Here is a 68149-nt window from a genome sequence, read left to right as displayed (position 1 = left end):
TGCTGGGTTCGGACCTGCCCCGGGGGTCGCTGGGCCCCGGCCCCGACACGCGCGGTCCCCGTCGGGGCGCACGGCCACCGTGCACGTCTGGGCGGTCCCCGGGCTCCGCGCCCGCCGCCCCTCCCCCTTCCCCAAACTTTCTCCCAACTTCCCGACCTGCTCCACTCGGCGCCCCGCTCTGCTTCCCTCATGAATTATTCAGCAGCGTGCGCTCCAATCAGCGCGCCCCGGCCCCCACGCTGAGCCCGGGCTGGGGGAGGGGGGACCTCCCCCGCCTCCCCCCCCGCGCGCCCCTCCCTCCCCGGCCAGGCGCCGCCCGGCCCAGTCCCAGCCCGGCCCAGCCCCGGCCCGCCCGGCCCCGCGCCGCAGTCTCCCTCCCTCCCGCTCCGTTCCCGCTCCGCTCCCACCCTCCCGGCCGGCGCGGAGCGCACTCGGCCCCGCGGCGCGAGCAGCACCGCTCCAGGGAGGGGGGGAGACCGCGAGCGGCCGGCCCACCCCCAGCCAGCCGGGGCGGGACCCCGAGGCCCCGGAGGGACCCCCGACTCCAGCCACGTCTCGCTCTGCGCCCGCCCGGCGCAGCCAGTGTGAAGACGCTCCCCGCCCGCCCGCGCGCGCGGCGGGGACGCGGGGCCACACCTGGGCGCCGCCGCCGGGTGCCGGTGCCGGGCGCGCCCGCATGGGCCCACGCTGAGGGCCCCGACCGAGAGTCCCGCGCGGGGAGTCGGCGTCTGCCCTCTCAGGGCGGGTTCAGACCTGGGGGGGCTGGTGCCCCCCAAACTCGGATCGGATCCAACCCAAGAGAGACGGCGCCATGGAACTCCGGGCTCTGCTTTGCTGGGCTTCGCTCGCCGCCGCCTTAGAAGGTGAGTTTCCCAGGGGGCACCCTGGCACTCGAGGGGCCCCTAAAGTTGGGCCTGGGAGTGAAGGGGCCGGCCTCTGTGCCCCTAGCCCGGCACCCCAACCCCGAACACTTCGGACCAATAGTGCTAGACCGGGCGGGGGGCGGGGAGGAGGCGGCCCAGCGGGGAGTGGAGTTTTCTTTTGTTTGGGAAAGAGAAGGAGTGGAGCTCCGTCCCGGGATGTGCTCCTGCCGCAGCTTCTCAGACTCGGAGCCCTGATTCTGTACGCCCTTTTGGCAGCCTTTCCTTTTCTCCCTACTCCAATCTCTCCGAAGTTTCTGTCCCTCTTCCCACCTCTGGCAAACATGAGGAAACGTTTCTGGAGGAGGAACTGCAGACAGGGCAGAACTTCGTGCTGGCCCAGAAAACTGCCCCCACCCCCCATTCCTCAACGTTCACACCTTGATCCTGCAGTTTCCCGGGGCCTCTGGTAGGACGGCTGCCTTCTGCGCTCACTCTCCAAACGCCCAGATCTCTCCCAAAGCCACTGCCTCTGCTGCAGTGAGGTCCCCTCCCTGGTTGCCCCAGGCTGCCCCCCTCCCGGCCTCTTAAATGCTGTCTAGACCCCCAGCCCTGCCCGAGTTCCTTTCTCCAACCCTACAGGCCAGCAGAAACTGACCTTCAGAGCCCCCCCGAGAAACACCTGAACTTAGCCTAACTACCCATCTCTCTAAATTTCTGATTTTTCTGTGTCCCCTCCACCAAATGTTTCTTCATCCATGAGGCTCTTCCCTCCCCTCACCCCCTAGAGGGGGAGCCAAGAGCCCTATAAACCCTCCTCCTACAGCCCTAATCTCCTCTCAATGAGCTGTCTCCTTCCCCCCCTTCACTGCCTGGAATCAAAGGGGTCTCTGGGGGGTGGGTCAAGGGGGGGGGCTGCTGAGGAGGAGGAATCAAAGGCAGTTAGAAACCCCTCTCCCCCAGGCTGGGCAGTGCTGCTCTGGGCCGAGGATCAAAGGCTGGGGATGGGGAGAGGAGACCCTTGCCCGGCTCGGAGGCAGAAGGGGAAATAACTGGGAGGAAGGCAGGCAAAGTGGGGAGAGTCCCCCCACCCTCAGGGCGAAGTGTGGTGAGAGGGAGGGAAAGAGGCGAAGGAGAAAGGGCCTGCCACCTAAGTGCTTTCCAAGCCCGAGGTCTGCGCTAAGCGCTTTACATTTTCACCTTCACAACAGCCCTGCAGTGGGAGGGATTGTTACCCCCATTTTACGGATGGGGAAACTGAGACTTAAAGAGGAGTTAAGTAACCTGCCCGCGGCCTCGCACCCCGTGAAGGCAAAAGGCAGGAGGTGGAAAATGGAGGAGAGACGGCGACAGTCTGGAAGGGAGGTGGACAGGGCTGGGGAGAGATGGGAGAGGCAGAAGAACTGACAGATCAAGGCAGGCTCTCTGAGCCCGAGATAGGAGGAGAGAAAGTGAGTCGCTCCGAGCGTGCGGAGGACAGCCCTGAACAGACAGTGTGTAAATTGGAGACAGGAAAACACTATCCAAGCTGGAACAATGGAGGGTGGGGACGGCAGACTCTATCCACCCCCTTCCCAGAACCCGGGCATCCTGTCCCCAGCGTGCCGGGCTGGCTCCTGCCACCCCTGGGGGGCCCAGGCCTCACCTCGGCCTGGCTGGGGTCCCACCTGACCCCTTGCCCTTGAGTGGACATCACTTGGTCCCGCGGAGGAGGCTGCCCCACCCACCCACCTTCCCTTCCCTTCTCTCCTGTGGCCCCCACGGAGCAGGGGCGGGAGTGGGGAGGGAGGCTGGGGGAACCTGGTCCCAGGTGTGCTGCTGGCTCTCCTGGGGCCCCCCACATGGCACTGGCCTCCCAGGGGATTCCCGTACCCTCCCTCCACCCTCCACTGCCAGGGGCTCTGATGTTTCTCCTAATCCCCCCTTCCGCCAGAGCCCCACCCCTCCCTCGACGCCCCTCCCCTGAGACCAGAGCAGAGCCAGGTGTGTTCACCCCTCTGTACACACACCCCTAAAATCTCCTCCCCTTTTCCTTCCCGTAACCAAATCCAGATGTGAGGCCTCTGCAGGCAGGGGCTGGGGCGGGAACCCAAGCGTCCTGGCCTCCAGCATTTCCTCCTCTGACAGCAGGGAGAGCTCTTGGGGGGCGGCAGGGGGCGGGGGCGGCAGGGCTGGGCCTCAGGAGCGGAGTACCACCCTCAGGGATCTGAAGGACTGGAGGGTTTGGTCTGAGAAGGGGGTGTGGGCCTGGAAGAGGAGAGTGGAGTTGGGGAGAGGGAGGCGGCTGCTTCGGATTTGGGGCAGGGACTGTGGAGCGGCGGGGAGGCAGGCCCTGTAAGGAAGGGGTAGCCCCGCACCTGCTGTTCTTTGACCTCCTCAGGTTAGGCCAGGTCGGGGCTCTGCTTTAACCCTGTCTGAGCCATTTGGTCTTCCTCCCCTCTCCTCAGGGCACAGCGGTTCTGAGCGGCCTAGATCTGGGAGCCATGGACGGGGGGTGGGGGGGGATGGCGGGGTGGGGGGGCAGCCCGGTGCCTGCCAGCCATGGGGGGTGGGGTTGGCGCTCAGAAACAGAAGGACTAGAAAGGGGACAGCAGAGGGCAGGACTTGCCCCCCTCTTCATCTCTTGGCTCAGTCGGCCCCAGTTCCACCAGCTTGGAGCTAGGAGGACCCACCTGTCTCAGTCAGTTCCCAGGGACCTGGTCTTCCTGGTGTCTCCCCCAGTGCTGACCGTCTGTTTGTCTGTCTGTGTTAGAGACCCTATTGAACACAAAACTGGAAACTGCCGATCTGAAGTGGGTCACGTTCCCTCAGGTGGAAGGGCAGGTAAGAGCTGGGCCCAGGAGCCGGGGCTTGGAGGGACACCCAGGGAGGAGGGACAAGACATGCCACCAACCCCCCACATCCCAGCAGCTGGGGCATATGTCCTCCTAGCCCTCGCTCTCAGGGGTCCCCTCCCTCTAGCCGCTCCTTGCTATAGGACAGACATCCTCCCCACCTTCACCCCCAAGCTGACCCCCTTCTCCCCACAGTGGGAGGAGCTGAGCGGCCTGGATGAGGAGCAGCATAGCGTCCGGACCTATGAGGTGTGCGACGTGCAGCGGGCGCCGGGCCTGGCCCACTGGCTGCGCACCGGCTGGGTCCCGCGCCGAGGAGCCGTCCACGTGTACGCGACGCTCCGCTTCACCATGCTCGAGTGCCTCTCCCTGTCGCGGGCCGGGCGCTCTTGCAAGGAGACCTTCACCGTCTTCTACTTCGAGAGCGATGCTGACACGGCCACAGCCTTCACGCCAGCCTGGATGGAGAACCCCTACATCAAGGTACCCGGGCGTCCGGGGCCCCACCACCAGCCAGCGTGGCCTAGGAGCAGTGGATGAGCTTCCAAGGCCCTGGGCAGGGGCACTGGGCCCTAGAAGCAGGAGGCTCCAGTCCAGGGAGGGAAGAAGGTGGTCTGCTATGTGGAGCGGTCACGGCCAGGGCCGCTCTGGTCCCCGGGGGCGGTCGTCTGGGCCACCCTCTGCCACCTCCCACATTCTCTGATCTGAGTACGCCTTGCCCTTCAGAGACCTCTCCGTTGTGTCAGCTGATGCCTTACCCCGGAATGCCTTCTCTCTGGGTCTTCTACCCAATTCCTACTTGTCTTGGAAGCTTCGACTCCCCTGGGATGCCTCTGCTGTGGTGCCCACCCTGGGGTCTCACCTGTCCTAGGTCTCATCATGCTTTGAACATACATACCTATTTCCTTCATTTCAGTTCCCTTGGCTTCAAGTCCTGGGCCTGGCACAGAGTAGGTGTTGATAAATGTCTGTAGAATGAGTGAATGAACAGAAAGGGGGTACGGGACAGAGGCTGGGCGCATGGTAGGAGCTCAGCAAGCATGAATGGGTAATGTTAGGGCCTGCAGGAAAGCGCACGCTGGGAAAGGTAGAGAGAAGGCTCTGGAACAGGAGCTGAGGTGGTCAGGGAGAGGGTGAGCTGGGAAGAAGAAAACAGTCCGCCTACCTGGTCCTTGGGGAGTGGAAGACCGCGGCAACGAGTCTCTTCCCTCACCTGGCAGGTGGACACAGTGGCCGCCGAGCACCTGACCCGGAAGCGCCCTGGGGCCGAGGCAACTGGCAAGGTGAACGTCAAGACGCTGCGTCTGGGCCCACTCACCAAGGCTGGCTTCTACCTGGCCTTCCAGGACCAGGGAGCCTGCATGGCCCTGCTGTCCCTGCATCTCTTCTACAAGAAGTGCGCCCAGCTGACCGTGAATCTCACCCACTTCCCGGAGACTGTGCCTCGGGAGCTTGTGGTGCCCGTGGCAGGGAGCTGTGTGGCTGACGCTGTCCCCACCCCCGGCCCCAGCCCCAGCCTCTACTGCCGGGAGGATGGCCAGTGGGCCGAGCAGCCGGTCACAGGGTGCAGCTGTGCTCCCGGGTTTGAGGCCGCCGAGGGGAACACCCGGTGCCGAGGTGAGGGCTGGCGTCTTTTCTGGACAGCTTGGCCATCCAGGCAGGGAGAGTCCTATACCCAGCTCTTGCAGCCACTTAACATTTCCATTTGGAACATTCTTGGTTCTCAGGGGCACTCGGAAGGCCTGTTTCCAAAGCCTCCGGCAAAGGTCTGAGCTCTCGCACCCTCTTTGTCCTAACTGTGTCCAAGCCCTTTCTGGACGAGGGATGCAGGGCTGTCCTCAGGATGGGGGGGACTTGGGCTCTGAGGACAAAGGCATCATGGTCTCTATTTCATGCTCACTTCGGGTTTCCTCTGACTCCCTGATACTGAATTCTCACTCAGCTGTTTCTCTAGAGCAGGCGTTCAAAACCCGGGTTTTGTAGATAGAACGTAAGGGATCTGTGAACTTCTGTAGAGAAAGGAAATGACATTATTATCCCTCATCTCTGCCTGAAATTGGCCTTGCGTGTGGAATCACAGTGACAGGGCCCAGCGGTCATTTGCACATCCTTCAAACCCTGGCTATTTTCCCAGCCCATTACAGATGATGCAAGAATATCAAAATGCTCTTCTTGGCCCATGACGTCTTCTGTATTACAGTGGCCGTTAGACGTGCCCCTCTATCTTGTAAATGAAGAAATGCACGCGTTCCTGTGGCACAAACTTGCTTTCTTCATGTTTTGATCATTGTATTTTTTAAAAAAAGATTTTATTTATTTAGGGGCGCCTGGGTGGCTTAGTTGTTAAGTGTCTGCCTTCAGCTCAGGTTATGATCCCTGGGTCCTGGGATCGAGCCCCACATAGGGCTCCCTGCTCTGCGGGAAGCCTGCTTCTCCCTCTCTTGTGTTCCCTGCTTGTGTTCCCTCTCTCGCTGTCTCTCTCTCAAGCAGGGGGAGTGGGAGAGGGAGAAGCAGACATCCCACTGAGCAGGGAGCCCGATATGGGGCTCAATTCCAGGACCCTGGGATCATGACCTGAGCTGAAGGCAGACGCTTAATGACCGAGCCACCCAGGCACCCCTTGATCATTGTATTTTGATTCACTTGGTTTCCTTTGTGATCCTGTGTGTTTTGTGGTGTGCATTTATTTTTTTAATTATTTTTTAAAATGATTTATTTATATGAGAGAGAGCGAGAGCACAAGCATGGGGAGGCGCAGAGGGAGAGGGAGAAGCAGGCTCCCCCCTGAGCAGGGAGCCCGATGCGGGACTCGATCCCAGGACCCTGGGATCAGGACCCGAGCTGAAGGCAGACGCTTAACTACTGGGCCACCCAGGCTCCCCTGTGGTGTGCATTTAAAAACATACTTCTGAGCAGGGCTCTGTGGGTTCACCGGACCGCCACAGGGTGTTTGGTGATGGTGGGAGGGTGTGTTGAGGTTAACAAAGCTTGGAGTCCCTGATCTGAAGGGAGGGTCTCCTTCTCTTAGATGTTCGGTTTCTGAGCTCTTTCCTCCCTGCTCCCCACTTTGCACTCCATGCAACCTTGGGAGCAGCCGAATGTTTCTGATGCGTGTTCTTGAACGCGGTTTCTCTTTCAGCCTGCGCCCAAGGCACCTTCAAGCCCTTGTCTGGCGAGGGGTCCTGCCAGCCGTGTCCGGCCAACAGCCACTCCAGCACCATTGGCTCACCCATCTGCCAGTGCCGCAATGGGTACTTCCGGGCCCGCACGGACTTCCGGGGTGCGCCCTGTACCAGTAAGTGACTGGCGGCCCCTGGGGTGGTGGGCGGGCACCCACTGCAGCCCCCGGCCTCCCCGGCCTTCCTCCGCTTGGCCCTGGCCTGCTGGGGCCCAGCGGAGACAAGAAGCCAGAGAGGCTGCCTGGGTGCCCCGCTGTCCCCCCTCGATGATCGGGTCAGCCTCTGACTCCCTGGTGTCCCGCAGCCCCGCCCTCTGCTCCCAGAAGTGTGGTTCCCCGTCTGAACGGCTCCTCCCTGCGCCTGGAGTGGAGTGCCCCCCTCGAGTCCGGGGGCCGAGAGGACCTCACCTACGCGCTGCGCTGCCGGGAGTGCCGCCCCGGGGGGTCCTGCACGCCCTGCGGAGGAGACCTGACCTTCGACCCTGGCCCCCGGGGCCTTGTGGAGCCCTGGGTGGCAGTTCGCGGGCTGCGTCCAGATTTCACCTATACTTTCGAGGTCACGGCTTTGAACGGGGTGTCCTCCTTAGCCAGCGGGCCGGTCCCGTTTGAGGCTGTGAATGTCACCACCGACCGTGAGGGTGAGACGGGGAGCCGGTGGCCGGCCGGGAGGGAGGCGGGCAGCCTACGGGCCTGAAGGGGGAGAGGCAGTGGCGGGGCCCTGGGGTCGCCAGGAAGCATGGAAGGTCAGGACTTGCAGGGTGAGAGGCCGACAGAAGAGTGAAGGGAGGTGCAGACTTCAGCACGGGGCAGAGAGTGTCAGAGGGAACTCTTGAAACAGCGGGAGGGCTGAGACAAGTGTAGACTCAGAGGCAGAGCTGGGAAAGATCGGGGCAGGCCTGCCTCGTGCAAAGCCCCTAACGTGTCCTCCCCCTCGCAGTACCGCCCCCCGTGTCCGACATCCGGGTGACACGGTCATCGCCCAGCAGCTTGAGCCTGGCGTGGGCTGTTCCCCGGGCACCCAGCGGGGCTGTGCTGGACTACGAGGTCAAGTACCATGAGAAGGTGAGACCAGGACGCACCCCTAGGGGCTTGGGGTGGATAGTGGGATGTGTTCTGGGGGCCGGCTGAATTCCAGGCACCCGAGAGGCTGGAGGTCCAGCTGTGCTGAGTGCTAGCTGTGTGACCTTGGGCCAGCCCCTTGGCCTCTCTGAGTTCAATATCCCCAATGTAGAACAGTTACAATAACGGTGCCGGCCCCACAGAATTGCGGCGAGGATTAAATGCCGTAACGAAAGCCAAACGCACAGCACAGTGCATACGTAAATGAGCACAGAGGCCCCACCCGCCAACACCGTGGAACCAAGATGCAAGTCATGGGGGCACAGGGTGGGGGGAGAGGCGTGGGAAGAGCAGTGGAAACTGGGGGGCCCTGGCTTACGGCCAGCCTTCCCCGCACCCCCCCCCGACAGGGTACAGAGGGCCCCAGCAGCGTGCGGTTCCTGAAGACGTCGGAAAACCGGGCAGAGCTGCGGGGGCTGAAACGCGGAGCCAGCTACCTGGTCCAGGTGCGGGCACGCTCCGAGGCCGGCTACGGGCCCTTTGGCCAGGAACACCACAGCCAGACCCAGCTGGACGGTGAGCCTGGGGAGCAGGGCGTGGGCAGGGGTGCTGCCCCTCCGTCGTGCGGGAGGCCTTGCCTGTGCCCTTGAAGGACCCCTAAAGTCACATTCCCATGCTCCTCTCTCTATGAACCACAAGTCATTTTTGGCCTAGTGAGGAGAGCATAGGCTGCAGAAGCCAAAACCAACAGCTGGGAGAGAAGACCTGCCCAGTGGCTTTCCAGCTGTGTGACTCTCAGCAAAAGCCTGACCCTTAAGCCCCAACTCTCCTCCCCAAATTGGAAATATCACGAGGCCTCTCTCCCAGGGCTCCAAGGATTAACTGAGGTGACACCTGTTCATTTTTTGTTTTAAGATTTTTTTTTTTTTAATTCATTAGAGGGAGAGAGAGTGCAAGCATGAGCAGGGGGGAGGAGCAGAGGGAGAGGGAGAAGCAGGCTCCCTGCCGAGCAGGAAGCCCGATGTGGGGCTCGATCCCAGGACCCCGGGATCATGACCTGAGCCAAAGCCAGACGCTTAACCAACTGAGCCACCCAGACGCCTGACACCTGTTCATTGTAATACGCTTGTTGGCCCAGTGACTTTCTAAACCTTTTAACGGTTTGAGACAGGATTCACGTACCATACGATTCACCCTTTAAAGAGAGTACAGTTCAGTGGCTTTTAGTATGTCCAAAGTTGTGCAACCATCACCACGATTCATTGTAGACCATTTCAGCATCCAAAAAGAGACACCCCTTCAATCACCCCCAGCCCCCGGCAAACACTACCTTACTTTCTGTCTCTGTGGATTTGCCTATTCTGGACATTCATACGAATGGAGCCCTACGTTATGTGGCCTCTTGTGACCGGCTTCTTCCTTCAGTCGGCACGATGTTCGCAAGGTTCATCCGCGTTGGGGTGTGTCTCCGTGCTGTTTATAGCTGGAAGATATTCCATTGTATGGCAATAGCATGTTTTATTCATCCATTCATCTGCTGACGGACATCTGGGTTATTTCCACGTTTTGGCTACAGACCTTTTCATTTTTAGCCCTTGCGGCCTTCCGTGGGCCACCAGTATGTATAACTGAACAAAATCAAACCCGCTCTCACTGTAACGAGGTTGGGAAACTTCCTCCCTTGCCCTGAGGGACTTCGGAGGAGCCCGCGCTGGTGGAAAGCAATTTGGAAACCACTGTGCTTTCCCGCACCTGCCACACCGCCGGGGGCCTGTTCTCAGGGGAGCACAGCTCATGCCTTGAGGCTGGTGTAGGGTCCCCAGGGCCCGTCGGCTTCTTCTGATCGCAGCTTTTCTCCCCCAGAGACCGAGAGCTGGCGGGAGCAACTGGCCCTGATCGCAGGCACGGCAGTCGTGGGTGTGGTGCTGGTCCTGGTGGTCATTGTCATTGCTGTTCTCTGCCTCAGGTGAGCACTCTGGGGCACCTGGAGGCCCTTGGGAGGAGGGCCCGTGTAGATGGCCACCTGCCCTCATGCTCCAGGCAAGCCTCCCTCGATGCCCCAGGATACTTGTTTCCTCTTGGAAGCTTCTCTGATCCCCGCTCCTCCTCCCCCCGGTCCTGTCCCTCTGGAAACGCAGAGATGGGTGATTCCATTTACCTTTTCTTTCCCATTGGCCACAGGAAGCAGAGCAATGGGAGAGAAGCCGAGTACTCGGACAAACACGGACAGTATCTCATCGGGCACGGTGGGTAGGCCTATGCTGAGGGACACAGGGCTGGGGCAGGGGCGGTGAGCCCAGAATCCGGGCCTCGGAGTGCAGGGGAGGTTGCCTCTCGGTTAACAGGACCCCGCATGGTTCCTCAGGTACTAAGGTCTACATTGACCCCTTCACTTACGAGGACCCTAATGAGGCTGTGAGGGAATTTGCGAAAGAGATCGATGTCTCCTACGTCAAGATTGAGGAGGTGATCGGCGCAGGTGAGAGGGAAGATGGGTGCTCGGGGTAGGGGTGCGGGGTGGGGGGGAGTAGGGGGAAGGAGGGCCAGACAACGGGCAGAGGAGGGCTGACCCTCAGCATCCTTCCCGAAGGCGAGTTTGGCGAGGTGTGCCGGGGGCGGCTCAAGGCCCCAGGGAAGAAAGAGAGCTGTGTGGCCATCAAGACCCTGAAAGGGGGCTACACGGAGCGACAGCGGCGGGAGTTCCTAAGTGAGGCCTCCATCATGGGCCAGTTCGAGCACCCCAACATCATCCGCCTGGAAGGTGTGGTCACCAACAGCGTGCCCGTCATGATCCTCACCGAGTTCATGGAGAACGGCGCCCTGGACTCCTTCCTGCGGGTGAGCCCCCTGTCCCCCAGCCTCCCGCGGCCTCCCGCCCTCCCCCCGGCACAGCCAAGGAGCTCAGGACCAGGATGGTGGGGTGCACGTCCCACCCCCTATGCCCCTCGTTCTCCCTCCAGGACAGCTAGAGTTCCCAGGACTCGCCTTTCCTGCGGCCGCGAGTGGAAACGGCCCGTCTGTGGGGCCAGCGGACCCAGGATTTGGAGGGGTGGTCATTCGTCCTCTTGACAAATGCTTCCTGAGCGCCATCTGGTGCGTCAGCCACTGTCTTAGGCCCTGGGAATAAAGCCATGAACATCTCTGCCCTTGACAGTGTAATGGAGGAGACAGTAAACAAACAAGCTTTTAAGAAACAGTTTGGAGAAGTGGCTTGAGATGCCGGGGAAGAGCTTATTTTATTTTTGTCACTTGAACAGGTTTTACTGGGTATTATTTTATTTTTCCACTTTACTGTACATCCTTTTTAAAAAACCAAAACATTTTCCTACAGAGCAAAACATTGCATTGAACAGAATTGTCACACTTTCATGGGATTATCCAGTACCCGGTCACTATTCACATTTCCCTGGTTGTCCCCCTATATGTCTCTTCCTCCTGGTTTCTCCAAACCAGGATCCAGTTCAGGATCAAGCATGGCACCCGGTGGTTATTTCTTGGAGCCTCTTCAACAGCCAGGACAGTCCCTTGTTATGACACTGACATGCTGAAAAGCTGGGCCTCTTATCCCCTTGAATGTCTCTTCCCTGTGGGGTCAGTTAGCTTGTTTCTCTAGTTAAGAGAAGATAGATCTAATGTTTTGATAAGTCCAAAAATCACTATCTGTGGCCAGCCTCCATCGGGGGTGCTGTGTACCTTGCACGGCACCCCATCCGGAGACAGGCTACCTGGCTGTCATCAGGAGAGATGCCAAGGCAGACCCCGGGTAGTGTGATGACAGCCGGACCCTCCACCGTCGACACAAGGGTCTGTTCCGGTGGTACCAGACAAAGGTCCAGTTGCCCAGGGGAAAGGGGATTTATTTTAGAAGAGATGACTTTTGGGCAGAGAAAGAGCCAGCCATGAGCAGATGGAGGAGAAGCACATTGGGGGAACCAGAGCGGGCAGGAACCCGGCATGTTCAAGAAGCAGAAAGGTCTGGGGCACCTGGGTGGCTCAGTCGGTTAAGCATCTGCCTTCGGCTCAGGTCATGATCCCAGGGTCCTGGGATCAAGCCCCATGTCGGGCTCCCTGCTCAGCGGGGAGTCTGCTTCTCCCTCTGCCTCTGCCCCTCCCCTGGCTCATGCATGCATGTGCGCGCTCTAATAAATAAATAAATAATCTTTACAAACAAAAGGCCCGAGCAGAGGAGCAGTGGTAGATCTCGATGTACGTGATGGTCAGACCACGTGAGCCTCGTGGCCTTAGTAAGGAATTTGGATTTGATTAGAAGTTCCAGGGGAAGCCTTTGGAGGGATTTCAGCTGGAGAGGGGTGATTTTCAGAGCTCCCTTTGGTGATGCTGGGGAGTAAGAGCCAGGAGCCAGTGGGGAGACTTGCAGTCTTTTGGGGTGTGAGGGTTGTAGCAGGGTGGGGAGAAGTGGCTGGATTCGGGACATGTTTTGGAGGCAGAACCTGCTGATGGATCGTAAGTGGCGGATGAGGGAGAAAGGAATCACAGACTCCGGGGTCTGCCCTGAGCATCTCGCCAGCAGTGTTTCCACAAGCTGACATTCAAGGCCTACGGTAGGTGCAGGCTTGGAGGATTGGTTCAGAATTCAGGTTTTGGACTCTGGCCCTGGCCCTGCTTGGCCGCCAAGGGTCCCCTGCGTGCTTGCTGAACCCAGAGTGTGGGATTCTTTCACTGTGACTGGCTAGCTTATCTGGTGAGAGCAGACGTCAAGATCAAGGTCAAGCTTTAGGTCTTGGTTTGGGGGCTGTGGTCATTGATCACACCCAGTTTTTCACTGCTCTCTTACAAGCTACACACAGCTGATTCAAGAGAGCTGAGCAAGGTTGCCTTGGTTCAGCGTGGATGCATCTGCACCTGGGGACAGGTGGCTCCGAGCCCACGCCGACTAGCAGAACTCTGTGGCTGTCCCATAAAACGAACATGTTCGATCAAAGCATTTGTTGAGTTTGCCCTGGGTGTAAAGCTCTGTATTAGACTAAGTAGAAGAAAACGTTAAAGTGATCTCCTTACAACCTTTTTTTTTTATTTTTTTTTTTTTAAGATTTTATTTATTTATTTATTTGAGAGAGAGAGAATGAGAGACAGAGAGCATGAGAGGGAGGAGGGTCAGAGGGAGAAGCAGACTCCCTGCCGAGCAGGGAGCCCGATGCGGGACTCGATCCCGGGACTCCAGAATCATGACCTGAGCCGAAGGCAGTCGCTTAACCAACTGAGCCACCCAGGCGCCCCTTTTTTTTTTTAATTTTTAAGATTTATTTATTTATTTGAGAGCGCACGCAGCAGGCGATGGGCAGAGGCAGAGGGAGACAGACAACCCTCACACTCTGTGCTGAGGGCAGAGCCTGTTGCGGGGCTCGATCTCACGACCCTGAGATCATGACCTGAGCCAAAATCAAGAAGCAGACTCCTAACTGACGAAGCCAGCCAGGCGCCCCTCCTTATAAACTTAAGCATTGTGTCGGGTTAGTGCGGTGAGCGCTGAGAGGGCTCAGAGTAAGAGAAAGGAAGAGGGCTTACCTGGGGAGTCAGCAGGACTGCCTGCAGGGGAGCATGACATGGGTCTGCGAGTGGCAGATCTGGTTCAGAGCACGGAAGGCGGGGGCAGGGCGGGTGAGCTGTCCTAGCCGTGTCCTGTCCCTTGTCCGATCTCCAGCTGAACGATGGCCAGTTCACCGTCATCCAGCTGGTGGGCATGCTGCGGGGCATTGCCTCGGGCATGCGGTACCTTGCCGAGATGAGCTACGTCCACCGAGACCTGGCCGCCCGCAACATCCTGGTCAACAGCAACCTCGTCTGCAAGGTGTCCGACTTTGGGCTTTCCCGGTTCCTGGAGGAGAACTCTTCTGATCCCACCTACACGAGCTCTCTGGTGAGGCTAGGGGACCCGCGTCTGAACTCAGTTCTTAGGGCCAGGTGGAGAAGGAAGCTTGGAAAGGTGGGAGGCGGAGAGTTTGACAGTTCCGATTCAGGGACTGGATGTAAGCACAGACCATGGAGGGGGCGGTCAGCTTAGGGAACCCGACTTCCAGTGTCCAGGAAAAGAACAGAGTTGAGGAGCTGTGTGTCTGAGTCCCAGAAAGAAAGGAGGCCTGGGGGAAAGGCGGCAGGGGGGGGGAGGGGGGGCTGGAATGCCTGGGTCCTGTGAGTCCCTCAGCTCACCTTTTCCTCTCCCATCTTTAGGGTGGAAAGATTCCCATCCGATGGACAGCCCCTGAGGCCATAGCCTTCCGGAAGTTCACATCTGCTAGTGACGCCTGGAGCTACGGAATTGTGATGTGGGAGGTCATGTCATTTGGGGAACGGCCATACTGGGACATGAGCAATCAGGATGTAAGTGTCCCGTGGTCCTACCAAGCTTTCCTGGAATGTTCTCTCACCGGGGATATGGGGGTGGGGGGGAGTGGGGTTCCCAGAGAGCTCATCACTGTTGGGTCCTTGAGGGTGGCAGAAAGTAGAGTTGATCTTTGTATCCAAGACTTTGATACAGCACGTCTAGTCACAGAAGGACACGGAGAAGGAGGCCAGGGTTGGGAAGTTACTCATCTAGATCTTGGCCCAGGAGCCACTGGGGCATCCAGCCACAGCCAGCTTCGGCCCCGGCCAGGAGGACCCCCCGAGTCTGCCATTCTCGGGGCCTATGGCACCTCTTCCACCTTCTTCTGGGGGTCTTTTGGCATCCTTGTTCTCCCAGGAGATCCTCACCCAGTGCTTCTACCTGTCATTCCAGGTGATCAATGCCATTGAACAGGACTACCGGCTGCCCCCGCCCCCAGACTGCCCCACTTCCCTGCACCAGCTCATGCTGGACTGTTGGCAGAAGGACCGGAATGCACGGCCCCGCTTCCCCCAGGTGGTCAGCGCCCTCGACAAGATGATCCGGAACCCGGCCAGTCTCAAAATCGTGTCCAGGGAGAATGGCGGGTGAGGACCCCAGAGGGTGGGCCTCCTTCCTGCACTCTGCCACCACCTGAGAATCCCCCGCTTCCCCCTCGGAAGTATCCGGCCCTCTGGTGGTATGTGGGATTGTCCATTGTCCCCGTCCGCTGCTCCAGGGCTGGGCTCAAAGTCCCCACCCTGACGTAGCCCCTGACTCAGCGTGCCCCTCCCCATCCTTGCCTTGTCCAGGGCCTCACACCCGCTCCTGGATCAGCGGCAGCCTCACTACTCAGCTTTTGGCTCAGTGGGTGAATGGCTCCGAGCCATCAAGATGGGACGATACGAAGAAAGTTTCGCGGCCGCTGGCTTTGGCTCCTTCGAACTGGTCAGCCAGATCTCTGCTGAGTAAGTCGTGGCACGAGCTGGAGGTGGCCGTTGAGAGCTAAACAGTGTCAGGGGCACCTGGGGACCAGAATCAGGCCCGCCAGTTTAGCAGGGACCTTTGGGGGCAACTCCTGGTGCCAACTCTGTTATCTAGAGCAACCCCAAAGTAGCAGCTCCGGGGGCTGAGAGCCCAGGGAATCTTCCATCCCCGCAGTGCCCGCCTCACCTGCCTCACCCCCGTCAGCCCCTTGCGCCACCTCAGCCCTGGGCCATCTTGCTCCTGTCCTGCCATGGGTATCTGTCCTTGTGCATCTATCTACATTCCAGACCCTGCTGTCACATTAACAAAGTGTCAACTCTGGCTGCTTCCTCACCCATAAAAGGAGAAGGTTGGACTGGGTTTTGGAGATCATTTCCAGCTTTAATGTTAAATGGTTTTATGGTTCCAACGCCTCCCGAACACTGTGTTCCCCTAGCTGGCCTCTCTGGTTCTCCACCTTTCTGCCTGCCCCTTTCCCTCCCAGGCTCTCTTCACAGCCCAGGTTTGAATAACACACGGAAGGAAGAGAAATCTGGAACCAGAGGGTGGGAGGCAGCCTCCCGGCCGGGCAGCCCACACACCCCGCCCCCTGCTCCCTGACTTGTTCCAGAGCCGCCCTGCCTGACACAGGTCCCTGCTCTCCATTTCCCACCTCTGCTGTTTTCCCTTATCTCAGGCTCCAGGCCTCAGGATGGGGGCGGGGGGGGGGGGCAGCTCGTTTTCGCCCCTCCCCGCCCCTTCCTTCCCACCCGCTCTTTCTCTCTCAGGCCTTTTTCCTTCTGACTTCTCCTCTAGAGCAATCTGTGCAGCCCTTCCCCCACCCTCATTTTGTGCGCTTTTCTCTCTTTCATTCCTCCCCTTCGCTGATTCTCTGCCTTTTCCTAATCCTTGTCGGAGCCCCAAGCTGCAACCCCCCTACCTCCCTTCTCTGGCCAGCCCGGCTCCACCCTCTACTGCGGCTGCGCAAAAGGACTGCCACTGGCTCCTAAAGCCTTTGGAAACTGCCCGCAACTATTGGCAACTGTTGACGTGTACCCCTCCCCTGCTGGCCTTCCTGATTGGCTGACAGTCCAGAGGCGGGGCGTGGTCTCGAGCTAAGTGAACCTCCCCGGGAGTCCCTCTGGCCTCACCTAGCTCTCCCTTCTTCCCCAGGGACCTGCTCCGAATTGGAGTCACTCTGGCGGGACACCAGAAGAAAATCTTGGCCAGTGTCCAGCACATGAAGTCCCAGGCCAAGCCTGGAGCCCCAGGTGGCGGGTCGGGAGCACCAGCCCCCCAGTACTGACCTGCACTTGCTTGTCTGGCCCCACCGCTCCGGAGCTGCAGGAACTCCCGGCTGGGGACACAGCTCCCCTTCTTCCTGGGGCAGAGTCGGACGGGGACCCAAGAGGCCGCCATACCTGGGCCCCACTGGATTGCACTTTGAACCCGTGGGGGTGGGGAGCTGGCAATTTGGAGAGACAGGATTTGAAGATTCTGCCATAGGAGTGTAGAAATCATCACATGCCCCCCAGGCGGGAAGCCCTTCCCTCAGGATTGGGTGTGACCGGAGGGAAAGGAAGCGCCTCTAATCTGCCAGCTTCCCAGGGGTGGTTGGGCTCGATTCCCACAGCCTCCCTCTGATCCCCAGTTAGGGCCCCACGTGCCCCTCCTCACCTCGAAGGGCCAATGCACTGCCCTGCAGACCAAAGAGAAGAGGGTGACTAGCCTGTGAGCTCGGGAGCGGAGCGCACCCGTCGTGGCGGGAGGCGGGAAGGGGCGTCGCGGCCCAGTGACAAAATCATTGGACCCAGATGTCCCCAACCTTGCTGCTGTCTTCCCGAACTCAGTTTTCCCTTGTAAATGCCCCTCCCCCATCTGCTGCCTTCATATTGAAGGTTTTTGAGTTTTATTTTTTGTTTCGGTCTTATTTTTTCCTCCCCCCCCCCCATTTTTTGTCGTTGTTTCTTGTTGTTTTGTTTTTCTACTGTCCTTGTCATAACTTTCTGTGTTGGGGGGGAACGTGTTTCGTTATTGCCTCCTTCGCCCAGGGTGGAACAGGGACTCATCGTCGTGTCTGTTTCCGGAACAGTGCCTTGGTCGCACCACAACTCCCAGACACTTTCCTGCCCCCAAGTAGCCCCAAGCTGTGTCCGTGAGGGGGTGTGGGGGGGTGATGTGGTGGTGGAAACCAGAGACAGACACCAGTGCTTGGAGGGGTTCTTAAATTATATTTAAGACAATTTTTTTTGTATAAATAAAAGAAAATGGGAAGCGATGCAGTCCTGGGGGTGATTGGGAGTGGGGGATGGACTGGGTTTCTGCAGAGACTGGGGCCTGGGTATGGAGGAGGCGTCGGAGGTCTGGAGGCAGGGCTGTGGGGGGCTGCGGGCATGCTTCCCCGTCCCAGGGTGTGTTTGAGGTGGTGGGGTGGGGGCAGTGGGAGATGAGTCATTGGCAGCTGCTTCTAACGGCTCCAGATGGTTCTGCCAAGAGCCTGGGGCACCTCCGGGGTGGGGCTGCCCCCTCCCTCCCCTGTCCTGGTTCCCCAGCCCTGGTAGGGGCCGCAGGAGGCCAGGGAGGCCTTGAGCTTATAGCCCTGCCCAGCCCCCTGACGGGGAAGAGGGGGGCATCGGCTGGGGTGGGGGTCCACTCAGATGAAGGAGCCAGATGTGGGCCAGATGTTGACAGCTGGGGTTGGTTCAGAGGCAAGGGGGGGAAGAGTCTGCATGGGCTGTGGGGGAGGGGCAGAGAGCTGGCGTGAGGGATGTGGACCCCCCACGGTACACACACACACACACACACACACACACACACACACAGATGCTGGGCTGAGTCGTTGGGAAGACAATTCCCCCTTTCAAGATGCTGCCCAGGCAGGTTCTCCCAGCCTCTTGGGAAGGGGAGGGGAAACCACCTGAGTGTCTTCTCCCAACTTCTCCCTCCCAAACAGGAAGACAGGAATGGGGTCAAGCCCCTGCGAGTCTTTGTGGCCGTCTTCTGTTCCTTCCCTCCTAGTCTGCCCACCCCCAGGGACACCTGCAGGGACCAGCGCTGTTTACCTGGGGCAGCCTTGTTTCTGCCTCAGTTGCCCCCTGTTGTGCTGGGGTCTGTGCAGGACCCAAAATAGCTTCTGCCCTTCCCAGCCCAGGGAACCTTGGGTGGTGATCCTGTCTACAAGTTCCTACCTACCAGAGTCCCTAATACTCTGGAATCCTCTGTCCCCTCCCTTGATGACCCATCACCCATGTTTTGTACACCCGAGGGGTCTGGGAGGGACTCTATCCTGCCACAGATGGAGGGGGTCTGGGTCCTGGAGGAGGAGGTCTATCCGGAGGATGCCCACCCAGGCCACCCCTTTCCCCTGCCAACCAGACATCCGGGCTAGATAAGGTGACCTTGGTTGTTGAGGGGAGGAGCTGAGGTCAAGAGGACAGGGCACAAATGAATAACCGGCAAAAGGGCAAAGACGAGGTGAAGGGGGCTGGGGGGGCAGGTGCGCAGCAGGGAGCCCCACCGTGCCCAGGCTGAAGCATCAGCAGCTCACGGAACCCCCTGAGCGCTCCTGCCACGCCCAGCTCCAGAGTGGGAGCTGCTCCCTACGGCTAGCCTGGTGGGGGGCCATCCCTCCCTCCCCGGGGCCCTTCCCCACCCAGCTGGGATCTCAATTCCTTAAACGTAGGTGGCTGCTAGGGTCATCTCAGAGAATAAGCATAGGACCCAGTGTCCTGCCTGCTTGGGCACCCCTCTGTCCCTTGGGGTCTTCCATCCTGACCATTCCCACCCCAGCTGGTGGCCTTCCTTTCCTTCTTGGGACCCAAACAGGATGTCCCAGACCCCACCCCCAAGCAGGGACCTGCCTGATGGAAGGCACGGGACTCTGGGGAGGGGTCAGAATTAGCCCTTCGGCCTCAGGCTGAGGTGAGCCAGCCACTCCTGCTAGGATGGGGCTCTGAACTCCTGGGCCCCCAGACCCCACCCCCAGTTGCCATAGTAACCCCTAGGCCCTTTTGGGAAATGGACAGGTGCAGAAGGTGGAGGTCCCCCCCCCCACCACCACCGAGGGTCACAGGCAGTTCGCCCTTTGGAAAAAGCCACATTCCCCATGCTTAGCCTGCACCCAGTGATTAATCTCATCGTTAGAAATGTCAGAGTCCTTAGGATCACCTTCCACGAGCCCTGGATTCCTGTGAAGACGGACAGTGCAGTCTTCTCCTGTTCCCCAGAAGCCAGAGGGCTGGACGCCCCACCCCCAAACGGCTTTGTCCAAAGAACAGCCAGACCTCCGTCCCACCTCCAGTCCCCCTCCCCTCTGGACGTTTTGCAGGGCACCCAGCCCTGGCCTCCCCCCACCGCCTGCACACCTATGTCCCTCCCTCCCATTTCACCGCCCCCCCCCAAGACCCACCTCACAGACCCTTCCTCCACCACAATCATGTGGAAATTCACATTTCAAAAGTAAATTTTATTTTCTCTCTCCTTTTTTGAGGACAACTCAAAACTGAGGGACTTGAAGGGCATGCTCCGGAACAAAATCTGAGGAGTAAGCGAGAAAACCTGTATCAGAGGCGGACTCAGCTCCCGGTCGCCAAGGTTCTGGGGTGGGAATGGTTCTCACCAGCGTCTGCCAGCCTGTCTCTGTTCTGGCTCTGCATTTTCTCCCTGGGGGTTGTGGGGAACAGAGGAGGGTAGGTGCCCGCTCCCCTGCTGACTCATCCCCACCACCCCTGCTCTTCCCCTTTCCCAGAACTCACCTCCTCCTCCTCCTCCTCTTCCTGGAAACACATTCTCTGGTCACTGTGGGCACTAGGACCAGCACAAGCACGAGCATCCCCAACAGGACGGCCACAAAGTTGGATGCTTCTGGGGTGCAGGGGACAGAACGTAGGGACACAGGTCAGGAAGGCATGGGGGGAGGAGACACTCCCTTTGGATCCTAAACTGCCACCCAGAAAGGACAGCGTCCCTTAACTCGCTGGGTGTGGCTAGGCCTCCCTCCAGAAGGCTGTTGCTGCAGGGCCTTGGCACTATACCCCTAGGATCCCTTTGAGTTTCTGGACACACAACTCCCATCAGCCTCGTTAAGGGGGATGTTCATCCCGCTGCTCCCCTAGAGTACCATCTAGGGGGTACCATCTTGGCCAGTGCGTCTCAAAGAGCAGCCTTGGAATCACTTCCCTCAGTCACCTGGGAGCTTGGTAAAAATGCAGATGTCTGGGCCTACTCCAGACCTACCTAATCCAAATCTCGGGGCGGGTTGGGGGGGGTCCTGAAGCGAACAGGTTGAAAAAGCCACCCCTTCCCCACCCTGGCCCGATCTGAGGGGAGATAAAGTTGGTGAGAACTACTGGCCCAGAGGCTCAAGGGAAGTCTAGTTTGGGATGGGGAGAGGTACTGGAGAGGCTCAGGAGGGACACAAGATGGGCAAATAAGAGCGGGGTGAGGCAAGACCAGAGAAAGGAGCGAGGCTTCAGAGAGAGGATCCCAGACTATGGCCAGTTCCCCCCATGGAGGGCTTGGTTTTCCACAGTTTCAGCCACCCACAGTCACGCGGTCCAAAAGCAGATGGTCCTCCTTCTGACGTAGCATCAGAAGATCAATAGCAGCCTAAGGCGACCTCACACGGCCTACGTCATTCCCCTCACCTCATCCCCTCACTTAGGCACCTTATCATTGCCCAGCATCACAAGAAGGGTGAGTACAGTACACCCCGACAGTTTGAGAGACAAACCACGGTCACATAACTTTGACTACAGTATATTGTTATAATTGTTCTATTTTGTTGTCGTTAATCTCTTACTGGGCCTAATTTACGAATAAAACCTCATCATTAGTGCGTACATGTAGGAAGAAACACAGGGGTCGGTACTGTCTATGGTCCCAGGCATCCCCTTGGATGGGGGTCTCGGACCACAGATTAGCGGGGGCCACTGCATGTCGGTAGGGGATGGGCACAGGGACTCAGATTCTTTGAGAGCCCTCGTTCTGCTAATCTCTAGGGCTCATATTAGATCATTATGTTTTATAGAATACACATTATATTAATAATATGCTATCTGTTGGAGATCTGTATCAGATATCTATTAAACAATAATATTATATCTATGGAATAATACTAGAGCCGCTGGCGGCAGGGAAGGGGCTGCGAGGATACAGGGCCTGCGGTGGAGTTCTCACCGGCCTTTCCAGGGGGTGGCACATCGCGAGGCTCCGTGCAGAGCTGTCCCCCGTAACCAAGCTCGCACTCACAGGTGAAGTGGGTTCCCTGCTCCCGGCACCGCCCATCATTCTGACAGGGGTTCTGCAGACATGGGCTTTCTGTGAGGATAAATGGGGTTTGGAAAGTTCTAGGAGGATACCCGCAGCCAGGGAGAGGGGAGGTCATAGAGAGCTAACGCCAGGAAACTGGCTAACGCTCAGCACTGGGCCTGGCAGAGAGCAACTGTTCAGTCCCTCGGCCCCTCCCGAGAAAGGAGGAAAGAGCGGGATGAAGCGGCCCGACTTGTGACGGCGAGCGGGAGGGTCTCAGGCACAGGACCGGGAGGGATGATCCTCCATCCAGCACCCCCACCCCACATACGGGGGCAGCTTGAAGCCCCGGGGAGGTCTAGGCTCACCTCGGAAGCAGCCACGAGTGAGGTTCCCCAGGGTGCAGATCTCCCCAGCACGGCAGCTGAGGGGCTCACACATCAGCACCCCTGAGCGGGCACAGGTGCAGCGCTGGGAGCAGTCCTCAGTCACAAAGCTGTCACCCCGCTGGAGAGGGGAGAAGGGCCGGGAGGAGGCGGTCTGGCTTTCCCCCCTCCTCGGGCTCTCCTGCCCCCGCAGGGCCTCCCCCTCCCAGCGCGGACCTGGTAGTAGACGCCGTGGTTGGTGCAGCCACAGTGGGCCAGGGGGAGGCTCCGGGCCCCACTGTAGACGTAGCCCGGGAGGCTGGCACAGCCCTCCACGCAGGGGCCCTCGCAGTCCCTAGGGGCCGTCGGGTGGGCACAGGAGGCCGGGCAGGGTGTCATGCAGCTCTGGTAGACGGTGTTGGCCGGACACGCCAAGGCTGACGGGAAAGTCGGAGTGAGCGTGAGCGGGTGGCCGGGCGGGGGCGGGGCCAGCAGGTATGGGGACCGTGGGGCTGGCAGCTGGTGGGGGAACAAGGTCACCCACCAGAACACAGAGCTTGGAATAGGCCCCGGAGGCCGGAAGAGTGGGCCGGCCTCGGGTGCCTTCTGGTCTGACATTAAAGCGTGCTAAGGAAGCGGAGGAGAAGGCTGGGCACTGACTGGCAAGAAGGAGAAGGAGCGGGATGGGCTGACAGGGGTGCGGTGCGGCTTGCTGGGCGGGGCAGAGAGGGAGGCTGGCTGGGGAGCACGCTGACGCCGGGCGTCGGGGAGTCGAGGAGTCAAGGGCAAGTCGGGAAGCCCAAGGCGGGCAAGGGTGGGGGCTCAGAGCCGAGCAGAGGGCAGAAATGGTCGAGCGGGTCGGGGAGCAGCTGCTGGGGAAGGTCAGAGCCTCACCACAGCGGGTGCGGTCCCGCCAGCTGGTCAGGGTGGCGCCCGCCTCCTGGCAGATGATGGCGTACCCGCTGAGGACCTGGCAGCGCAACTCCTCTCGTGCTCTGGGGCTGCGGGCGGCGCACAGATCCAGCACACAGTGCCTGGGGGCAGCAGGGCGGTCAGGGGGCCGTCAGAGGTGGGGAGGCAAGGAGACCCAGCCCTGCAGAAGAGGACCTGGAAGCCCCAGCCCAAAGACATCAGGCAGGGTGTGCGTGCGTGTGTATGAGTGTGAGCACGTGGAGGGCGGGGTATCACAAGGAACTGAAGCCACAAAGAGGAAGAAGTGAGCCATACAGAGCTCGGATCCCAGAACTGGCAGCAGGACCCGGGGGAAGGCCACTCCCGGGGGGCCTGGACCCTGGACTCACTCCTGGAAGGGCTCCGGGGCTACGGTCTGGTGACAGGCGGCAAAGGGGCCCTGGGGGTCCACCAGCACCCCGCACACCGGGGTGCTGTGGATGAGCTCCAGCTGCTCTGGGCTGCATTCCGACACAGGGAAGCCTGACTCCTCCTCCTCCTCCTCCTCCTCCTCTTCCTCCTCCTCCTCCTCTTCCTCCTCCTCCTCCTCTTGTATGGCCCTGGGGCGGAGAGCAAGAGGGGGCCAGGTGAGGCCCCTGAGGATCATGACCTTGGGAAGAACTGGGGAGTAGGGGTGGGGAGGCACGCGGCACCGCCTGGGACCCGGAGGGCCGGTGCCCCTGCAGTCGGTCTGAGAGGCAATGGCAGGATGAGAAGATCAGACAGATCTGTCTGGGCTCTCGCCCTCGGGAGTCCTTCTCTGCTGAGGGTACGGGGTGAGCGGGCGTGGACAGAGACCGGGCTGCTACTCGCCTCCCCAGGGGCCAGGCCTCCCTGCTCCGAGCCCCAGCCCTCTCACCTTGAGAAGCGGGCGAGGTCACCTGCCTTGATCTTCTGTACCTCCCAGCTGTTGCCGAAGCCCACGAGGTTCTGGGTGACGGTGCCGTTGGGCAGCATAAAGTCATTCCTCTTGTTCCCGTCAAAATTCCCGCACAGGCCGCGCACGAGCCCCTTATACTGGTTGGGCAGCGTGATCACTGCAGGAGGAAGGGGTGCCCAGAAGTGAGGCTCCCCACCTCCTCTCCACCCCTCCTGGCTGCTCCCCTGGCGCTCGGGGCCCTGGACCCACTCGGGGCTCCTCACCGTGCCTGGCCCCCTGGCCCAGAAATGCCCCCTCTGCTCTCCCCTCCCCCAATCTCAGGTACCTGCGTTTTTGCCTCCATCGAAGGTGACAACCATCTCGAAGTCAGTGATCAGATACAGGCGATGACCCCGCAGGGCAACCTGCAGACGGTCGCTGGGCTTGTAGGGGATGCCCATCCTCTGGTTGTTGACCTGGAGAAGGCAGGCAGGAGCCGCAGAGAGTCCGGGTCGACCTGACCCTCCGCTGCCTCTGCGCACGGCCCGGTGTCTGGGTGCCGTCACTCCATGGAACAAGGTACCCCCGTAGGCTTTGCTGCCCCGCGTGGCAAAGGCCTCCCCGAGGTTTACACCCTTTGCAGCCATAGCCTCTTCCTTGCAAAACACTTGACAGAGAGGACGCCCCCCATACTACTCAGCCCGGCTCCCCCTTTGCACCCTATGTTCTCTCCCTCCCTCTCTCTCCCTGTCTCTCTCCAACCTTTTGCTCCATCCAACCGCTCTCCGCTGCCTCTCCCCACGACGTGAGTGTGGCACCGATTCTGACCTCGATGACCTCGATGACGAGGCAGCCTGGGCCAGGAACTTCCCGGCCTCACCTGTGTTCAGTGGCCTCCCCAGCCCCTCCTGGCCTGGCCTGGCTCTTACCACCAGCTCCAGATGAGCCTTGAGCTGGACTGTGTAGCCGTAGATGATCACGATGATCTCGTGCAGGTAGATGGGGCTCCAGGACGAATACACTTTGTTGCGCCCCTCCACGGCCAGAGGCACCACCCCAGCCGGGAGCACCCCAATGGTCTTTATCAGAGTGTAGGTCATGCGGCCCCGGAAGAGGTAGCTGAGGCCATCAAATGTACGGTAATGGGGGTCCCCGTAAATGGAGCATTGTTCGGACTCTGCCAAGAAGGGCCGACCCTGAGAAGGGACCCTGCCCGGATATAACAACCCCCCCGAATCCCTCTATGGCCCTGATGTCTCTGGTCACCCTCTCTCTTAGCCCTGGGCTCCCTGGCTCCTTGATCTTCAACCTTCTCTCTTTCCCAGCCCCAATTACAAACCTGGTTCTATCCCCTCTTTCTGCACTTAAGAGAGTGAGTCCCAGACTCGGCCACAGAGCTGGTGAGAGCCCGAATGAGGCCCCAGGCCCACCCCGCGCCCGAGCTGGGGCCCCTTCCATCTCCAGACCTGCCCAGCCTGAGCCCCTCTTGTCCCGCCTCTTCCTCTGCCTCCCTGATGCGCCCTCTTACTGTTAATTTCGCAGCCGCCAGTGCCCCCGGGCTGGGGCTCGCAGTGGGAGCCAGGGGGGCACCTGAAGGGCTGGCAGTGAACAGTTCCCGCGGTGCAGGCACAGCTCCTCCTGCAGCGAATGGAGATCCAGGTCTTACCGTCCTAGAGAAGCCACGGCGAGAACCAGGGAGTGAGGAGGGAAAGGCCAGTTCCTCTTCCTCCCGCCCGGTCAGCCTAGGCCCACGGTCTGAAAGGCTTCGTTGGCCCAGGCCGGAGGCAGTTACGGGACACCTGCGCCCTGATGTCCCTGTACCACCTCCTAGAGGCATCGCGTTTGGTGTCTTACATACGTTGTTCAGGAAGTACCCATCTTACAGATGACAAAACTGAGGTAACAGACTCGGGAGTGGTACCCACAGGATTCGAGCCAAGGCCACGCTCCTTCCACTATGCCATGCCCCATCCCAGTTATGTGGATCCCTCAGGAAACCCCAAACCACCACGCACCCCCAGCCCAGGCCTGGCCAGACAGCACCCCGCCCGGTCCCCAGCCTGCAACCCCCAGGGCCAGCCACAGAGACACGGGTGCCCCAGGCTGACAGAGCCACAGGGAAGGAGAAAACGCCAACCTCGAGGTGTCCCCACCCCTATTTCCTGTCCCCACTCACGGGGAAGGAGCTGCCGTAGTCGTCCGTGCAACCACACTGAGTCCTGGGCACGCACAGTTGCCCACTGAGCATGTAGCCGGGCCGACAAAGGCAGCCCTCCTTGCAGGTGGAGGGGACTTTGGGGCCACTGCACCGGCCCGTCAGGTCCAAGCAGGAAGGTGGGCAGGAAGGAAGGCAGGTTGAGTAGCTGCTGTGGGCAGGACATTCCCGAGCTGGGGGAGGAGGGGGGAAACGTTTACTGAGCGTGGGCTCCGGGCCAGGCCCCAAGGAAAGAAAGGAGTAAGAATGGCCATCCCAGTCCAGTGTGGGAGACCGAGGTCAGCCAGCAGCCAGAGCACCCTCGATATGTATGGTCAGTGAGTGTGGGACAGGCATGCGCGGGTGACAGGCTCACAAAGCAGGGCTGCTGGAGGAGTTCAATGAAACCCTTTAAGCGAAGTACCTGTGATCACATGGAAATGCTCACGGATAGCAAGAGTCTGCAACATAAAGAAGTCAGTTGTCCCTTAGTTAGCGTATTCGTTTCAGATGATCCCAATAAAATACACCGGCAGGATTTTGTTTGGGTTTTTAGTAGGGCGAGAAAATATTAAAGTGGAGAGGAAGATATGAACAAACCAGAAAAGCCAGGAAAATGCTAAAAAAAAAAAAAAAAAGAAAGAAAGAAAAGAAAAGAGCAGTGAGTAGTGAATAGTGAATGTCCCTACCAGACATGAAACTCTCAACAATCACAACACTGGGTTACTGGTAAGTGAAGACAGATGGAGCAACGGAGGGGAGAGGAAGCCCACACAGGGACCCAAATACGGATGGGAACTCAGTATAGGATAAATCATGGCATCTCGGTCAGTGGGAGAAGAGACTGGTCATTTAAGACACCCAGGTGTCTGCCAGGAGGGGTGCCTGGTTGGCTCAGTCGTTGGGTGTCTGCCTTCGGCTCAGGTCATGATCCCAGGGTCCTGGGATCTAGCCCCATATCGGGCTCCCCGCTCAGTGGGAAGCCTGCTTCTCCCTCTCCCACTCCCCCTGCTTGTGTTCCCTCTCTCGCTGTCTCTCTGTCAAATAAATAAATAAAATCTTTATTTATTTATTTATTTTTTAATATTTTATTTATTTATTTAATTGACAGAGAGAGAGAGAGACAGCGTGAGGGGGAACACAAGCAGGGGGAGTGGGAGAGGGAGAAGCAGGCCTCCGGCCGAGCAGGGAGCCCGATATGGGGCTCGATCCCAGGACCCTGGGATCATGAACTGAGCCGAAGGCAGCCGCCTAACCAACTGAGCCACCCAGGCGCCCCTAAATAAAATCTTTAAAAAAAGAATCTATCGCTATCTGCGATAGATAAAGGACCTCCATAAGATAGTTTGATAATTCCAACCAGCCGGTGGAAAAAATGGTGAAGGGGAACAGAGATAGAGCCCACGGCAAAGGAGATCGGACAACTCCCAAACATATGAAAGAATGCATCACCTCACTCATAACAGGAAAAATGCAAATTAAGACTCTTTGTACTTTTCACATATCTGATTGGCAAAAATCCGAAGGTGTGACAATGCTCTGTGTGGGCGAGGCTGTGGGGAATCAGGCACTCTCTCGCGTACTTCTGTGGCAAGCCCCCTATGGAAAGCCAACTGGCAACATTGCTCAGAAGAACGAATGCACACCGTCCTCATCCAGGAATTTATCCTACAGACAGACGTGTGCATACGAAATCATAACTGTGGAAGGCTATCCACTGCAGCACTGTTTGCAATAACAATTGGAAACAACTAGAAAGCTCACCAAAGGAGACTAGTTAAATTATGACAAATGAGGGACACCTGGCAGGCTCAGTCGGGGGAGCATGTGACTCTTGGTCTCCGGGTTCTAAGTTCGAGCCCCATGATACGTGTAGAGATAACTTAAAAATAAAATCTTTAGGGCGCCTGGGTGGCTCAGTCGTTAAGCGTCTGCCTTTGGCTCAGGTCATGATCTCGGGGTCCTGGGATCGAGCCCCACGTCGGGCTCCCTGTTCAGCGGGAAAAGCCTGCTTCTCCCTCTCCCACTGCCCCTGCTTGTGTTCCCTCTCTCGCTGTGTCTCTCTCTGTGAAATAAATAAAATCTTTAAAAAACAAAACAAAATAAAAAAGTTCCTGAACCGTGTGAATGCATCACACACTAAAAACACGTTAACCACTGTCTTAAAGTTTAAAAGGTTCTGGAATTACATAACGTGTTGGTTGCAGAACCTTGTAAAGATCCTACAAAACAGTGAATTGTATATACTTTTAAAGTGGTGAATATCATGGTATGTGAATTCTAATTTGAAAAAAAAATGTTTTGGGGCGCCTGGGTGGCTCAGTCGTTAAGCGTCTGCCTTCGGCTCAGGCCATGATCCCAGAGTCCTGGGATCGAGCCCCGCATCGGGCTCCCTGCTCGGCGGGAAGCCTGCTTCTCCCTCTCCCACTCCCCCTGCTTGTGTTCCCTCTCTCGCTGTGTCTCTCTCTGTCAAACAAATAAAATCTTTAAAAAAAAAAAAAGAAAAAAAAATGTTTTAAGAGCTACAGAAGGACGCCCAGGTGTCTGCCAGGAGACGAGAAGAAAGAACTTTCCAAGTGCAGGGAGCAGCATGGATAGAGGCAGGGAGGGGTGTGGAAAAGCAAGGCCTGTGTGTGCGTGGGGGGGAACGGGGTAATCTGGTGCAGGGGGTGGGCAGGCACACAGGGAAAGGGTCGAGAGAGGACAGGCCAGGACAGCCGGCAGGGTCTCAGCTGTCTCCGAAAGGAGCTTGGACTTAACCTTGCAGGCAGGAGCCATGCAGGGGAGTAACTGTCACATTTCCTTTGGGAAAACGGCGCTGGTGAAGAAGCGGATGAGAAGCCGTCTGTGCTGTCCCGGGGGAAGGGGCACTGGCTGACAGCGTACTGTGAACGAGCCACGTCAGAACAACGAGGCCAGGCATAGGTCAGGAACAAGGGGAAAGGAGGACAGGGAGCTTTAAGGGGTACGGAGACAGAAACGAGGTGCGGGAGGGCCTGCGGTGACCGTAGGGGACACTCACGGCAGAAGCTGCTGTTTCTCCAGATCGGGGGCTTGAGCCCCTGGGCCCGGCAGGCGGCCCCGAAGCTTTCCAAAGATTCACAGAGGGCGCGGTTCAGGCCTCCAGACTGACAGAGGTTGTTGGTGCAGCTGAGCAGGAAGGGCCTGAGGACCATGTGGCTGGCACACTTAGCCCAGGCTGGAGCCTGAAAGGCCGTCTGGCACCGTTCCTGGGCTCTGGCTAGGTCAGCCTTCCTGCAGTTTTTATTCGGCTTCTCCTGCGTTTCTGTTTGGACCTTCTGGTCATCTGGTCGGCATCTGCAGGAGAAAAGGATCATCAGAGGGACGGCCACTGCCCCCACCTATGAAAATGACTTGGCACTCCCAAGTGACTCAGAAGACCGCCCCCCCCCAGGCTTGTCTTCACCAGGTAGCTGGTCTGAGACCTGGCCACGTTCCCTGCAGCCTCAGTCCCCTCCCACGTTTTGAAGCCAAAAAAGGGAAGACTTTCATGTTTCCCCAGGTAGGTTCCCGGGACCCAGAGGCCATCCTCTGTCAAGGTACACACATACAGGAACGCTCTGGTCCTCCTATCCCCTGCCATATAGTCTGGGATCCCAACTCGCGTTCCTATGAAGATGTAGAGGCTTTGGGGACAATTACTTTGGGTCATTCGCCCTATCTTGCCAACTGTCCACCAATTCAGTGTCATTCTGGGCTAGTTCATCACTGGGCATCATGAGCTCATCCTCTTCCTCATCATTGAAGTTCCCACACAAGCCGCAGACCTGGGGGGGCAGGTGAAGGGGCTCTCAGCGGCGGGGGGCAGGCAGAAGAGTCTTTCTCCTGGGTGCCCGCATTTTCACTCCTAAGAAAAAGGCGCCCTCCCAGCCCTCCTCCTTTCCGGGGAATGACCACTTGGGTCTGGAGAGGGCTCAGCGCCCTCTGGAGGCGGACTCCCCTGGAGAAGAGCTAGGGGTTTCCCCCACCTTTTGGTAATAGGCTGTAGGGAGCTGGACCTCTAAGAAGCCCTTGCCGTCAAACTTGACCTGCAGCCCGATGTTAACATTGAGTACGGTGTAGATGCCGCTGGTTATGATTCTGACCCCCCGGATCTGGGTGGTCGAGGGAAGAGTGACCCGTGTGCCGTTGATCTACAGAGGCGGGCAGGGCAGGTGAGTGGGAATAAGGACCGGAGCCCCCTCCCCAGAGCGGGGCTGGGGTCCTCCCTTCCCCACCCACGCCGCCGCCCAGCTCACCAGCACGTGGTGGTCCTTTCCCAAGGTGACCCGGGTGTCCGAGATGTCGATATTGACCCGGCGGAGGTAGAAAGCAGTGGAGCGGCCTCTCGGCTTCCCGTGCTTGCCACTGATCTTGAAGAAAGGCAGGTCCATGGTGGAGTGGCACACTTTCACCAGGACATAAGTGCAGGTGTCCCGGACGGTATGGCGAGTGCCATCGAACGTCACGTATGGGGAGCGGTCCGAGGTACGGCACACTCCCATGCCTGGCAGAGAGGCAAGCGTGGCTGAAGAGCTGTCCGGCCCCCACCAGGATGAGGCTTGGAGGCCGAGTGGGGATTATTGTCCCGTCAAAGCTCATGGCCGGGAGAACCACGAGGGAACCCGAGGAGGAGCCCTTCTTGATGGCACGGGGGTCATCGTTCCGCACCAGAAGCTCTTCGGGACAGCATGGAGGGGGGCCGGAGCGCTACAGGTGGCGGGAGACCGGGAGGGGGAGTCGGGGAGAGCAGGCGCGGTGACTCAAGGGCCTCCTACCCGCTTGGCGGCAGCGCAGCAGGCCGTCCAGGGGCCAGCACAGCCGGCCCGGCTTGCAGGTGCTCTGGCGGCAGGAGACGTTGCTGCTCGCGGAACAGGTGCAGAGGCTGGAACACGTGTTGTCTGTGTACCAGCTCTCCCCGACCTGTGGGACGGGGGCATCAGCAGAGCCAACGGCAGTTTGGAAGCCGGAGATGGACGGAACCCCCACCACCAGCGCCCCCGCCCCCGGGCTCGCTGCCCTTGACTCCTTGTCTCCATCCCCAGCCTTCCTCAACCTTTTGGCTTCTGGACTGGCTGCTCAGTCCCCTACACGGGCCTCCCCGCCTCCCCCACTACCCCTTCACAGGCTCTGAGCCCTCCTGCCCTCAGACATGGGGCGCTGCGGTCTAGCCCCTCACCGGGTGGTAGGAACCGTCCTGGTGGGTACAGCCACACTGGCTGAAGGGCACACAGGAGGTTCCGCTCAGGATGTGGCCCTTCTGGCACTCACAGCCTTCCGTGCAGGGCAGCCCTGCTGGGCAGTCTTTTGGGGTGTTCAGGCTGAGGCAGGTGAGCGGGCAGGGGTCGGCACAGGGGCTGTAGCTGCTGCCAGGGGGGCACTTCAGAGCTAAGAAGAAACCAGGGTGAGGAAGAGCAGTGATTTCCAGCTCCCGGACCTCGGGGCATCGAGAGTTCCCGAGAATGTTCATCAGAGGAATGGATACACAAAACGAGGCCCATGCATACAGTGGAATAATTTTCAGCCTTAAAAAAAGATACTCTGGCCCACGCTCCAACATGGATGAACCTTGAAGACATGCTAGGTGAGACAAGCGGCTCACCAAAAGAGAAATACTCTATGATTTCTCTTATGTGAGGTCCCTGGAGTTGTCCAATTCATAGACACACAGCAGAACGGTGGTTGCCGGGGGCCGGGGAGGGGAGAACGGGGGGTTCGTGTTTCGTGGGTGCAGAGTTTCAGTTTGGAAGATGAAAAAGTTCTAGAAATGGGTAGTGGTCCCAGGTGAACAGCAGTGTGAACGTACTTTATACCGCAGAACTGGATACTTAAGAATCATTAAGATGGGAAATTTTGTGTTATGTATATTTTACCACAATTTAAAAAAAAAGAGTTTCTGGAAAAGAGAGTAAGAAAGGAAGGGAACAGCGCTAGCCTAGGTCAGACAGGAAGGAGGTAGAAACCAAATGGGGGTGGAATGTCTTGGCGAGGAGGGAGTCAGATGGAGGAGGCTCCCAGGGCTAGCAGACAAGTTGAGAAGGGGGGTTGGCTTTGGAGAGACTGGAAAGAGGGCAAGGGAGGAGGGTTCCCTGTGGGGCTGAGGGCCAGGCTGTGAAGGGAGAGCAGAGAAGGAGACTTGAAGGAGAGGAAGAGAGAGGGATCTGGCGGCTTTGGGAGCAAGTGGTTGGGTCACTCACGGCAGAAGCTGCTATTTCGCCAGGTGAGGGCCTGGCCGGCATGCGCGCACAGGGATGCATAGGCCTCCAGGGAGCGGCACAGGGTTAGGGAGTCACCCGTGGTCCCACATTGGCCATACACACAGCTGGCGAAGCTGGACTGGGGGGGCACCACCCCGTGGCACTGGGAGAAGGGTCCTGGAGGATGAAACAATGTACCGAGCGTCGGCTTGGAAAGGAAAAGAACCACCTGACTCCTTGGGGGTGAATTCAACATCCAATTCAGTCAAAACCCAGTAATTATTGGCGTGCTTGGGGGGCTCAGTCGGTTAAGCACTCGACTCTTGGTTTTAGCTCAGAGCATGATCTCAGGGTTGTGAGATCAAGCCCTGCGTCAGGCCCTGCACTCAGCGTGCAGAGTCTCCTTGAGATTCTCTCCCCTCCCTCTCTACCCCTCTGTTCCTCCCCTTGCTCGCACTCTCTCTCAAAATAAATAAATAAAAATTTAAAAAACCCGTAATTATTGAGAACCTACCGTCTGAAATGCAAAAAAAAAAAAAAAAGTGACTGATCCATCTGAGCTCCCGAGGTGAACACCACCTCTGCCTTCCCTTTGCTTGCCTTCCTCCTGACTTTCCCTCTATTTCGTGTCTCATCCTTCCTCCCTCCCTGAACAGTCCCCCTCCTCGACCTCCCACGGGTTGGGGGGGAAGCGGCTATCAAGGGATGCTTACCCCGAGGGTTCATTAAGATGTCACAATTCTTTTCCCAGTTGTTTGCCTCTTTGTTCTCCAGGCATCTGGAAGGCTTGCCACCCTCAACGAAGCAGCTAAACAAGGAGAGGGGAAGGGATAAGAATTTAGGATTGGAGGAAACTTCCCAAACACTGATGCAAGAGTGGAAAGGGAAAATGGGAGGGGGATAAGGACAGGAGAAGAGAACAAAGTGGTCTCTCAAGTAGGAAGGTCATTAGATGCAGCAGGAAGGAACAAGGTTAGCTCTCAGGATGGACTTCCCAAGAGGTCTCTCCAAAGACAGACTGGTAAGCACAGGAGGAAACAGGAGCAAAGGAGGTCCAGTCCAGGTTCGGAGAGATCAGGGATGCAGAGAGGAACCCCCCAGGCTGCCCACTGAGGCTCCTCCCCAGGTCCGGCTCCCCACATTCCCAGCTCACCCCGGTTCAGAGTACTCTGGTAACTTCCAGGCGGCCCCCAGGTGGACAGAGCTGGCCGCAGGCCTTTTGCTGGGGAGCAGACTATCATCCAGGCTATTGTTGTTGTAGTTGCCTGGAGGAGGGGCCAGTTAGAGGCCACGGAGGCTCCCTACCAGCAGACCCAGCCCGGGACCACCACCTGCCTCCCAGAAGAGTCAACGCTCACTCTTCACTCAACAGACCAAGGTCCCTCTCTTCTTTCTCTTCACCTTGGCTTCCCTTCACGCCTACCCTCATGCACAGCGCCCTCAAACAATGAACGGGCAGACAAGCACTTAGGACACCTAATTAAATGTATGGATGAGCAGGACCAGGACAGACTCCTGCCCGTTGTCCCCACTTTGCCCGCAGATGCTCAGGGAACTCACCACACAACCCGCAGAGCCGGCCGGCGTAGGAAGACGGCACTGTCACTTCGACCAGGTGGTTTCCATCATAGCGAACTTGAAGCCCGAAGTCCGTGTAGAGGAGAGTAAAGGTGCCACTGGGCCTTATGCTCACCCGGCCTTGTGCAGGCCACAGAGGCAGGGCCACCCGGCGGCCATTCAGCTACAGAAGCAGGGAGGACGCGGTAGGGAAAGGCGCTTGGGACAAGGACAACGGGGGGCCAGGACCAGGGAGCAGACAGGGATGGCCATGCGTCTCCGGAATCGGGGCTGGGTCTGCTGTGAGCTACCTCCAGGGGCTCTACAAGCCGGACAGGTGGGTCTGCCCCACCATGAGGACGGGGATAGAAGAACCGCTAAGCGGGCTGGGGGTGTGGGGCCCGGGGAGGTGGGCGGAGGCACGCACCATGACCTTGTGCCCTTTGATCAGTGAGATTCTCAGGTTGAAGACCTGCACGTTGACAGCTCTGACGTAAGAGGCCTCCAAGTTCCCACCGCGAAACTCATTGGTGGTGCTCACGATGAAGTAGTTCTCTAGGGACCTAGACTGGCAAGGTCGGGTCAGGATGTAGGTGCAGGTGCCCATGAAGTGGTGCAGGGCTCCGTCGAACGTCAGGTAGTGGGGGTCCCCTGAGACACTGCAGGTGGCGGTCCCTGGGGTGGAGGAGATGGAATTCAGAGACCCCCCCGCCCCGAACGCTGAGTTGCCATCCCAGCCAGTCCATGTTGCATTGGGACCCAAGGCTCCTCGTGGGGTTGGCTTGGCCTGGAAAAGTCAGGCACGGGGAATGCCCCAACCTCATCCGTGAAGAGGCTGCTCAGGCTTGGGCCAATGCCTTCCAGCCCCCAGTCAGGCCCCAGCTCTCTGGGGTGCCTGCTTTAGGGCAGCCCCCCCCCGCCCCCAGCTCACCTTCCACCTGGCTGCTCACCTTGGGCATGGCACCCATAGGTGCCATCCTGCTGACGACAGACCTCCTGGGCCTGGCACCTCCACTGCATGCAGTGAACTTTACCATTGCCCTCGCAGACACAGAGCTGTCTGCAGCCTGGCTTGAACCACTGCTCCCCTACCTGGGGGAAGGAAGGAAGGAAGGAAGGAAGGAAAGAAGGAAGGGAAAGAGGTCATTCCCAGGTCTGACTGCCGGCCCACGGCTACTCAGATCCCTGGTTTGCTCGCCAGGGAGCTGTTCCCATCATCCCGAAACTCCGGGCTTAGCTGCAAAAGCCTGGGATTCACCCTTATTCAGTCATTCACTTGTTTGCTCCTTTGCTATTTCAACAGATAGTTATCTCTCTGCACTAGACAGATGTTAGGGATTCAGGAATGAACTGGATGGACGATGTCCCTGCCCTAACAGCTCACGACCCAGTCGGGGGGATGGTGGGGGCAGTAAACAAGTAAACTCACAATGAATCATGGAACACTACATCAAAAACTAATGATGTAATATGTGGTGATTAACATAACAATAAAAAATTAAAAAAAAAATAAACAAGTAAACTAATAGATCGGGGCTCCCACACGATATGCACCCGAAGAAGACAATCAGGGGACCCAGCGAGAGTTTCCTGCCATCCACACAGACAATAAGCACTTGCTACGGAAGTTTAGAGGGAAGCCTTCTGACTCTGCTTATCGGGGAGGCTTCACGGAGGAGGTGGCTTGTGAACAGAGCCTCAGAGCAAGGTGAAGGACTCCGACAGGCACAGTGGCTGGGGGGCAGAGCAGAGACAAAGCGGCTGCAGAGAAGGTGACACTGACAGGAGAGCAAGGCAGGGATAGTGTTTGGTGGGCCAGCCCGGAGCGGGGCTGAGGGTTGTGACGGACACCATTCCCAGGGACAGGGTGAGGGACAGGCAAAGAAGGAAGAGAGAAGCACCGCAGACGAGGGTCTGGCTCCAAACGCTGCCTCTGAGGGAGTGTGCAGACAGGGGCCCAGGCTGGGGCCAAAGTCGTTCAGCAGAGAAAGGGGCCCGTGGCAGGGAGGACATGGTGTTTGGAAAGACGTCTGCGTTTGCTCAGATGACACAGAAGTGCCTGGGCCCTCAGAGGACGAGAAACTCCGGGAAAAATGATTCAGGGGCATGGAAGGGAGAGAGGCAGGGGTCTCAGCTCTGCCGGCAGGATGGGGAAAAGCTGCTAGGGCTCCATCCCAGAGCTGGAGAAAGAAATGGGGAAGCAGATCCGGGCCCGCACGTCCCTTCCCCCAGCCATCCACGCACCGCGTGGCTTCCCGGCCTTCTGTCCCGCGCACAGGCTCGCCCAGACTTCAGAACCGGAGGCGGCAGAGCGGAGCGACCCAGTCCCAGAGGCTCACCTTGAAGTAGCCCACCGTGGGGTCGAAGCACCCGCACTGGGACCGGGGGACACACTGGAGACCGCTGAGCACGAAGCCCGGGTTGCACTCACAGCCTTCCACGCATCGGTTCTGGCAGGACATCCCAGAGAAGCCGGGATGGCAGGTGGCTGGGCAGAGCCCGGCGCACAGAGTGTACCTGCTGTTGGGCGGGCAGCTCAGAGCTGGGGGAGGGAGAAGCAGACGTGAGAAGAGCAGAGGGCGGGACAGGGAAAGGGAATGAAGTCCGTTCGGAGGGCCCACAGCTAGAGGCTTCTGCCCAATCCCGAGAAGCAGAAGAGTGACCAGGAGAAGCGGGACCAAAGAGAGTGAGTGACCTGCGGGGAGCTACCAAGAGGCAGGTCCGAGGGCGCAGACAGATCCAAGCGTCTCAGCTGCTGTATAGGAACCCCCAAAGTGAGCAGTCAGGGTGATGGAGAGCAGGGGAGAACACCCATGGGGCCTGGATCAGGGCATGGCCTTGCCCTAAAGCAGGCTCCCCGGAGGCCGTGAGGGGGCTGTGAGGGGGCTGTGAGCCAGTCACCGTGCACCCACTCACGCTGGGAGTCTGTGTGTTCTGTGTGCGGAGGACGACCTGGGCATGCGTCTACACGGACATGCGTTGCTCCGCATAGCCTCAAGCGGCTGGGAGGGCTCCGAGTTTGCCAGGGACTGTGATTTTTCTCGGTGGAGGTTTCTGACTGCAGTTTTCCCTGTGCACGCGTGGAAGCAAAGGGGTTCCACCAGGGGTCCCCCCAGCCTGTGCGAACACTCGGATGCCCGCCCTCTGCTCGCATCTGCCTGTGAAGGAACGGGCCCCGCCGCTCGGCACAACTCACGGCAGAACTGGGGTCCCCTCCAGGGCTTCACCGCGTAGCCGGCATCCTGGCAGATCTCGGTCAAGGCTGCCATGTGAGCACACAGCACTGATTGAAGCCGCTGGAATTTACACATGTCAAACACGCAGTTCTTGAGGAACAGAGAGGCCTTGAGGTGAGGCAGACATGCCCTGAGGAGAGAGGCCAGGTCAGAGGGAACGACCCCAGGTGCCAAGGGACCCCCTCTCACAGCCCTACCGTCCGTCCCCCTTCATACTCGAAGGCTCCGTGGGTGTTCACGAGCCGCCCACAGAACTGTAGTGCCGACAGACTGTTCAGAAAGCCCCGGTTGCAAGACGGAGGATTTGCGGGGTTCTTCTGGCACCTAGAAGGGACCCACCCCACATGCCCTGGAGGCTCGCATCCCAGCCCGGCCCGGCCCCGGCCCGGCCCCAACCCCAGCAGCGTGGCTGCTCACGGCTGCCCCTAGTGGACAGCATCTGAACGCCGAGCCCGAAAGGAGGCAGGAAGACCTGGGGCTGAGCCAGCGGGGGAGGCTGCTCAGCGTCCCCCGAGCGCGGCAGAGGTGGGGGCGAGCGTGGTGGCCACAAGCTCGTGAACTTGGCCGCAATGGGAGCAGGGAGAAGAACGACAGATGTGGGGGGGGGTTGCAAGCAGGAGAGGAGAAAGAAGAAAAGGGGTGATGCCGGTCGGAGTGCGTGCTTCTCAGAAGGGCGAAGGAGCAGAGGGCCGCGGCGGGGGTGGGGGTGTCCTCACTCCTTGTCCTCGTCCTCCGCTGTCTGCCAACTTTTGCCCAGCTCCTCCTCGTCCTGCGCCGGGCTGCCGTCCGGCTTCTGGTTGTCGTTGCTGCCGTCCCCGTCGTAGTTGCCACAGAAGCCACAGAGTTTTCTAGAGTAGGTGCTGGGGCCATGGGGAGGGGCGGGTGGTGTTAGCGGAGAGAAGGGGCTCCAGTCGCCCGAGGGACCAGGGCAGAGAAGGGCAGAGCGGAGGATTAACAGGTGCAGACGGGGAGCCAGGGGGCGTGCCAGGAGCCAACTGCACAAGGACCTCCCACCCCTCACCCCGGAGCCATCCTTACTGCTCCCTTCCACTCACACCCCATTTCCCCACATTCCCGTTTTTTTCCTTGCGTTTGCCATTCACCACCTGCAAAGGCATTCTTTCCCTGGTTGGTTCCTCTGGGGAACCACTCTGTCTGGAAGACTGGGGTCAAGGGACCACTCTTCAGAAAGCTCCCAAGGCCCATTATCGACTCCTTCTAGCACATTCTCAAAGCATTGTGTGTATATCCTGCTATTATCACACTGCCCTGAAGCCATGTCCCCCCGTCTCCCCATCCGGAGGGAGGTCAGCCACTGGAGGTACTTCCTACACCTGGATTAAGAGTTAGTGCCTGCGAAGGAAGGGGCGGGGGAGGGGAGGGTGCTGGGAGACGGAGGGAGGGGCAGAGCAGGGAGACGCGGCAGCCGCCTGTGCACCCCTCACCTGGGCACACTCATATACAGCTGCTGGTCACCATCCCATCTCACCCGCAAACCAAACACCGTCTGCAGCTCCACGAATCGCCCACTGGAAGCCAGGAAAATGCCTTTCGAAGGTATGGCAGGGAGGGTGACTTGCTGACCCCCAACCTGGAAGGTGGGTCAAGGGAGAAGACGGAGACACAGATGGGGGGGTCAAGGAGAACCCCCCACCCCAGCAGACTCCCACGTCCACGCTGGAAGGCACGACAGCCCTCCACAGCAATCCTTGGTAACACACGGAATGCTCTGGAAGCTGTCCCTGAGAAGGTCAGAGGCTGCAGGCTCAGGCCAGGACCTGGCAGCCCACAGGACAAGCCACAGCCAGGCCTGGAGGCCCCGGCACGACTAAAGAGGAAAGGACACTCACCAGCACACGCCTGCCCCCGAGCAGCGTGATGGTGACCTTGGGTAGCGTCACGTAGATTTTGCTCAGGCTGGAGATGCTTTCCTGTCCTCGGCCCTCATTCTTCGCCGCCACCCTGAAGAATGGCTCTGGGTGGGGAGAGGGGTGAAGAGCACCCAGGGGCTCATTCAACAAGCATTTCTTTCTTTCTTATTTTTTTTTTTTTTTTTTAAAGATTTTATTTATTTATTTGAGAGAGAGAGAATGAGAGAGAGAGAGCACATGAGAGCGGGGAGGGTCAGAGGGAGAAGCAGACTCCCTGCCGAGCAGGGAGCCCGATGCGGGACTCGATCCAGGGACTCCAGGATCATGACCTGAGCCGAAGGCAGTCGCTTAACCAACTGAGCCACCCAGGCGCCCTCTTTCTTTCTTATTTTAAAGATTTTATTTATCCATCTGAGAGAGAGAGCGCACATGTGTGAGCACTGGGGGTGAGCAGAGGCAGAGGGAGAAGCAGACTACCAGCTGAGCACGGAGCCTGATGCAGGACTCGATCCCAGGACCCCGGGATCAAGACCCGAGCCCAAGGCAGACGCTTAACCGACTGAGCCACCCAGGCGCCCCTCAACAAGCATTTCTGAGCGTCCACTGAGGGTGGCGCCCACCCGTGGCGCTGCAGGGATAAAGACCTCCCCAGGCCCTGGCTCTGCAGTTTGAGAGGGGAGGGGGGACCCAGATGTGACTGCCGGAGCGCCTGTAACTCTGTTGAGACTCTGTCTCCCCTAAGGGACTGGGACATCCTCCAGGGCAAGGCGTTTGTAATAGTTCTCTCCTCCCACTACGGCCATTATTCCAGGCGGCCCCTCGCTGAACACGGGCCCAGGAAACGGCTGATAAAGGGAAATGTCTTACAGTGCATTCTCCCCGGCAGTCTGGTCCTGCGGAAGTCCTGCTTCTGGGGTGGACGTGTCAACCCTTACTCTACAGAAGGCCTTGTTCCCACCTTGCGTCTCCCGCATCTGCCCCCGCCCCCGGCCCTTTCCTGCCTCCCACTGTGCTTCCCCGGCAGCTGTTCTGACCTTAGACCCCTGGCCCAGACATCTCCAGGGCCCTACCTGTCGAGTTGCCACAGGGTTGGGCCAAGATGTAGGTGCATTTGCCCATGAAGTTGAAATGCCTCCCATCAAAGGTGATTTGATGAGGGTCTCCATAGACGACGCAGGTGGCACCGCCTGCCGAGGGGAGGGGGTGGGGAGCACGTGAAGTGGCAGGCTAGGCCCCACAGCCACCTCACCCACCCACCCACCCGGTGGCACGCCCCAGTTCCTCTGGTCAAGGGAGGGATTGGGACGCTGGCGTCATACCCACTCGGACAGGCTGGCGGGCGGGGGTAGCATGACGGGAGGGTCTCACCGTAGGGCTGGCATCCGTACTGGCCGTTCTTCAGCTGGCACACCGTGTGAGTCCCGCACTGGAAGATCTGACACTCCATCCGACTGCCAGGCTTGCAGCGGCAACGTTCTGTGCAGTTGGCACTGAACCACTCCGCCCCAGGCTGGGAGCAGGGGATCCAGAGTCACAACGCTCTAGCTCCTGGGGCCCTGCTCCCTTCCCCACCACACCTTGCAGACCTAACCTTGCTCATACTCTTCCTCTTCCCACATTCTACCAGATATTCCTGTCTACCATGGGACATTGGCACACGCTGCTCTCTCACCCCGGAATGCCCTTCTGTTCCTTTCCAAATCATTCTTATGCAACCAGCAAGCAGAGTTCAGCTCAAGGGTCACAACTTTCTCGGGAAGACTTCTCAGACCCCCCCTGACTAGGTCATCCTCACAGCCCTGGGTACCTTTCTTTCCCAGGACTTACCACAATTGCACCTTCATGTTAATTTCTGTGGTTGGTTGATTGCAAGCACTCTGTGAGGGACCATGTCTCTTTATTCACTATCGTAGCCTCAACACAAAGCACAGTGCTTGGCAGGAGTTCTCATTCAAGAAACGCTTGCTGTATCAGAGTGACCCAAGACCCAGTGTGTCCCCCAGGGTCTGAGAGCGTTAGGAGAGCAAGGACCATGCCCTATTTGTGGTGGCTCCAATTCCAGGAGGGTTGAAAGTACTCAAGAAACATTCATTGGATGCATAAATGAATCTTTGTTAAGACATGCATACATGTCTCCTGGGGCTGCCAAGAGATGCTGAATGCTGATGGTTCTTTCTGAGGCTGAAGCTAATCCTAACCCTGACACAGGGACACCCAGGAGACTGGTTAAAGGGAGGTGAGGGAGAAAGTGGTCCCCAAAGAGACAAATAGGAACTCAGATGACAGATGGGAAGAACACCTGTTCTGAGACGAGCCACTGGACGGTAGTGAATAGCTTAATGCACTTTTAATAAATTACATGTGATATTTATCATAATTAGCTAATAGTAGTAACATTTATCAAGTACTCGGTCTGCGTCGGGATCTAATTTCATCTTCACAACAATCTTACGAGGTAAGTAGAAATTATGGGCACATTTTGTAGACACAGAAACAGATCTGAAGAGGGAAAGAATCTTGCCCAAGGTCACACACAAGTGAATGCTGGAGCCCAGATTTAAAGCTCTGATCTGCCTGACTCTAGGGTGGCTCTGTCCCATACAGCTGCCACCAGCCCCTTGTGGCTCTTGAAATGTGGCTGGTCCAAATTGAGATATGCCCTAAGTGTAAAAACACACACTGGATTTCAAAGAATTAGTATGGGGGAGAAAAAGGAATGTAAGCGATCTCATTAATAACTATTCATTACATGTTGAAATGAGAATAGAGATCGAGTACATTACTGGAATTCATTTAACCTGTTTTCTTTTACTTTTTAAAAATGTGGCTATTAGGAAACGTAAAATAATGTGTGAGGCTTGCATGCTAGCCCTTTCGGACAGCAATGGCCCAGAGCCTGTGCCCCCTCAGAGCCTCTCCTTGCGTCGAATCTTCCCAGGGGTGGGGGGCCTACCAATTCGGGGAGACAGTAACTCCTGTGTTTTGACAGGATTTGCGAGTTCCTTTGGAAGAAGATCCTGGAATGCTGTGTTTTGCCCTGAACATGCCCGAAACTCTACTCAGCATCCAGGGCTCTCTGCATATGCAGGGACCCCCAGCTTTCCTTAAAAAGGAGATGAGGAAGGCGTTGGACCACCTGGCTGGCCCAGTGGGTCCTAGCTGGGCCAAAGTGAGTACTTAGCAAATATTTACTGCATGAACAGAGAGGACAATGAAAAGCCACATTTGCAAAGAATCACTCCACCATTGTGTAACTCCACCAGCTTGTGAGCTGGCCCCGTGGGACTGTTCCATGGATCCAAAGTCATGTCCCTTGGGGAGGAGATGGAGCCAGAATCCACTCGCCATCTCCCTTAGGGGCTCTGGCCTCTCAGTGGTCTTACCTTATAGTAATTGTTGTTGTAGAAGCAATTGCAGGAAGAGGGATGGATGCAGCGGGACTCATGAAACAAAAAGCCAGAATTGCAGACACAGCCGGGTTTGCAGAGGGGCCCACAGTTGGGCTTGGGTCTCTCGCAGGATGCTGGGCAGGCGCAGGGTTCGAAGTGGGCATTTGGGGGGCACCTCGCTAAGGGGAGAACGGCTTGCGTCAAGCCTTCACTCTAGTGCTTTTCTCAGGGAGATTTCTTGTCTCCTCTACCCCCACCCTCAAGTTCTCTAAGAAGGAGGTCCCTATGATTCAGCCATAAAAAGGAATGAAGATCTCACACGTGGATGAACTTGAAGTTCTAGCACACGGACAAACCTTTGAAACGTGATGCTGAGTGCAAGGAGCCAGTCACAAAAGAGCACATGTTACATCACTCTATGTGTGTGCAATGTCCAGAACAGGCAAATTGACAGAGACAGAACATAGATTAGGGGTTGCCAGAGGATGGGGTACAGTGGGGGTTGGGGAGAAGGTGGAGTGACTGCTAATGGGTAGGGGGTTTCTTTGGGGCTGATAAAAATGTTCTGGATTTAGAAACTGATGTTTGCACAATCTTGTGGATATACTAAAACCACTGAATTATACACCTTAGAAGAATGGATTTTATGGTATATGAATTATATATCTATTTAAAAAAAGGATGTTGTAAGCCTAGTACTTGGCTCCCAACAACCTCCACCCCACCTATGCCCTGTTTCCCTCTTGGTCAGGGTGGTCCTCATTTTTTCTAAAGTTACCATGTCCCGTTCATCTCTCCTCTAAGATTGCAGTTTTCTATTAGACGCATCCATTTATCTAATTCTCATTCCTATTCACAGTCTCTTACTTTCTGCTGTTTGTCCAACACTCCATCACCTACCTGGAGTACGTCTAGGGGTTGTAGTGGTCATGGAGGTACTTGGAGTAGTTGTAGGAGGCATCACCAAGACTGTTGGCCCAATTGGTACAAGTGTTGGGCTGGGCTGGCGTGTCGTAGGAGCTGTGTGCCTTTCAGTGGGGACAGTAGATTTTTCTGTGGGGATGGTGAGTTTTTCTGTGGGGATGGTGGTCTTTTCAGTGGGAATGGTGAGTTTTTCTGTGGGAACAGTAGATTTTTCTGTGGGGATGGTGGGTTTTTCAGTGGGGATGGTAGGTTTTTCTGTGGGGATGGTGGGTTTTTCAGTGGGGATGGTAGGTTTTTCTGTGGAGATGGTGGTCTTTTCAGTAGGGACAGTGGGTTTTTCTGTGGGGATGGTAGGCCTTTTAGTGAGGACAGTGGGTTTTTCTGTGGGCATGGTGGGTCTTTCTGCGAGGATGGTAGTTTTTTCTGTAGGGACAGTGGGCTTTTCTGTGGGGATGGTGGGCCTTTTAGTGGGGACAGCGGGTTTTTTTGTGGAGATGGTGGTCTTTTCAGTGGGGATGGTAGGCCTTTCAGTGGGGATGGTGGGTTTTCCTGTGGGGACAGTCAGCCTTTCAGTGGGGATGGTGGGTTTTGCTGTTGGGATGGTGGGTTTTGCTGTTGGGACGGTGAGTTTTTCTGTAGGGATGGTGGGTTTTTCTGCGGGGATGGTGGGTTTTTCTGTGGGGATAGTGGGTTTTGCTGTGGGGACAGTGGACCTTTCAGTGGGGATTGTGGGTTTTGCTGCTGGGACGGTGAGTTTTTCTGTAGGGATGGTGGGTTTTTCTGCGGGGATGGTGGGTTTTTCTGCGGGGATGGTGGGTTTTTCTGTGGGGATAGTAGGTTTTGCTGTGGGGACAGTGGACCTTTCAGTGGGGATTGTGGGTTTTGCTGTTGGGACGGTGAGTTTTTCTGTAGGGATGGTGGGGTTTTCTGCGGGGATGGTGGGTTTTTCTGTGGGGATAGTGGGTTTTGCTGTGGGGACAGTGGACCTTTCAGTGGGGATTGTGGGTTTTGCTGTTGGGACGGTGAGTTTTTCTGTAGGGATGGTGGGTTTTTCTGCGGGGATGGTGGGTTTTCCTGTGGGGATAGTGGGTTTTGCTGTGGGGACAGTGGACCTTTCAGTGGGGATTGTGGGTTTTGCTGTTGGGACGGTGAGTTTTTCTGTAGGGATGGTGGGTTTTTCGGTGGGGATGGTAGGTTTTGCTGTGGGGACAGTGAATTTTTCGGTAGGGATGGTGGACCTTTCAGTGGGGATGGTGGGTATTTCTGTGGGGATGGTGGGTTTTTCCGTAGGGAGGACAGGTTTTTCCGTGGGAATGGTGGGTTTTTCTGTCGGAATGGTGGTCTTTTCAGTAGGGATGGTGGGTTTTTCTGTGGGGACTATAGGTCTTTCTGTGGTAACAGTAGTCTTTTCAGTGGGGACCATGGGTTTTTCAATGTGGACAGTGGACTCTTCTGTGGGGATGGTGGGTTTTTCTATGGGGATGGTGGTTCTCTCAGTGTGGACTGTGGGTTTTTCTGCAGGGATAGTAGGCTTTTCTGTGGAGATGGTGGTCCTTTCAGTGGGCATGGTGGGTTTTTCTGTGGGGATGGTGGGCCTTTCAGTGTCAATGCTGGTCCTTTCAGTGTCGATGGTGGTCCTTCCAGTGTGGACAGTGGGCTTTTCTGTGGAGATAGTGGGCTCTTCAAGGGGTACAGTAGTCTCTTCCAGCGGGACAACAGACTCTTCAGTAGAGTCAGTGGATTCTTCAGTGGGGATGGTAGACTCTTCAGTGAAGACAGTGGGCTCTTTTGGAGGGAGAGTGGTCTCTTCAGGGGGGACAGTGGTCTCTTCAGGAGGCACGGTGTTCTCTTCAGAGGGGACACTGGTCTCTTCAGTGTGGAAAGTGGGTTTTTCAGTGGGAATAGTGGGCTTTTCTGTGGGAACTTTGGGCTTTTCTGTGGGGATGGTGGGCTTTTGAGTGGGAATGGTGAGTTTTTCTGTGGGGAAGGTGGATTTTTCTGGGGGAAAGGTGGATCTTTCTGGGGAGACAGTGGACATTTCTGAGGGGACTATGAGCTTTTTTGTGGAGACAGTGGCTATTTCACTGGGGACAGTGGGTTTTTCTGTGGGGGTTATAGGTTTTTCTGTGAGAGCCATGGGTTTTTCTGTGGGGACAGTGGTTATTTCACTGGGGACAGTGAGTTTTTCTGGGGGGGTTATAGGTTTTTCTGTGAGAGCCATGGGTTTTTCTGTGGGGACAGTGGCTATTTCACTGGGGACAGTGAGTTTTTCTGGGGGGGCCATGGGTTTTTCTGTGGGGACAGTGGCTATTTCACTGGGGACAGTGTGTTTTTCTTTGGGGACCATGGGTCTTTCTGTGGGGACAGTGGCTATTTCACTGGGGACAGTGGGTTTTTCTGGGGGGGCCATGGGTTTTTCTGTGGGGACAGTGGCTATTTCACTGGGGACAGTGTGTTTTTCTGGGAGAGCCATGGGTCTTTCTGTGGGGACAGTGGTTATTTCACTGGGAACAGTGTGTTTTTCTGGGAGAGCCATGGGTCTTTCTGTGGGGACAGTGGCTATTTCATTGGGGACAGTGTGTTTTTCTGGGAGAGCCATGGGTCTTTCTATGGGGACAGTGGCTATTTCACTGGGGACAGTGGGTTTTTCTGGGGGGGCCATGGGTCTTTCTGTGGGGACAGTGGCTATTTCATTGGGGACAGTGTGTTTTTCTGTGGGAGCCATGGGTTTTTCTGTGGGGGCCATAGATTTTTCTGTGGGAGTCATAGGTTTTCCTGTGGAGACAGGGGTTTCAGAAGGGCCAGGGAGGGAAACTGGAGATTTGGAAGGAAGCTCTGTTGGCGCTGTTCCTGCAAAGAAAAACAAAGAAATAAACAAATCCTGGAGTTCAGTCAAAATCATACCATCACCTTCTTCACTCACTTCGAGTTGGAGTGGGTAGGCTCAAAGAGTAACTTACACCTCTCCCACTTCCAACCCCAACCTCCACTCACTTAACAAACACTCAACAAACACTGCTCCTAATACACGTCAGACATTGTGCCAGATACGGGAAACACAACATGAACAGGATGTTGGTACTCCCTTCGGGATCGCCGTCCACTAGGTAAGGGGTTGTGGATCCAGCCACAGAAATTCACAGCATCAAAGTCACATTCACTCAAGCAAGCCTTCTGGTAAGACCAGGAAGGTAGAGGTGGGCGGAACATGGAACACAAAGCTGCGTGAAAACTCAAGCATGACCGAGAACTGGATTTTCAGCAGTCCCAGAGATGGTCATCTCAGAACACGGCCCCTTTTCTGGGGCTCTGGATTTTGTCTTACCTCGACAAGTCCCATGATTGATCAAGATAAAACCCACAGCAACGACAAAGGCAGTGTTGGTACCCCTGATGGCCTCCAGGATCAGCTGAAGGTAATGAGGGACAGAGAAGAGAGAAATGCAAGTGAATCCCCGGCAGCTCAGGGACTCTCCTGGCCAGTCTGTCCTCTGCCAAAAGGCCACCTTGTTCTAGCCTCAACAGTCCAACTCTGCCCCCGCTCCTTTCCAGGAGCCAGGTATCCCTCTCGGGGACACCAAGTTCACCTCTGCTCTCTTTCCAGTGGCCCATCTTCTCAGCCCTGGTTGTACCCAAACATTATGTCCCCCCGTCACCACGTTCCACACAGACGCTGACAGGGCGCTCTCTCTCTCACCTGCATGGGCTGTTGATGCCCCAAAGGGATGGTGACAGAGGTGTTCAGCCAGTCGGGACTCTGAGACCCAACGCGGTGCCAGAGAGTAGATGGAGCACTGCCCGCAGGACTCTCCAGCAGGAGATTGAGCTCAGCACCCTCTCCGAGGCCATACATGTGGTAGGGAAACTCCACACAGATCGCACCCGGGGCACAGAAGGGCCGGCTCACCAGTCTGAAAGACTGGCCCGCCTCAGAGAACTTGTCGGCCTCGACGTAAATATAGCGACCTTCCAGGCGAAAAAGAAGGGAATCGAAAGAAGGACAAGATGACAAACCTCCACAGGACAGCCCAGTGTTGTTTTCTCTCACAACACTGTGCTTTCCAAAGAGGGTCTGATGCAAACACGAAAACTCCCTACATTGTAGCAGGTTTGGGTTTTTTTGTTTTGTTTTGGTTTTCTCCCTGCTTGTTTTGGACTTCTAACTGAAGAAGGCAGGATCAGAAAGAAAGGGAAAACCAAGCCAGCAGCCCAGACTCCTTTGCTGGCTGCATCAGTAAATGTCTTGACTGAAAATGAGAGTGTGGATTTTGAAGCCTTGGGCTCAGCGAAGTGAGATGCCTGCATTTTCTGGGGGGAGGGGGGTTCAGTGACCCCACAGCCAAGAGAATCTTCAACTCACTCTACTTCTGTCATCTCCACAGTTTTGGCCCCATGGCAGCTTCCCAGGAAACACCTGCTGGCTGATCTTCACCACCTACAATATCTTCTTCCATCAATCCAGCCAACCCCCCAGCTGGGAGAAAACCCAGTAATTTGTTGGCTTGAGGGGTCCTAAATCTCCTCACCTTCAAAAGCGCCTGCACCCTGGATATGCATGTTTTTATTTCCCCGGGTCCAGTGTCCGCCATCCCCTAATGCCTGGGCCCAGTCACAGAAGGGATGGGCATCATCTTCAAAGTCACACTGAGGAAAGCTCTCTAGGGGGTCAAAATGGGAGATGTGAGCAACGTGGGCCATGCTCTCTATTCCTCACCACGCCCCGTCCTGCCCCCAGTTCTGAGCGATCTGGTCCTCCCAGGGCCTTGTTCTCACCCCCACAGGGAGCAGTGCTGATTGCATCCACTGCCACAGCTGGCTCTGGGGTCTCTCCAAACACACCCACCAAGGTGAACTGAAGAGAGAGAGAAAGGGGGCTGGGAGTGAAAAACCAGCCCAAAAGCCCCAACCCTCCCCCCATCTAATTTTATTCTATTCAGGAACCCAGGCACCCTGCTCCCAGGGCCCAGACCCTCAATCCGTTTCAATACCAGAGGTGCCTACCATGCGCAAGGAATCCTGACCTCTTTGCTCGTCTGTACCTGAATCTGTCCCTGGCCTGTGTAATTGACAGAAACAGGCTGCCAGGTGGGTCCGGGTTGTCCTGAGAAGAGAGTGTGTTTCCGGATGCTGCCTGCGATGGAAGGAATCCGAGAGATAACTGACTTATTAAGGGGACTGAAAAATAACTTCAAACCTATACTCAGGGGCGCCTGGGTGGCTCAGTTGGTTAAGCGACTGCCTTCGGCTCAGGTCATGATCCCAGGGTCCTGGGATCGAGTCCCGCATCAGGCTCCCCCTGCTCTGCGGGGGGCCTGCTTCTCCCTCTGCCTCTGTCTGCCACTCCCCCTGCTTGTGCTCTCTCTCTCTCTCTCTCTGTCAAATAAATAAATAAAATCTTAAAAAAAAAAAAACACACACACACACACCTATACTCAGAAGGATGAGTAGCAAAGAGAAAACTTGGGAGTGTATTCCTCTCTCCCAAATGCAAACACAACCTTCTCTCTCACTCTCCTGGCACTGGTATCTGTTGTTCCAGAAGCGGGCGCTCTCCTGGCTCCCGGATTCCACTCCATGGAGTAACCTTGCATATAGCCTAGATTTCCCTAGACCCTGAGGGATGCTCCATAGTTTCCTGTCAACCTAACCCTGGGAGATGAGCCTCAGGGCCGTGTAAAGCCAGCGACTGCCAATCTTACCCAAGACGGAAGCATAGACGGTGAGGGCTGCACCAGGTGACTGTCCATGGAGGATGTAGTGGAAGGACAGGCTCAGACAGCCAGAGGAATGGCTCAGGGGGCTCAGGAGGACAGATTTCTGCCCTGGTTTTGCATTCTTGGGGTCCAGGAGCATGTAGAAGCCACCTACCAAGTAAAAGGCCAGTAAGGTGGGGCGGCTGAAATTGAGGGAGTCCGGCACAGGGATAGGGCCCTGTGCCGACAGGGGTCCTGGGCCTGGGAAGCCCCGACAGCTGCCTAGGATCAGCCAGCGCTCAGGTGGGCCTACATCTGGCCGAGGCCTTCGAGCCTTCCAGAAATGCTTGGCAAGAGCGGTAAGGACGCAGGCACTGCCTTATGAAATGCAGCATCCTCTCAGAAGCAGCAGCCGGAACCCTGCCCTTTGGGTTCTGATGCTTTAGGTCCCCGAGAGTCATGCCCTCTTCCTTTTCTTGACCCACTGGATATAGTTGAGTCACACAGACTAGCGAGAGAGGGCCGGTCCAAGGTCTAGAACCCAGCATCTCTCCACCCTACCGACCCCAGCAGCTCAGGCAGCCAATCAGCTTGGACCTCGCTCCGTGACGCAACTGGTAGCCGGGGGAGGAGAATAAGGCTGCGCAGGCGTGCTGGTCCCTGACTCCCACGCGCTCCTGCTGGGTGAGCGCGCTCGCACCCGGCCTGGAAAGGCGGGCTTCGGGAAGGCAGAAAAGAGGGTTTGAGGGGAGGGAGTGGGGGGGGGGCGGGGGGAGTGGGAGAGAAGAGAAAAGAGAAGAAACAGCAGGGAAGGAGGAGGAAGGGGAAGGAAGGAAATGGTAAGTGGTGAAAGAAAACGCAAGGAGGGCGACGCTGGGATATCTGGTTGGTGGAAAGAAGCGGGAGAAAAAGAAAGGGAAGATGGAAAAATACGAAGCAAGAGGGAAAAAGCATGAGAGAGAAAATTAAAACAACAGCCAACATTTACTGGGCTTGGCCTGGGGTGCTAATGCTGCGGGGCGGGGTGATGCAGAGATGGGCTGGCCCCGCCCTGCTTTCCAGGGCGTCTGAGTGAAGGGGAGGGGTGGTTCTCCAGGTCTTTCTAGAAGGCAGACCTCAGGCAGCGGGAAAGAGCCCTGGAAGGAGAGCATGCCGTTGGAGTGAGCCGAAAGGGCTTATGAGCGGTGGCGGGGAGACGGAGGGGAAGAGAGAAGAACAGGAAAACGAAGGGGGATGATTGAGAATGGAGAAATGCAAAGGGACGGAGAACAAAGAAGTGGGAACTTAGAAAAGAAATTAGGGAGCGTGGGTTAGGGTTAGTTTGTGGGACCGTAGGGGGGGGAGCTGAGTGTGTGGAGTTTGCTTTCTGCTGAGTAACTTGAGCTGACAGAGTTTTGAGGTTGCTGGGGTTCACCCCAGGCCATCTCAGGGCAGTTACTGTTAGGCAAACATCGTAAAGTCCTGCAGAGGTCACTAGAAGCCCAAAAAGGCAAAGGATGGAAATACGGCCATTACTTACTACCAGGGCTAGAGAAATCATCCTCAGGCCCCACGTTCGGCACCCCGGGTGACCCCTTCTTCTGGACCCACTTGGCCCCAGAGGCTGTTGGGATCCAGCTCCAGCCACAGAGATCATTTGGAACGTCGAAGCTGCACCTCTGCATCATGCAGACTGAGGGGAAGAAGGGGGGGAGGATTTAGCTTTTTCTAGGAGGACGCAGCTCCAAAAAGCATGCCTCAGCCTGGGGTCAGAATTCTGAGTCCCAGTCTGTGTCCTACTGTCAGCCATGGTGGGCTTTTGAAGCAGATACGGTCCCAGCCCTTAGCAGTTCATTCCTGGGACAGATTATTGAAGCTGCCTGTTAGTTTCCTCATCTATAACTGGGAACAACAGTACCCACCTGCCGTAAGTTAGATCATATGTGGAGAGCAACTAGCATAATCCTGTGCTCAGTAAGTGTTAGTTCCTTGCACTCAGGTTCTGGAATTTTCCTTCACTTGAATTTGCTCCCATTGAGTCTCTAATGTCAGTTTGGAGGGCTGATCCTGGGTGAATCTGGGGCAATAACTAGGGTGACCAGACATCCAGTTTGGGCCAGGAACTGAGGGTTTCCTGAGATACAGGATTTTCAGTGCAAAAAGAGGGACAGCCCAGGGCAAACTGGAATGGTTGGTCACTCTAGAAAAGGTATTACCACAACCCTGTTAAAAGAGAACCTCTCTTTAGGTGTGGCTGCTTCAGGATTCAAAGATGTAAGATGTGGAGGCAGAGGGAAGCAAGTAGCCCCAACTCTGGGAGAAAGCAGGACCATGGTCCCTGAGCTACTTCTGCCACCCTGGGCAGCTGGTGGAGGCAGAGACGAAGAGGAAGAGGGACAGGGGCTTACTGCGATTGCAGGAACCCCGATGGATAGAGATGGCATCCAGAGAGATGTCCAGGTAAGCCGTGCTGCCCCTCACTCCTTCAAACACCACCTGTGGGAGAAAGCAGGAGACCACCCACCCTGTAAGGTCCTTTGCCTCGGTTCCCAGTTTTCCTGCCTGAATTCAGATGGCCCAGCCCCGCACCCCCTCCTTGCTCCAGCCCCTCCTGCCCACCCCCACACACACCCAGGTTTCTCCTCCCTGGGGCCCAAGGCTCTGCCCTCAGCCTCACCTGGCTGGGCAGGACAAGCCCCATAGGCACGGTGACAGCAGTGGGCATCCAGGAGGGGCTCTGGGTGTTAATATGCTTCCAGAGCAGGCTGGGGTGCTTTTTCTTGGTGTCCCTGAGCAGTAGCAGTCTGAGCTGGGCGCCCCATGACAGCCCGAACATGTAGTAGGCGAAGTGCACACAGAGGGGGCCTTGCTCCCATATGGGGGGGCTGCGTAGGCGGGCCACCCCGCCCCGGTGGAAGGTGCTTGAGTTCATGTGCAGGTAGTAGCCCTCTGGGGGAGGCAGAGCTCAGGATGGCGAGGAGGCCCTGCCACCCCTGATGGTGCCCCTCCCACCCCCGTCCGGAGTCCAGGCACCCCCTTCCAGCTGCCTCCCTTCTCCCTGCGCCCAGGTCTGCCCGAGCCCAGCTCCCAGCTGTCTCCCTAAACCTTAGGCTTCCTCACCTCCATTAGGGTACCCCCCGGGGGGACCAGTGCTGCCGGTGGGGGAAGTTCCACTGGCTCGAATCCAGTCCCCGTCATCTGTGGACACTTGGGTCCAATCACAGAGGGGTTTGGAGTCATCCTCAAAGTCACACTGGGTGAGAATAGCTGGGAAGAAAGGGCTGCTCTGAGGCCAGGATGGGGGAGAGGGCCAAACTGGGGGTTGGGGATTGCCCGGGTTGCTAAGTGCAGAGAAGGCAGCCACTAGGAGATTTAGGGTCCAGAGCAGAGCTTCTTAAAAGAGAATCCGAGAAATAAGAATCTCTTAGAAGAAATTCATGGTGGGGGTCAGGGCAGAATGACTTCTGGGACAGGGGTCCCAAACTGAGGTGCCAGGGGCTGGATTCAGCCGGGGGGACAGGCTTTGTCTGGGTGCATACGTTTTGTTGTCAATTTGAACGTGACTGTCCCAGGTAGGGCTTGGCCTCTACTCCTCCATGTTTCCTCCACCCTCTAACATTCACTACATGTCTGTGCCATCACTCAGCCCCGAGGGCACTGGAGGTGGTCACCCCTGGGGGCAGGAGAGAGATCTGAACGGTGCTGGTTTCCAACTCACAGTTATCCCTAGAGCTGCGAGCAACTGCCTTCCAGTCCGGAGGCTTCTCTTTCCTTGGGGTTGGTTTGGAGAAAGAAAAAAGAAAAAAAAAAAAAAAAAAAAAAGGAATACTTGTCATTATCAAGAATCATAAACCTCGGGGCGCCTGGGTGGCTCAGTTGGTTAAGCGACTGCCTTCGGCTCAGGTCATGATCTCAGGGTCCTGGGATCGAGCCCCACATCGGGCTCCCTGCTCCGCGGGAAGCCTGCTTCTCCCTCTGCCACTCCCCCTGCTTGTGTTCCCTCTCTCGCTGTCTCTCTCTCTGTCAAATAAATAAATAAAATCTTTAAAAAAAAAAAAAAAAGAATCATAAACCTCGATGAGCGTGAGCTTTCTGAGCGGTCATTCATGGAAGACTTCCTTTTGTGTTTGCCAAGTCGTACCAAAGTGTAGGCAGTGAACGTATATTTACTTGTCTTCTTTAAGGTTTTCAAAAGGCCACCCAGCCTCCTCATGTTAAATTCTCATCTATCTCCTAAAAAAAAGAAAAAGCGTCTCCTGTCCGAGCTCCTCCCATCCCCACGGGTTCCCTCGGCACCTCTGTGTCTGAGGTAGGATGAGTGGTAGAACCTCGCTCAAGGAGGAACCAGTTCCTGTGTATGGAGATTCTAGAGCGGTACGTAAGTGTTGGCACCTGGGGAAGCTCCTTCCTTCGGGCTGAGAGTGGGGATTCTGTGGGTCCCATGCTGCCCGGTGGGTGGCAGGTGGTCCTGCGTCAGCTACAGGCCACTGAACATATAGATGAGTTACAGAGGGATGGCCCCTCCGAACCCTCCGAACCCCACAGAGAAGCCAGCTTCCCCTCCCCAGGTGGCGCGGGCCAAACCCAACAGTGCTCCCCTTTACTTGTTCAAGTTCTACTTGCTCAAATCCCCCCAAACCAGCTCCAGGACACCAAGCCATCCATCATGTCTCGCTGCCTCTACTTGAAGTCTCCTATCTGCTGAATTTGCCCTGGGTTCGGCCCATTTTCTGAGAGCCCCACCTCTCTCTCCTCTCTGTCTCCCCAGCTCCGTGCCTCCTCCCTCTCTATCACGTCTGGGCTCTGTCCCGTTCCCGCTGAGCTGCTCACACCCCTCAGTTCCAGGCTCTGGGGCTGCAGGGTTCCCCCCCCCATTCCTGTTCATCATCCTCTTCCTCCCCAGGGCTGTGCCCTTTGTGGTTACCCTGCTTGCCCCCTCCAGCTTTGCCGCTCGCTCTCCCTTGGAGCCACCCCTAATCACCCCCTGAGCCCAGCTTACCAGACAGGGGCAGGCATGTGGCCCCGGCCCCAGGCAGCCCCCACCAGCAGCACCAGAGTCCAGACTGGAGGAGCCATGCGGACCTCAGAGGCGGCTCTCAGGGGAGAGGGGAAGGCACAGTAAGCCCAGACCACTTTATCCACCCCTGACCCCCCTCGCTTGACAGCTTTCAGAGGATGCCATGAAAACCAGACAGAGAACACGGGAGCACTCTGGGAAATGGAAACTACAAGGGTAGAAATGTAAAATCCAACGAAGAGAAATGAAATGAGAGCAGGAGAGAAGGAAAGCAAGAAAGACAAGAGAAAGACACTCGGAGAATCCATCCGGGAAGTCTAACATCCAACCAAAAAAGTTCAAAATAGAAAGAACCAAGGAGAAGAAATGGCTTAAGAGAAACCACACAAGAAGACTTCCCGGGACTGAGATACAAGTCTCTTGATTAGAAGGGGTCTCGTATGATGAATGCAAGGACACCCACGGAAGGCATGTCATGAGATTCGAGAGTAGCAGGGGGCAAGAGAAGACCCTAACCACCTTCAGATAGAAAAAAGCAAGTCACATACTAAGGATCAGGAAGCAGCATGGCGTCAGGCTTTTCAATAGCAACCATGGGTTCTAGGAGGCCGTGGAACATTGTCTGCGGAATTCCAACAGAAAATCATTTCAAACCTAGAATTCTGTAGCTGGCAACAGTGGCATAAACGACTGGCCGGTCAAATAAGGTGGGACTGGAAACGCTTAATGGCAAAGAACAGAAAAACACAAGTCCCAGAGTGCCAGACAAGCCACCAGCCAGTAAACATCAGAAAAGATGTTCTGCTTCACTTGGACTAAGGAAAATGCTAATCACAACTACAACTGTCATGGTGACCACCATTTCAGAGACTGAAAGCATTGCGTGTTGGCCAGGATGTAGGTAGACACACTCAAACACACTGACGCTAAGACTGTAGGGTGGGGAAAACTTCTTGGAAGGTGATGCGACAGTGACTCTCAAACTTTCTAGCGTGCGTGGTTTTGACCCCGCCTTACCTAATTTCTAGGAATCTCCCCACAGAAATCCGTGTGTATTTGCCCAAATCTGGGCACACCTTAAAGATGATCACTGTGGCATGGGTTATAATAGGAAAAAAAAAATCGAGATTACTTAAATGTTTACCAGCAGATAGGCAGTTGGATCATAGTCAAGGAATATTTTTCATATGAAGGAATGTTATGGAGGTATTAAAAAGAATGGCGCTCCTCCAAAAATTAAAAATAGGCTTACCATAGGGTCCAGCAATTCCACTTCTGGGTGTGTAGACCCAAAAGAATTGAAAGCAAAGACTTGAAGAGATGCGTGGATACCCAGGTTGATAGTGGTAGTATTCACCATTGCCAGAAGGTGAGAGCAACCCAAGAGTCCACAAAACAAACAAAATATGGTATATTCATACAATGGGATATCATTCCGTCTTTGAAGTAAAGGAAATTCTCACACATGCTACAACCTGGAGGACACAATGCTGAGTGAAACAAGCCTGACACAGAAGGACAAATATCATAGGATTCCACTCATCCAAGGTACCTACAGTCAAACTCACGGAGACGAGAAGTAGAACGGTGTTTGCTGGGAATAGGGAGTTAGTGCTTAATTGGGACAGAATTTCAGTTTGGGGAGATGAAAAAGTTCCATGGATGGCCTGTGGTGATGGTTGCACAATGTGAATGTACTTAATGACACTGAACGGAACACTTAAAAATGGTTAAGGGCGCCTGGGTGGCTCAGACGTTGAACGTCTGCCTTCGGCTCAGGTCATGATCCCAGAGTCCTGGGATCGAGTCCCACATCGGGCTCCCTGCTCGGCGGGAAGCCTGCTTCTCCCTCTCCCACTCTCTCTGCTTGTGTTCCCTCTCTCTCTGTGTCTCTCTCTGTCAAATAAATAAAATCTTTAAAAAAAAAAAAATGGTTAAGACGAGGGGCGCCTGGCCAGTTCAGTGGGAAGAGCAAAAGACTCTTGATCTTGGGGTCGTGAGCTTGACCCCATGTTGGGGATAGAGATTACCTAAATAAGAAGATTTTAAGATTTAAAAATGGTTAAGAAGATAAATTTTATGTTATGAGTCCATTTCCACAGTTAAAAAAAATAATTTCAAAAATATCACTTGACGTTCTAACACTGTTTGTTAAAGTTCATTCCTGACTTAAAGAAGAAAAGTATGATGGTAGATGGTAGATCAGTATGTTCTGATAGTGGAAAGAGGACCTGCATATGTTATTAAATGAAAGAGCCCAAAGAGTCCAGAACACAGACAACAGGAGGGACAAGCCAGCTCTGTGAAGGGAGGGAGTGGGGAGGGGACCTCGCCGAGGCATGTTTAGCGGCCTCTGTTTTTTGTTTGTTTTTTAAGAGATTTTATTTATATATTTGACAGAGAGAGAGAAAGAGAGAGAGAGAAGGAATGAGCAGGGGGAGCAGCAGAGGGAGAGGGAGAAGCAGGCTCCCTGCTGAGCAGGGAGCCCGACGCAGGGCTCGAACTCAGGACCTTGGGATCATGACCTGAGCCGAAGGCAGACGCTCAACCGACTGAGCCACCCAGGCACCCCTGAAAATTTTATTTTTAAGTAATCTCTACACCCAAGGTGGGACTCAAACTCATAACCCTAAGATCAAGGGTCACAGGCTCCTAAGCCAGCCAGGAGCCCATAGCGGCCTCTGTTTTGTCTGTGAAATAGGAGGGGAGTGGAGAAGGCTCTGGTGGCAAGCAGGCCACAGCAGTGCCCCTCTCGGGGGGGCTCCATGCCAGTCGTGCCCACAGCCAACTCACCCCTACCTTCCAGCTTGCGCTCATGCAGGCCGCCCTCCTCTGGCCCAGGCCTTCCTTCCCACCTTGCCCCAGCACACTTTACAATGATCAGGGCTTCTCTCCACACACACCCCTCTGAGGGGCTGACCGGTGGCCAGGCAGATAAACACTTTGGTAGAGAGTGTTTGGAGGGGGTCCCTGCCCCAGGTCACTGGAGACAGGAAGGGAAGGCTTTTGTAAAGAGGTGACACTTGAGAGGCTTTCTAAACCACAGAGACATGGTAATGAGGCAAAGAAGTTGGGAAGGCACATCCAGGAAGAGAGAATGTTCCAGGCTTAGAGGGAGAATGACATTTTTGAAGAATGGTCTGGCTGGGGGGAGGGGAGGGCGCCTGGGTGGCTCAGTTGGCTAAGCATCTGACTCCTGATTTCAGCTCAGGTCCTGATCTCTGGGTCTTGGGATCAAGTCCTGCATGGGGCTCAGAGCTCAATGTGGAGTCTGCTTGAGACTCTCTGTCCCTCTCCCTCTATCCCTATTGCACCCTGCCCAGCCCATGCACACATGCGCTCATGCACACACACACCCGTGCTCTCTCTAAATAAATAAATAAAATCTTAAAAAAAAGAAAAAAAAAAAGAAAGGAATGGCCTGTGTGTGTGTGTGTGTAACACTGGGAGGAGGCAGGGGCTCTGTCTTGGAGAACCTTTGAGGAGCCACCAAAAGTTTTTAAACAACCAGGGTGACTTGATCTGACTGGCAGCTCGGGCAGCCTGGGCAGCTGTGGACCAAAGGGGACCTGGCTGGAGCTGGAGAGACAGGAGACGAGGCTGTCAAGGGTGAGAGATGGTGGTGTAGTTGGACGCTAACATTGAGACAGCGGGAGTGCGGACATGAGTGGATCGAGAACTTTCCGGGAGCCAGAAACAGCCGTTCTTGCGGGCTAACCTCACTGAACCTCATGTCCTCCTCACTGCAAAATTGTTGTCCTCATTTTCCATGTGTAGAAACTGAGCTCCGGAGAAATGAATCCTGTCCAGATTTCCATATCCCAGCACACCCAGGTGTTCCTAGAAACCTTCGGTTTCCCTCCCTTCACCTCGGCAGGCCCCTACTCTGTGCCATCAAATCTATGCCCAGGGCACCGGGCCTTTGCCCCTGGCAAGTGACGGTGATGCCAGGGGCAGCCATTCTAACGAGCTGTCAGGGAGGGGCCAGCGGGGTCGTGCACCAGGCATTGAAGACGGAAGTCCCAAACCCCCTCACAGTCCCGGGGACCCCTGCTCAAATGAGCACCAATAGGACCACGGAGGGGTCAGACCTGGGGAGAGAGATCCTCTGCCTCTTGACATCAGAGCGGGACATGTAAAGGATGGCTCTTTCCCTCTTTTGATTGCTCTCCCAACCCTGATCGACCCTTCCTCCATACCAGGTTGGGAGAGCAATCAAAAGAGGGAAAGAGCCAGGAAATGGTTAACCCAGGGAAGAGCCACCAAAGCCAATTGATCCACAGCCCCTCCTAGTTGGGCAATAAGTCCTCTGAGGGCTGCTTCTGCTGACCTCTCTTTGGCGCCACGGACAGTCCCAGCTTTCAACCTGTCTGGGGCGGGGGTTGGTGCGCAAGGCAGGACAGGACAGGATGGCGGCGTGGAAAGGCACCACTGGGCTCTGCATTTTGAGGGGTCGGGAATGTGTGAGGCCCCCGAGGGTTTGTCACTTGTGAAGCCTAGCAGCTGCAGGCATAGGTGTGAGGGACCCCGGCATGTGGAATAAAAACCCCCGGAAGGGCTCCAGAGAATTTACACCAGTCTTGGCTTCGCTATGTTTCCTTGGACACTTCACTCACCCTCTCCGGTCCTTAGTTTGCTCTTCTGCAAAATGGAGAGACTAGCACAGCTAAGTTTTTTTTTAAAGCGAAAATTGTGTGCGGGTCATGTAATTCTTTTTACTAATCAATTTTTAAAAAATCAAGAAGCGAGAGTTCATGGACATTTGGGCGTGACTCACATAAGTTGGGAAACCGTACTACTGTCTGCTTTTCTGTTGCCAATCATCTTTCATAATGTCATTTTATGATGGAATTTTAGAGGAATTAGCCTCGACCAGCTGGAAAAAATGTAGTTAACATTCAGCTTAGATTCCAATGTCTAAGAGGCCCCATTTAGCTAATTCAAATCCAGCAACACTCGTCTGCTATGATGATAAGAGGATTCGGAGTAGTTCCAGGAAAATCTTAGGTGACCTGTGGGCTGGGGTCGGGCAGGTGCATTTGGTCAACCTGATGCTCAGGCCCAGGGCGGGGGTTTGGGCCAATAGGCAGCAGTCAGGGTGGGAGCTGGGCTTGCAGGAGGAGGTTGAGTTGGCCCCGAGTGCTAGGAGACTTGGGGGGTGGGGATGATAGGAGGGAAAAAAGCAGGAGCCCAAGGCAGGGGATGATGTGGGGAGGAGATTTTTTTTCTTTTTAAGATTTATTTATTTATTTATTTATTTGAGGAGGGGCAGAGGGAAAGAATCTCAAGCAGACTTTCTGCTGAACAAGGGTTTTGATCCCATGACCCATGAGATCATAACCTGAGCCAAAACCAAGAGTCAGACACTCAACCGACTGAGCCAGCCAGACGCCCCTTGGGGAAGAGTTGATACTGAGATGGATGGGCCTCCTTCTTCCTCCCCTCCAGCCACTCCCTCTACTCTCCTTTCCCTCTGATCCCTGCTTCTGCTAGAAGAGGGAACAGAAGTCAGAGAGCCTGGCTCCCGGTCCTTATCTTCCTCAGTGTCTTACGGCCTGGGCAAGGCCCATAATCTCTCTGGGTCTTGGTTTCTTCCTCTGCAAAATGAAGATCCTCTACCATCCCTGCCCTCCTCATGCAGTTAGGAGAATAAATGAGAAAATGCCCAGGAAAGCACCTTGGAAATCACAAAGCGCTCTACAAACAGAAGACATCTCCATTAAACAATTATGTAACCTGCTGACTCAGAACTGGGCCGCCCTGGCTCCTGTCCTGCCAGGAAGTTAGAAGAGCTGGCTCCGCCATTTACCTGGTGGAACTCGGTTGTATTTTTCCCCGTCTGGCAAATGGGGATGATACCTGATGATACCTAAGGGCCCCCTGTTTCATGGACTTGTGGTGAGAATCGTAGCAGATCATGTAGGCACCAGAGTTTAGTATGTTGTGGATCATCATAATAATAGTACAGAAGAAAGTTCACATTCCCAGCCCGCACTTGAAGACCCTCTGAAATCTGACAACACCCTCCTTGTGTATGTGTGTCTCTTTGCAGGGACGTGGGCCCTCACCAGGTCCTTCCCGTCCCGGGCCTGTCCACACGCAGTCACGTACCAAGCTGGCTATACCTTAATGAGCTCGTGTCTTTTTGCCTCCAGGGGAATCCCAGGAGGACCCTGGGCTTCGAGAGGCATAGACTGTCACTTCATGTTTTCCTAGCACTTGGTGCAAAAGTTGCCACATAGTAGGCACTCTGTAAATGTGGAATAAATGAGTTATGTTTTTAATGTTTTAACATACTGGCCCGGGGTCATATAGTTCAGGTTCCACTAACTTTTTTTTTTTTTTTTGGTAATAGAAAGCAGTAAGCAGTCTGAAGAGAAGTCAAGGAATAAGGTAGGTGGCCCTGACTTGTGGGGAAAAAAGATCCAGGTACTGAGTGGGCCTGGGGATGTCTGGGTGGCACATCAGGCTAAGGTGTGCTTGGGGGTTATGAGTCCTAAACCTTGTGTTTGGGGCCTAGCTGCGGTTATTGGCAGCATGCCTTGGGTTTCAGGACAACTCTCTTAGCTTTGATGTTGCTATCGAGAAAGACAGATTCCTCCCTTCCTGATTCACAGCAGTGGGGCAAGAACCAGATGCCATCCGTGGAAAGCGCAATACAAATTTTTATTGGAATGTGCAAAGATCAGAGCCCTAAGAGTTCTTTCCCTTGTAGATTTTGCTAACATTTCCCAGTAGGGCCTGAAGAGGGCACTGCACCCCAGGAGTTGGGTTGGCCAGGATGAAAATTCTCCTTTGGGTCCACCTCTCCGTTGATTCCTCCCACCACGCTTCACCGCTGCTCCCAGCACACACATATACTTGGCAAATACCCTCCAATCCCCGAGCCTACCCATAATTTGCCCTGCTGCAGATTGCAAAAATTCTCTCTTTTGCATATTTTCAGGGGTGCAGGCTGACTTCTCTAAGTTTTGTGATATGAGCAGAAAGACTGATTCCCACATATATGATAATGGTCAGGACTGGTCTCTTGGGTGGTATGTTGCAGCTGAAGCATTATTTCTGGGAAGGAATTTGAGGTGGATTGTTGGAGTAATGGGTGAAATTAGAAGTAGGGATGGAGAGCGGAAGCTGAGTTAGTTTGTTCTGTGTCCCCCATCCCAGGGGAACAGGGCACAGGTAGGGATTATGAGGAAGGATAAGCAGAAGAGGAAAGGGGTCAGAGCTGGGGGCACTGGGAGTTCCTGCTGTCTTGGCTTTGGGAGTTCCTGCTTCAAATAAACTTTGAAGTTTATTTCTTCATCTGTTCCGTGGGAATGACAGTGGAAACTTTCTCATAGAGTTGTGCAAGGAATAAAATGAGGTCATGTAGGCAAACCACCTAGAATAGCCCTGGGCACAGAGTGAGTGTTCAGTAAGACTGCTGTCGGGACCGTGGCTCCTTCTGCAAGTGCCAGGGGAGAGCATTAATGGTGACCATCCCCAGGCAAGGAAAAGGGTCAGCTGGATTGAGAGGTGGCAAAGGCTGATGCGGGAATGTGGCTTTAGCCAGAGGCACCACAGAGAACAAGTGAGAAATAATAAGGGCCCAGTGGCCAGGACTGGAAGCTACCACTCTGGGGGCTCCTGGTTCCTTGATGGCAGCTGTAAGCTCAGTAAAGAGGGTTACCAGCTGCCTACTGAGGACTAGCCTTGAATGGAACCACCTTATTGACCAGCGTGGGCAGAGCTTGTGGCCTCAGGCCCAGTGGGGTCAAGAGGTCAGACAGGCTATGCGAGGCAGCACGTAGGGCCCGACCCCCTCCACCTCTAGTTTCCCAGGACTGTGGCCTGCTGCCAGCATGCGAGCAGGGCCAGGGAAGTAGGGAGCTCCCGGGGAAACAGAAAAGTCAAGAGCCATGTTGTGATTTCAGTTCTTGCCAGTGAGATTGAAAAATACACAAAACTTGGACCCAGTGAGAGCCAGGGGCCAGCCCCCATCCCATCTTCATGGCTCCCACCACCCTTCGTCCAGTGGGCTCTTGCTGTCATGGGAGTATCCATGAGACCTGGAGAATTCATGACTTGCCACCTAAATTCTCCAGTCCCTCCTGTCCCTGCCTGATAGGTGCAAAAAGAGATATTTGCCCTCCAGCTTCTCCTGGCATCACCGCTCGGCAGGGCACCGAGGTGAGTTTTGGTGTCTCCCCAGCAAGGCTCTGTCCCCAAGCTTAAGCTGATTTCCTCCGACTTCCTCCTGCTTCGGGGCCTCAGGCTGGCCCTGTGACATCCTTAGATCTGAGTTGAGCTCTGGACAGTTCCTCTGGCCCTTGAGATGTCACCCGTGGCCGTGGAGTGTCCGTGGGACAGGCTGGTGCTGAGCTGCTCACCCCTCGACAGGGGTCAGGAGTGGTGGTGCAGAGGCGTGGTACAGGCAGGCAGTGGTGGTGAGTGAGGTGGTGGACGTGCCCGGGGTGGGAGCACCTGGTCACCTGTCCCCTCTCCTGCAGGCCTCCCCCGTGTACAGCGTCAGCTTTCCCCGCAGGAAATTGGAGTAGATTCGGAAAAGTTTGCACAAAGTATCAACAGTGAATGTTTGGAGTGGAGCAACAGAGGCTTCCTCTGGAAGGGAGATGGCCTCCTTCTGCCAAGGAGAGAACAAAAAAGTTACTGCAGTGCAGTGCAGCGCCGGGGAACCCTGGAGGGAGACGGGATTCAGGACAGAACTGGAGGGGGGATGAGCAGGGCCCTTCCAATGGAAGTGCGAGGGAGGCTCCCACCCACCTGGGCTCCCAGCGCCCGAAGCAGGGAGGTGAGGCTTCGCAGGCTGCTGATGGCTTTGTCCACATGCAGCCGGAGGGTCTCAGATGGCTGCGAGGAGTTGGCCAACAGGGCCTGGCCCCGCAGGATGGCTTCTGAGAGCAGGGCCAGGCCCTGCCAGACTTCCACGGCCTGCTGCCCAACCTAAAGGAAATGGAGACTTGGAGTTAGCGGCCCAAACCAGCCCCTCCCTCTCAGCAGCCCCAAGTACCAAGCTGAGCAAAGTGAAGGCTTAGAATCAGTTTGGTTGAATGAATGAATGAATGAATGAACAAAGAACAGAGAACAAATGAACGAACATAGTGCGTCCAGCCCTCCTCTTCTTCTGTTCTTCTGTCGTTCTCCCGAGCACCCCCTCAGGTTCCCAAAATGAGACTCCCCAAGAAGAGGGAAAAAATAAACTCACGTCCATCCTCTTCCAGGTGTAGAAGTTAACCTTGGTGTCTGGGACGGTGATATTCTCGCTGAAGCTGCAGCCTTGAGCACAGCCCATCTGAAATGCACGACCCGGGGTAAGGGGGGTCAGGCTCTCCAAAAGCTCCCTCCACCTTTGCCCCTTACCTAGCTTCCAGTTATGCATTGGGGGCTACCACTTGTATCACTTTTACTGGGGGCTCTGGCTTCCCACTTCCATCCCTGAACCAAGTGCCAGTTCCTGGATCTTGGAGGAAACCCCTGGGCTCTTGAGAGTGAGTTCTGTGGAATGTCCTGAGGAGGGGGCCTCACCGTGACATTTTCGGCCTCCCTGGCCTCCAGGATGTACCTCTCCAGGACTCGGCTGTCACAAATGAGGCGAGGGGGGGCGCCCAGGACTGGGAGGCCCAGAGGAAGCAGCAGCAAGGACAGCAGAAGCAGCAGGGCAGGACATTCTAGAAAAGAGTGCCGGGCTGAGTGTGTGGGTTTGGAGGGGCAGGTTCACACATCCCGCTCCTCTGCCCCCAGCGAGGCGCACCCGACCCCCCACCTTCCCAGCGCTCAGGTTCTGCCTCCTCTGCCTTCATTCAATCCCGCTGCGACGCGCGCACCCCACCCCCCCCAAACTACCGGCATCCACTTCTCCGGGCCAAACTTCAATCCCGGTGTGACAGAGGCTTTCCCTCTCGCAGATCCCGGTGATTGCTCCAAGACCCAGGTGTCAGCTTTCTCCCCACGCACGTAGCAGCCCCCTCTTCTCCCCGAACCCCGAAACCGCGTCCCCGTGTCCAGGTCAGATTTCACCTTTCCCAGGGGCTCCCTAAGCCCTGCCGGCACGTGGAGGCTGCCCCACCCCCCTTGCCCTTCCGGGGTCCTTGGCAAGTTGTCGGTCCTTGAACCCAGCCACCTCGGGGCCACTAGCCCCGGCGGTAAATTCCTGCTCAAACAGGGGCCCGGGCGGGCGGGGGCTCCTCCAGCCGGCGAGTACTCACCGCACGCCCCCATCTCCGCGCCTCCCCCGGCCCCTCAGCGACCAGGGGCTCGGCCGGCGCCCTTGCCGGGAACCCTCATCCCGGGAAGCGCGGTGGGGCAGGGCCGTCCCCACGGCCCGAAGGAGGGGGCCGCCGAGCCGGGGTCGCACAGAGAGAGCGCAAGGCTCTTGGCCAGGGTCCGCGAGGACTGGCGCGCGGCGACCGGCCGGGGTTGGCCCGGGGACTGCGGCTCGGCCGGGGGGTCGGGGCTGTTATCAGCATGTGTGCGTGCGTGTGTGGGGGTGGGGGGGCAGGCTGCGTGCGTGAGGGGTCGCCAGAGGTAAGGGCCAGAGGGGTCAGACCGGGGCAGGACGCCTGGGTCGGGGGCTCGCTGGGGCGGGAGCGGAGCGGCCGCAGGCGCGGAGCGGGGGCACCGGCCTGCCCCGCCGACCCCGGGTCCTGGGAGGCGCGGCTGGTTGCGCACCCGCGGGAGGAGTACCATTCTGGGAAAGGCTGGGGACCCGACGCTCCCTCCACCCGGTGGGGGGGGGCGCGTCCCAGTCTTGGGCGGGGGTTCAGAGCTGGGAGCACCGGTTCCCGCGAGGCAGCTGGCTTTGGAAGCCGGGAAGGTGCTGGCGGAGGCAAGTTGCCTGCCTTCTCACAATCCCAGTACTTGTTCTAGAAGCCAGTATTGTTCGTGTTGAGGAATCTGATGGGTGGACACGGAGTAAGAAATTTGGGGGTCTTCTCGCCCCCACTCTTTACTTTTCTAGGACTCCAAAAACCCAGAAATTGAACTTTTAGGGCACAGGATATGTGTGCAGGACCTGCATGCACTTTGACATCCTTCTTGTTTTTTGTTGTTTCTGGTTTTGACCTGTGATACAGGTTAGCTGCATGGCAGAATTCGTTAGAGCTCTAAAACAGAGCTATCCCCCAGACTGAGGTGGTTCAGATTTGCAGCTAAGCCTTCGGGGCTTCTAGGAAGCAGGGGGGCAAGCTCCCTAGAGCAGAAGTCTGAGGCTGGCTGGCCTCTCAAACCTTGGACAGTGGTATCAGTCCTGAGCCTCAGTGCCCTGACCTGTCAAAGGGGGGTGATGAAGTCCCAGTTCCAAAGTCCTACAAATACAGGTGCTTATGTATCTTCCCTCACTTTCTTCCCAGTTCCATGAGATTAAAGATATTTTATTCACACAATGATCGGTGCCTTCTTTGTGCAGGTCGGCTGACCACACACTTTACAAGACGAAAAGATGTGTTTGAGAGTTCCTGCCTCCTGGAGTTTATAGCTTACAGCAGAGAGAAGATGGGTACACAGGGTAGTGTGTGAGGACCGGAGTGTTCAGAGCCTAGCCGGAAGAGTTTGGAAGAGGCAGAGCTCACTGTTAGCTGGGGGAATCAAGGAAGATTGGATGCAGAAGGTGACACGAGCTCAGCCTTGAAGGGCCCGTAGGATTTTTAATAGGAAGAGATGTGAGATGGGGATGAAGCTAGTTCAGCAAGGGGAAAGGGGGGGGTCAGGTGTGTCAGGATGGGGGGTGTGGACTGCAGAGGTGGAGGAGACTAGGCCGGAGGGCTGGTTAGGGAGTGGTCAGGTTGTGAAGGGCCTTGAATGACACTCAAGAATTTGGATTTGGGGCGCCCGGGTGGCTCAGTCGGTTGAGTGTCCAGCTCTTGGTTTCAGCAGGTCGTGATCTCATGGGTCATGAGCTGGAGCCCCGCATGGGCCCCACGCTCAGTGGGGAGTCTGCTGGAAAGATTTTCTCCCTCTGACCCTCCCCCCAATGTGTGCAGGTATGCTCTCTCTCTCTAAAATAAAGAAATCTTTTTAAAAATTTTTTTAAAAAGGAAAGAGTATAAAGAGTGGGGAGCACTCATTCATTCATTCATTTGAGAAATGAATATTCATCTAAGAAATATATATGAGTACCTCATTGTGGCCGGGACCTGGGGATGGAATGAAACAGACAAGAGGGCCTGCCCTGGTGGAGCTGACATTCTAGTGGCGAGGTGGGATGACCACAAAAATGAAAAATAAAAGACCAAGGCAATAAAGGACCAAGGAGAACAGGCGTGGAAGGGACCAGGAGTGTTGGAGGAGGCTGCAGGTTTCGATAGGGCAGTCGGGGAAGCCGTGCCAAGGGTGACTTGAATAAAGGCGGATGGAGGTGAGGGAGGGAACCCTGAGGTGGGGAGGGCATGATTAAAGAGGGGGTCAGGAGAGGGAGAAGCAGGACGCAGAGGCTGGTTGCTTTCCGTGGAAAGTCATGAGGGCCTGACTTGTTCCAGTACTGCTCCTCTGCCCTCTGCTCACCTCCAGGCCCTGCTCTGGGGTCCCTCCTCAACCCTGGCATACTGACTCCCAGTCTGCACACCCCGCTGTGCCCCTGGTCCCAGTTTCCCTCTCAGCACCCAGGCAGCTTCCCAGCCCTGCTTGGCCTTCGGAGCCCGATTCTGCTTCCCTCCCAGATCCCAGCTGTGGGACAAGCACACACACACTCACGTCCACACACGTCCACACATGCGTTCTGTCCCGACCCCCCCCCAGCCTCTGCTCTCTGGTCCCCTGACTCCTGCGTCACTGCCCTGACCTGACCATGGAGAGGGGGCCGGGGACAGATGGGGGGGCGGGTAGACACCGCCTAAGGAGACGGAGGAGAGGAGGAGCCTTTTGGGCTGTGGGACCTGCTGCTTCCCTCATAGCAACTTGGAGGCGTGCCTTCACCCCTGCCTTCAAGGAAGGAGGGGAGATGGGCCATAAGCACCAGAGCCTAGGTGCTAGGGCCTGATGGACAGGGCTGGTGCTGGCTCATCCTCTGGGACTTTTGGAGAGAGCCCTCTGGTCGTAGCTTGGGAGAGAAGGGGCAGGAGAGGATCTTGGTCCACCCCACACCCACCCGCTAAGTTGTAGTAATCCTACCAGAGGGCAGAGCCTGGTTTGGGGGCCATCTTCAACCCAGGTGCTCTTGGCTACTGCCCAGCAGGGTCCAGCTTACCTGCCCTTGATATCAGGACCCTGAAAAACAGAGAAAAAACAGGAAGCTCCTTGGGGCTCCCCCTCTAACACCTCCCACCCCCTGCCAGTGCCCCCTCCATCTGCCTCCTTGTGTCCCTCTGGCATGGTGCTGGCCGCTGCAGAGGGTCTCCTCCCTGACCTCTCCAGTCAATCCCCACCAGCTTTCCCATTAAATAGACTCATTCATGTCATGCCCCTGAGCAGGAGACTGCCGTGGCTCCCAGTGGCCCCAGAACTAAGACCCCCTGTGTTCTGCCATTCACCTACCTCTCCAGCCTATTTTCCCACTTTGCTCATTCCCAATCCTTCCATTGCATGAACTCAGTTAGATGCTTGCTGCCTTTTGCTCACTCTGTGCTTTCCCCCTGCATCACCTTCTCACACTATCTCCCCCCCTCCCCATTCTTCAAAGCCCAAACCCAAGACTTAAGCAATTCTGTGTAGCCTTCCCTGATCGCCCCTGCAGAAAGTTCTCTCCTTCTGCACTGCCATCATTTAGGGACGTGGCTTAGGCCTCCTACCGGCTGGGCCACTACACACATCTTTCAAGATGGAGCACTGCACAACTCTAGGGGGCGCCATTCACACAGACTCGCTAGGAATGGTACTCTCTGAAGTCATGCAGCACAGGTGCCTTGTTCATCAAAAAGAGCAGAGGACAGTGTACGGCGGGGCTCGTTCACCTTGCGGGGCTCGTTCACCTTGGTACCCCCAGGGACCCAGCATGTTGCCTATTTATGGTTATGTGTGGCTGGTATTAGGTGGTCCCTCCACTCCAGGCACCTCAGCCAGAGAATGGGAGACGTAGAGTGGGGAAGTGAGCCACTCATCCTCTGAGTGCTCGCTGGAGCCAGCCTGGACAACCCAGCTCTGGGATCTCGGGGGCCTGTGAAGCCTCCATCCGCTTCCTGAGCTCAGCCACTGAGGCAGGGTCTGAAAGGGGATGGGTGTGACAGGAGGATGGCGGGGGTGGAGCAGGCTCTGCTCCATGGAGTCTTCCTGGCAGCCAGTTCAGACTGAAAGTCCAAGGAGAAGCAAATTTACAGCTCCCCTGAGCTGCCCCAGACCCCAAGGCAGCACGAAGCCCCAGCTGCCTGGAGTCGTGTTGGGGACGAAGGGGGGCCTCTGGGCCTCCCTTCAGTGGCTCCCAGCTTGGCTGGAGAGTTCAGCCAGTGGCCCACAAGACCTTCTGTGCTGGGAAGTGAGGTGGCCAGGGACTGTGGAGGGTGTGGTGGGGGGAGGGCTTCCT

The 68149-nt window shown here is 56.5% G+C and overlaps 3 protein-coding genes across 3 annotated transcripts; 1 reads left to right on the top strand and 2 right to left on the bottom strand.

Annotated features, from left to right (window-relative positions):
- Window positions 1-326: 326 nt before the first annotated feature.
- Window positions 327-17497, top strand: EPHB4 (EPH receptor B4). Its single transcript, XM_036073371.2, has 17 exons — window positions 327-863; window positions 3613-3683; window positions 3890-4177; window positions 4915-5311; window positions 6834-6989; window positions 7178-7510; window positions 7810-7934; window positions 8342-8507; window positions 9795-9897; window positions 10113-10177; window positions 10297-10410; window positions 10522-10769; window positions 13594-13809; window positions 14121-14270; window positions 14668-14861; window positions 15066-15221; window positions 16393-17497. The coding sequence occupies exons 1-17, from the start codon at window positions 812-814 to the stop codon at window positions 16523-16525; spliced, it is 2967 nt and encodes a 988-aa protein (XP_035929264.1). The 5' UTR covers window positions 327-811; the 3' UTR covers window positions 16526-17497.
- Window positions 17498-19663: 2166 nt separating this feature from the next.
- On the bottom strand, window positions 19664-52519 carry ZAN (zonadhesin). The gene is made up of 47 exons (XM_078074014.1): window positions 52402-52519; window positions 51804-51950; window positions 51361-51632; window positions 51092-51179; window positions 50224-50376; window positions 48711-48875; window positions 48051-48142; window positions 47785-47863; window positions 47538-47669; window positions 46709-46977; window positions 46337-46421; window positions 45797-45861; window positions 42988-44503; window positions 42082-42266; window positions 40067-40208; window positions 39769-39885; window positions 38678-38802; window positions 38273-38418; window positions 37544-37687; window positions 37044-37151; window positions 36788-36957; window positions 35931-36133; window positions 34542-34683; window positions 34019-34266; window positions 33595-33775; window positions 33188-33299; window positions 32748-32842; window positions 32035-32211; window positions 31017-31225; window positions 30616-30760; window positions 30097-30344; window positions 29827-29991; window positions 29501-29625; window positions 28860-29155; window positions 25820-26031; window positions 25172-25313; window positions 24573-24820; window positions 23990-24119; window positions 23644-23821; window positions 23135-23344; window positions 22728-22867; window positions 22071-22270; window positions 21837-21975; window positions 21397-21537; window positions 19974-20082; window positions 19838-19881; window positions 19664-19755 (listed from the first exon to the last, which is right to left on the bottom strand). Exons 1-47 carry the CDS (start codon window positions 52517-52519, stop codon window positions 19715-19717), a joined length of 8598 nt encoding a protein of 2865 aa, XP_077930140.1. The 3' UTR covers window positions 19664-19714.
- An 8947-nt stretch (window positions 52520-61466) lies between these two features.
- EPO (erythropoietin) lies at window positions 61467-63422 on the bottom strand. The gene is given in 5 exon segments (XM_036073366.2): window positions 61467-62323; window positions 62464-62643; window positions 62906-62992; window positions 63226-63401; window positions 63404-63422. Coding segments are annotated over 5 exon segments (618 nt in total). The 3' UTR covers window positions 61467-62167.
- Window positions 63423-68149: the final 4727 nt, after the last annotated feature.

The sequence above is a fragment of the Halichoerus grypus genome, chromosome 6 (genome assembly GCF_964656455.1).
Source record: "Halichoerus grypus chromosome 6, mHalGry1.hap1.1, whole genome shotgun sequence".
Classification (NCBI taxonomy): domain Eukaryota; kingdom Metazoa; phylum Chordata; class Mammalia; order Carnivora; family Phocidae; genus Halichoerus; species Halichoerus grypus.
This window is presented reverse-complemented; position numbering and strand designations above follow the sequence as displayed.

Excerpts from the sequence above, each read along its gene's own strand:
- ZAN (XM_078074014.1), bottom strand. The coding sequence starts at position 52,519 with ATGACAAGTATTCCTTTTTTTTTTTTTTTTTTTTTTCTTTTTTCTTTC. Across the intron at positions 46,978-47,537 it reads GGGTGCAGGCGCTTTTGAAG|GTCGCTATATTTACGTCGAG; the intron begins GTGAGGAGATTT and ends TTCGCCTGGAAG. Across the intron at positions 26,032-28,859 it reads GAGAAACAGCAGCTTCTGCC|CTCGGGAATGTCCTGCCCAC; the intron begins GTGAGTGTCCCC and ends CTCCTCCCCCAG.
- EPHB4 (XM_036073371.2), top strand. The coding sequence starts at position 812 with ATGGAACTCCGGGCTCTGCTTTGCTGGGCTTCGCTCGCCGCCGCCTTA. Across the intron at positions 6,990-7,177 it reads CCGGGGTGCGCCCTGTACCA|CCCCGCCCTCTGCTCCCAGA; the intron begins GTAAGTGACTGG and ends GGTGTCCCGCAG. Across the intron at positions 15,222-16,392 it reads GTCAGCCAGATCTCTGCTGA|GGACCTGCTCCGAATTGGAG; the intron begins GTAAGTCGTGGC and ends CTTCTTCCCCAG.